Source organism: Triturus cristatus, chromosome 6, assembly GCF_964204655.1.
Source record: "Triturus cristatus chromosome 6, aTriCri1.1, whole genome shotgun sequence".
In the NCBI taxonomy this organism is placed as follows: Eukaryota; Metazoa; Chordata; class Amphibia; order Caudata; family Salamandridae; genus Triturus; species Triturus cristatus.
In genome coordinates this window covers 1,576,894,767-1,576,966,855 of record NC_140589.1, presented here as the reverse complement: position 1 = coordinate 1,576,966,855, position 72,089 = coordinate 1,576,894,767, and positions in this window count along the sequence as shown.

Here is a 72,089-nt window from a genome sequence, read left to right as displayed (position 1 = left end):
CCCTCACTCTGTCATTCAAGCTTCAAATCTTGTGCTACACAAGTAGACTATCCCCAGTGCCGATTCTGCTGCTCTAAGGTTGAGGATCACACACTCCACTGACGCTTCCTGCTCTTGATCAAACAAGGAGTTGGGTAAAGATGTACTCTCCTCTTCCGCATCATCATCAGTAGCCAAGAGCATGATCAACTCAGACCTATCGAAGTGGGGTTTGAGGCAGTTCAGGTGCAGGACCCTGATGGGGTTCTTAGGAGTCTGCAAGTCCATCAGGTAGGTGACTTTACTCTTGTTTTCCTTCACCTCAAATGGGCCAGACCACTTTTCTTGTAGAGCCTGTGGCTCTACTGGCTCCATCACCCACACATTTTGACCAGCCTGAAACTCAACCAGAGTGGTATTCTGATCATACCAATGTTTTATGTCCTCCTAGCTAGATTCTAGGTTCTCCTGAACGAGTTTCCTGAAACATGTTCTCTTGTTCCTGAAGGCCAGCACATAACTGAATACATCCTAGAGGGGGCTTCCTAGGAGCATGCTCTCGGCCATCCTTTACCAACTGATAGGTCCTTTCACAGGGTGCCCACACAGAAGCTCAAAAGGGATTATATTATATTATATTATATTATATTATATTATATTATATTATATTATATTATATTATATTATATTATATTATATTATATTGTATTATATTATATTATATTATATTACACAATACCCATTCGGCTATAAGGCAACTGTATTTCATTGGCATAGTCAAAATCTGTGTGAAGAACTCAGAGTTGTTGCGGCTGTGGCTGCACTGTTTCAGTAATAAATGAGAAAGTGATCTCTGATGGATAATATTTTGGAAACACCTGGACCTTTACATAGTTTAGTTCTGCTTTTTCCCACATCTTCTTTGTTGATTTGAGGGAAGTGTGGAGTCAGTTGGATTGTATCTCATGGTTATTATCCTTGTAGTTTTCCCGTCTATCAAGCCAGAAATAATCAAATAAGCAAATGCCTAGGCCTGATTGGCTTAGATGTATTTAGGGTGTTAGTGTTCCCCTTGAAGAAGTGATGTGATTTACAATCATGAAAAAAACAGTTATCAGGTCTAAATGTTCAATTTACTGCTGTAGGTAAAAGTCAAATTGCTTCACAGTTTTTATTGTCTCCATCCTCCACTCACTTGCGAGGTATTCCAATTAAAATAAAAAAATGCCCTCTTTTATCTTCAAATAGAACCACTCATGTTGCCACCGAAATGGCCAGCAACCTTATGTGAGGTTATTGAGAGGGTTAAAAAACATCTTTATTACCCTGAGCCATAATCCTCCTCATCCCAGTCCTCATTGTTTGAGGTGAGGCCTCACCTTCGACACAGATTTAAGCACACCCATAACGAAGAAGAATTACATATAAAGTAGTCTTTCTTTCAAGTGTGTCATAATGATGTATTAATACTCTCCCCCTGCCCAAACACGGCCTACTAGTAAAAAGCTGATAAGTATATTGGAGGTGCCTAAAAAACGGAGGGCATAGGACTGAAATGAGGGCGACTATGGCTCAAGGTAATGAAGGTAATGAATATTACCAGTAAGTAAGAAGTTCATTACCCCTCTTCCGGTTGTCCTCAATTCTGTACTCCCTGCTTGAGGACATAGCAAAGCTTTTAAAGAACAGGCACCAACTGCCATATTATACTAATTTTGTGCCTGATTCACAAAGGTAAACTTACATTTCTCTGTAACTTTACAATTGTTTTGGAATTCACAAAACTGTATTTTAATAGTAGGCCTGGGCGGTAAATTACGTTCCGCTCGTGGAATTTGCGGAATTTGGGTAATTTTGCGTTCCGCGGAGAACGCGAAATTTCCCAAAATTCTGCGTTCCACAAGTTTGCGAAATTTTTTGCTTGTTCGCGTTCTCAAAATGCGTGTTCGCGAGATATTTCTCCCCGAGCACGCAAACAGCAATTGTGAACAGGAAAAAAGCATCGCGAACAAGCAATTCCGCGCGTTCGCGGAATTTCTGCGTGTTCGCGGATATTTATTACCGTTTCGCGGAGATTTGCGTAACGCGATTGCGCAAATTCCACCCACCCCTATTTAATAGTATGTTTATGACTGCAGAGACTCCACAGTCGAGCGGAGATCGCGTATAACAATATGTGACATGCCTCTCTTTGTCGGTGTGGAGTTCTGTGCCCAGACTCCACACTCAATAATGTATCTTTAATATGTAGTTTTGTGAATTCCAAAAGCAGCGTAATTTTACACAAAGTTTTAAGTTTCACTTTGTGAATCAGTACCATAATAACTTTTGACAGTAATTTCTTCATTGATCCCTGAACCAAAATTCTCACAGGCAGAGTCGCTCAAATTCACTGTATAGTGAACAGAGTAGATCACTTAGTCACTCTACAAATCTCTTGCAATGAAACACCATAGTTCTCTACCCCTAACATAGAGACACTCCTTGTAGAATGCCCTTGGATACTGTCTAGGTTAGTCTCTCCCACAATCCTGCAGGCTTTAGCTATGGCCTGTCTAACCCATCTACTCAGAGTAGAAGTAGACTGTTTTCCCTTTGTTGACAAAACCATAGACAATGAATAAAGTGTATGAAATACAGAACTCCTTAGTTCTTTCCAAAGTAGCATCAATATTCTTTTGATATCCATAGCTGAATCAGAAGCATCACCAAAAGAGCCCTGAAACCAACAGTAAGATGATCATTTCAGATAAATGAAACTTTGTATTCACTTCAAGAGTGAAGAGGGAGAACTACTCTGTTAAGAAAGTCTCTTAGACAAGGGACAGATGTCACTAGTGCTCCCATCTCTCCTAATCTCTTACCCAATGTTATGATGATAAGAAAGCTACCTTAGCCAATAGCCAAGAAATTCTGGCCGATTGTAAAGATTCAAAAGGCTACTCTTAAGAACTACTGCCAAATGCCACAGTGGAACTAAGGGCCGATGGAATCAATGCTAGTTTGCCTCCAGGCAGACCGCAAACCTGTGTGACCCCCACTTCATGTATTACATGACATGAAGAGGTGAGTGTTTTTTAGGGGTGGGTGGAATTTGAGTAGTCGCGCTACACAAAGCTCTGCGAAACGGTAAGAAATCTCCGCGAGCACGCAGAAATTCTGCAAACATGCAGAATTTCTTGTTCGCTATGCTTTTTTCCTGTTCGCGTAAGCTGTTTGCGTGCTTGAGGGGAAATACCTCGCAAACAAGCATTTTCAGAAAGCGACCAATCCAAAAATTCCGTGAAGTCACGGAACGCAGAATTTTGGGCAATTCCGCGTTCTCCGCAGAACACAAAATTACTTAAATTCCGCGAGCGGAATGGAATTTACTGCCCAGGCCTAGTGTTTTTCAGGTCTTGGAAAAATGGCTGTTGTGCCCTTGCATGAAAGGTTTCCAGTTACTAGTTTGAATGACTCGCAACCAGTTGAAGGCAGTCGTCTTTTTGTAGTGGTATCACTAACATCATCAACTGGGACATGCGACAGTCTGGACCACTTGGCAATGAGATTTGTATACTCTTGGTTCTACTGCTGATTGTGGGGCTTATTTACAAACCCCACGTGCTGCTGTTACATCACTGTCTCCCGCAGGGCCGGACTGGCCGTAGCGGGCACCGGGCAATCCTCCGGTGTGCCGCATGGTGGGGGCCGGTTTTGAGCCCCTGGGGGCCTTTTTTGTAGCTGCAAAATCGGCCCTTTATCAAAAACCGGCCGAAAACCGGCCCTGGCAAAGAGCTCATCCCCCCCCTCCACTCCCCTCCCCCCCAGTACTTTGCCAGGGCCGGTTTTGGTTCCCAGTCCGGCCCTGTTCTCCCGTATTAAAAGTGAGGCACTGGCGGCACAGAGGAGCTTTTAAATTAGTCCCTGTGTCTTATTTGGTGAGACTGGAGGAGAATGTCTGGACAGATATTCCACTGAATAGATGGAGCCTGGCTTATGCACTACAGAGAACAAGCATTTTTGTAGCGGGAGGATCCAGTTTTTGATTCTCTGCCAAGGTATGGAATGAGGGGTTTGTGAGCAGTCAACATTCAATATAGATATCCGTAGAGGTATATGTAAAAATGGTGAAACTCCCGGTTCATGGCAGTAACTTCCTTTTCGAAATGTGAACAGAGCTTGTCTGTCCGGGTGATGGCCAAGCTGGCCTGTGTATTCTCCATAGGACTGCAATTATAGGAAACCAATACCTACACCCGTTGGGCTAGCATCAAAAGAAAATCAGGGTCTCTCTGGTTGTAAAAGTACAGAAATATAGTTTTAGAAGAGAGGGCATCCTTGGTGACCTAAAACACCACCTGGTGTTCCTCTTTCCAGTCTATGGGGAGTTTGACTTAAGGAGATCATTCAGGGGAACAGTGAAAAATGTGAGACTGTTGATGAACTTTGCACAGTGTGTTACCATGCTGATAAAATAAACCAGAGAGAGGTGTTTGCGAAGGTTCAGATTTGACATCAGTGACCAACAGGGGATCAGAAGCAACAACACCCATCAAAGAGATTTTATCTAAACAAGCTGATGCTTTATTGTTGATATTCATAATTGTATTGGTTATGAGTTAAACCACAGAGTTTTAGGCACTGCAAAATTACCTGAGATTGTAAATTATGATCCACAGCTGTTGTGGCACGTGTGAGGTTGTCATCATTGACATTAATCACACTGTTTTGTCCTAAAAGGTTCCTTCAAATGCAATTTTGGAGCCCCTCTGCTGCCAAAGTAAAGTCTTCTATTTTCCTAACCCCACCCAGGTGAGCTGAGAAGGTGATATACTGTGTTTTCGAGGAGGAGGTGGTGAACGGCAGGTCTTCCTCTGAAAACCAACATGCTCCATTCACCTCTGCAATGAGATTGTCCTTGCTGGATGTGAGGTGCCGCTCTCTCTAGAAGGAAAGCTCATGTCAACACATCCCCACTTTATTAGGACATTACGGTTTCATACCACCTTTATCAGTAATGTCTGCAGTTTCAAGCTTTCTGCGTGTGGCTTCGACTGTCGCCAAGACATTTAGTTTCACTCACCGATGTCTCAGTGTTACAGGAGGGGCAGTGTATTTTTTGTGTGGAGATGAATGGTTTAGTGTTTAGACACTTCAATGGCAAGGTCTTGTAGGAGATTGCTAGGCTGCATGCATGGATACTGAGGGCAAACCAGTTGCAGTTGAACTGCTGATAAGCATCCCAGGTCGTGTTTTGGTGACATAGAATTTTGCAGAAACTTGTCATTATGTTGTTGGATGCTAACAATCCATATAAGGGGAGTATAGCTGAACTACTTGTGGCGAAGATGCCAACTTTCGATTGTCCCAGCGTTGCTGTGGAGGTCAAACTGAGGTATAGGCATGACCTTGATGGACAGACCTCTGTCGTTTCATCGTTTCTTTGGATTTGGCATTTCAGTTGATTGCAGCGTTTGATATCATACATGTCCTTGGATTATGCCATGTACACACTCCCTTCATCATCGTCATGATCACTCAAGTCATCTGTTCAACGCATAGGTGATGTAGGGCCAACCCCATGTACTACTTTAGGTCTTGTCGACAGCTGAGGTTGTGATTAGCACGGAGCAGCGGGTGGGCAGACTCTGACAATGTGGTTTAACTTCCCACACGATGAATACTATTTGCCCCTTGGGCAGCACCACTCCCGGAGAATGTGCGGTGCTGCCAAAGTGGCCATATTGAAACCTTTGTGTGGCCAGAGTTGCTGCTTGCTTCTGCCGGATCCTCTGGAGACCGGGTGTAGGTCAGGCTGGGGTGGTGATGTGTGTCTTGCAGTGTTTTGCCATGTTCATCCAAAATAAGCATTCTTAGGTTGAAATATAGGTCCCACTGCATTAGTTTTCCTTGGATCTCTTCTTTCTAGCTACTTAAATACAGACACTGATTAGCTCCTTCAATATCATTTACAGATTCTTCCTACGATTCTCCCAGTAGAGGAGTCATCTTTCATAATCTGGATTCCCCATTGGAGTGAGGTGGGCATTCAGGCCTGGCTTTAGCGCTGTTAGCGCCCGGTGCAACAATTACTTTTGGCGCCCTCACGTCCAATGACACCTCCATCGATTCTCTCACTACCACCTACAAAAGTGTCCCTCATCTCTCCTACTATAAGATACTGCTTGGCATAGCGCCACCCTGAGGTCACAGCGCCCCCTCCACAGGTCAGCGCCCAGTGCGGCTGCAACAGTCGCACTGCCCTAAAGCCGGCCCTGTGGGCATTCAGCACCACAATAACAGTGGTGTATGCTTTTGAGTAGCCTTATCGAGGATTTGAAATAAGGTAAAAATCCCATCTACTGCTAGATTGAGGAGCATGGCCTCTTTTTCTTCCTCTGTCCCGGCAGAGGCAACGTGCATTTCAAGATGTGCTAGCCATGATCTCCATTTGAATTCTTGAGCTGGTGTATAAATGAAATTGGGATAAACCTCGGCTCCCTCATCCCATTAGAGAAATATATAGAGGAAGCCAAACATAGACACACCAAGCCTAGGTAATAAGAGAAGGTGAAGGGCAGAAAGTATTTGGAGAAGGGACAGCAGGATTGTGATAAATGTCAACATAGACTCTGGGGAAGACAGAGAAGGTGTATCAGTTTGTCAAAATATGGGCGCCACAAATACAGGAAGTTCATGCAGCAGTTCATCATTGTCAAATAGTTAGTGCCCGGAAACGGGACTAAAAAGAAAAAACAGAACTTTTCTTGCAGGTTCGTAGTCTTAGTTGCTGTAATCCACTGCGCACTCAGGCAAACAGGCATTGGATATTTTGGATTGCAAGGATCACCAGCTGTTCCTTTATAGGTATGAGTAATGAGATGGAGCCTTGTGAAAAGCTTAACAGTGGCAGCTGTCATGGTGATTGAGCCTGGCTTTTCAAGTAGTCCCACTAGGGGAGGTATGACGAAACAACGCATTCCTTGTAATGCATGGCATTACAACGCAGCTGTTACAACGCGAATGCCATTATTATGCATATTTTTACAATAATTATGTCTACCATGCATGCCTTTACAATGAACTTCATTGTGAAAGCATGAATGTTAAAGGCATATGCTTGGTAAGCGCTTTCCCGGGCCCCAGTCCTGAGCCCTAAAAATCAACTCTAGCGCAAGGGGCCTCCAGCTCTTTTAAGAAACCAGGCCTCAGGCCTGAGTCCTAAACCTGGACCCCTAGCACAACTGCCCCACCCCCGACTCCCTGTCCTTAAAAAAAACCACCCCCAGTCCAAAAACCTAAAGCTGAACTTGGCCCTAACAACCCCCTCACCCCATGCCCTCCAGTGCAAATGCCCTTACCTCATGACGAGGCAGCTCAAACTTTAAAGTAGACAAGAGCACAGGTCATTTTTTCCCTAAAGAGGAAGCAGAAGGGTCTCTTCCCTCCTCTAACTACACTGATTGCCACACATAAGCCTTTACCACCATTACTACGCAAATGCATTTGCCACCAGTCCCACGCATATGCCCTTACCATTTATTCCTTTACAACACAAGTCACTATAAAGACATGCATGGTGAAGGCATATGCATTGTAAAATCATGCATGGTAACGGCTATGCATGGTAACGGTACATGCCTTGTGACAACCACATCTTAAAGGCTACGGGCCATATTATCAAGGAACGGCGATAACATTATCGTCGCCTTAGCGGCAGGAAATTGCCACTAAAGCAGCGATAATGGGCTTAATAATATGCCCTTGTGAATTCCCATAGAAGCCCAGGTTCACACCAGAACCTGGGCTTCTATGGGAACCCCCAAGGGCATATTATCATGCCCATTATCGCCGCTTTAGCTAAAGCGGCGATAATGTTATCGCCGTTCCTTGATAATATGGCCCTACGTTTGGTAAAAGCTGCATTGTAATGACTACTTTCCCCACTAGGCCATAGCTTTGACTAGACTCACACCTGCTCGGTGTCAGGATACCCTTTCTGGTGTATAGTGTGCTCTACAAATCTGCATAGCAGAATATGGAGCAGTGAGCAGGTTCAGGTGAGGAGAGCAGAGGAGCAGAACTTGAGCTGGCATGTTTATGGACCACCATGGAAAACAATACCTGAATTGCAGAAGGATCAGCAGGGAATATGGCGAGGAGTAGGAAGCAGCTGTAGAGTTCTGTATAAGCTGCAGTTTTTCCCTAGCCAATATAATATTTCATGCCCTCTTTTCCTCATAACACAGTCAACTGGATTCTCGCAACATATATATAAGTGTCCTGGTAGTGTTAAAATTCAATTCAGTATCTAGTACAGTAGTCACCGTCAAATACAACAAAAGCACAAAAAATATTGAGCTAAGATGGAAATCGTTGGATGTTTCTTGCCAATCATCTTCTGACATTGTCCCCTCCTCGCCCAAGAAGGAAGACCAATGGAAAAAAACTACATTTGACTCAATAAGTTCCTATTATCTACCATTTTAGCAATAAATGTGGATGGCAGGGTGAAATAGGAACTGTTTGAAAGTGATTTATTAGTATTGATAAGTAATGACCTACCACTAGAAATAAGACCGCAAACACAATAAAAGGGTTGGTCAAGGTCTCAATAAATGATTCCCTTGCTCAACCCTGGGTGTGTAAAGCATTTAAAAATGCCAATACATTATGTAAGTAAGACACAGCACTGAATAAAAATCGAACTACAATTGATAAAAATAGATCATATGTTTATGAACAAATAGACACCAAAATGACAATAAAACAGTATAGGGGACCCGAGGTATGAATTTTTAATGAATAACTCTTTAGACACTTTTAGTGCTTAAAAACCTGTAGCGCCAATATGGGACATCTGGTTGTGCTTGACCGGGAGAAAGTCAAAATTTGAGGCCAACCGCGATGGGGCCCTGTTCAGATGCACTAAGTGGGAGTCCCCAGGCAAACGTTTACCTTTGCAGTTATTCGTTATTCTGGAGCTGTTTCTCTCGCGGTCTAGCAAGGCTGCTCTTCAGACTGGATTCAGGTTGACTTCATTGGCTTGATTTTCTGTGACGCCTCGCTTAAATTCTGGAAGTCTGGGGCTCCAGAACTTTCAGTGGGACAAGCCTGAAATCTAGTCCGGGTCATGGTTGAAGGTAGCCGGCTTGACTCTCAACGTAGAGTCAGTCACCTTATGGAGTTTTTACCAAAAAGTACACCAAACGTCTACAAAATTTCCTTGAGGGTTCACAGTATGCAAAACACCATTCCAGGGGTCTAGAATCTCTGAGATGGTCCTTAGGATGTTAGGACTACAAGTCCTACAATGCACCTGGTACACCCTTAAAAGTCCACTGGATGGCTACTTCTTGGTGGAGATGATACAGGTGTGCTCTGTTAACCTGTAGCATGCAGGGAGTCCACTCCTCAATCCTTCTTGAATCAAGGTAAAGTCCTTAGAGCTGTAGTTCCCAGTGTGCAGCAAGTGCAGTCCTTCAGAGTGCAATCCCTTTGCGTACAGACCAGGGTTCCAGAAGGGCGGTCCTTCTCCTTATAGTTTCAGGCAGTAGACCTGAGTTACAACGCAGCTCTTCTATATTTTTTCATGGTTTCTGAGGGTCAATCTGGGGGAAAACACTGACCAATGGGATGCAGGGTGCCACTGAGGTGTATGGCCACTTCCTCCAAAGTGCAGCATATTCTTGTCCCAGAAAGCATCAGTCTTTCAAAATCCAACATGGAGAATTTCTCTCCTTGAAGGTGAGATCAGGCTAAGTCAACCCACTGGCGTGGCTAACACTCCGCTTCCACTCCCTTCACTAATCAGATTCCAGGAGGTCCTGTGTAGCTGGGGCTGCAGGATGTGGGTGTGAGCCTGTGCTGTCCTAAAGTGTCATTCTCACTTTGAATTTCAGTTTAGCTACCTCTCCCCTCATCCTGCCATCCGCTTCTGCAGCCACAATTCTCCACACACAGGAAACCCATTTTCTCAAAGCAAGCCAATTCACACCTTATTATGACAGCTCTGCTCAGTGTGCCAGAAGCTAGCCAAATCAGGAGAGAGAAGCTGGAGGGATGGAATTTGGCTAACAGAAAATAAAATGTATTAACTTCTATTCTGTGATAGTTATAATAAATAACAGTGGCAAGTTGTTGGATTTATCACAAGTAACATATTGATGCCTTGAATGATATTTTTTAATCTCACTCCTGTCAATATTTATACTTAAATAACATATTCTAATGTTACCCTATGGAGTCTATTATCTAAAATGGGGAAAAATGAAATTGGCAGTTTCCCCCTCACCAGGGTTTATAAAACATAGTTTATAATGTCCTTGCTCATAGTCACATGGCACTGAACCCCCGAGGCACCTAGGGAAGACCTTCGGGGTGACCGATATGTAAAAATAAGGTAGTTTACTACTTTGGAAGAACCGGTAATTCCAAAGTTGGATTTGCATATAATTGCAATTTAAAACCCTGTGAGACATGGCAGGCTTTTAAAATGACAGCAGGCACCACAATAGTGCACACTACAGTGCAGAAAATCTACTGTGCCTCTAAACCTCCCTGCCCTATTATATTCTAGGGATTCATAGGTAGTTTGAATCCCCTTTGCCTTTTTATATAGTAGGCACTTACAGGGTCTGTCATTGCCAACTGTAATTGGACCTAACCATGCACTGTTAATGAGAGGACAGGCCTGGGTCTGAGTAGCAGAGCGCAGGGCACAATCAAAGTCAGAAAAACCATCACCTAGTAGTCAAAATCAGGGCACGAAGTGGGGGGTGCTCTGCAAACAGGTCCTGATTTATAACAGGAACTATGACCTAAACTGTGTATTTAATATAGATTGCTTGAAAGCTTGTGCTGGGCAGTTCAAATTTGTGCTGCTTTTGCAGGATTTTTTAATACTACATTTTGTGTTGTGTTGCGCTTCTGAAAAGGGTAATAAATATACCCCTGACTACTTATATTCGAGGACTAGTAAGAGTCGTCAAACATGCTATGTATTCTTGGAAGCACCACATACCTCCTTGAAAATGTGTGTAAAGAGAGGTCCATTCAGGACTAGAAATATATAAAGGGACAGTACAAACTGTTGGCACAGTGTTCCTGAGTAAGTGTTAGATTATTAATCTGCAGACACATAAAAGAGCAGATCACGGTTTAATTTCCCACATTGTCAGTTAAGTGGCACATTTCAGCACACAGTAATTAGTAGCCAACCTCAAAAGCCCAGCATGGCAAGCGACCAACTATCATTGCACCCTTAGGAGAGAAAAAAAAACTGTGTAAAGCTAATCAGACGGCTATACAAGCGGTAATTCCAATGGAAAACATTGTTACTGAGTCCTCAATCTACATTTATTTGCATTGCATTGCAAGCTTCCTCAAAATGTTTGATTGTTCTGTACGTTTGACTGGATAATTTCACATAGATATTTGTTAGGTCAGTGACAGAATCCCTTTCCCAATCAATTCATGTGCAATTCTGCTGGGTAACTCCCATAACAAAATGTGACATAGTAAGTATTTTTAAAGGAATGCGAAACAAAGCAATGGGTTTGATAAGAACAAGTTTTCAGCTCTAGGCACAAAACAAGTTGTATGCTGAGCTGTTGATTTAAAGATTTGACTGCTTCGGAATATGTTCATAAGCTATTGACATCAATGGAAAACTCTTCTCATCAACATTAACCAATTAATTTAAATTGGTTATGAATACAATTACTTTTGAACGATTGTAATCAGATCACAGCAGGATGATCACTCATTTGTGAGAAAAAAGCATATCCTTTTGCTTAACTTCTTGGTTAGTTAATACTAAGTATTGGGGCTATTTGTGAATTTCATTTATCAGATATTATAAAATTACCTCATTGAGAGCAGCAGTATTTGGTTGTAGTGAGGCACCTAAGAAACAACGGAGGGTTTTGAATTTTGCAAGCCATAATGAAGGACAACAAAAGTAATACAGCAGGAGGAAGCGCTACGCAATGAAGGCATGAAAGCTCCCTAGAGATGTTCCAAAAACACTTTACCCTTTACTGTCTCTATCCCTGTATAATCTTAGCTAAATGTGCATAATTAGTGTGTTATGTTTAGAAGTGGTGGTGAGCATAGTTTGGGGACCAAGACAATGCTTTACTAAAAGGAGGAGAAATTCAATTAGTGAGGCCCACACAGAATGCTGAGCAGACCGGCCCCATCAACCATGTTACCACCTGATGTACCTGCACCCTGGGCTCACCATTGCACTAGTGGAGTTCCAATACACACCCTGGAGGTGCTGGTGTTGCCATTGCTTTCTGTGTTAGCAAGCCACCTTTGTGGCCACTGAAAACCTCGGAGCACAGAACTGAGAGGGGCTAGATGCAAAAGGTACCTAGCCCAGTGAGTCTTCTCAAGTCAACGGCTGGATCCAGGTACAACCACTATGTCTGTGCATCCCACAACTTCCTGCCTTTGGCAGGGACATCTGGACAAGAGGACTACTACATTGAATTGAGACAACACACAAACCGGCAGGTCATACTCCACATAACCACAACAATCATAAAACACATCTTTTAACGTCATTGGTTTATCTGCAACCATATGAGGGTTATGCTGTCACCTGCTAGACATACTAAATCATTGACATAGACACAGATTTGGGGAAGTTCCTGTAGTATCTTCCCTTATGCGGCTTGATTTTGCCTTCCACAGCCACAATGGAGGCTGTATGGTAACTGCAACTTTGTTTTAGTGACGATTACTGCAAATTGGTACTATTGTCAACCAATTCCAACCCCTGAGGGAGCATATTGTTCCCACTTTAGTTTGACTTGCTCCTTATCATTTGTTTGCTCACCTGTCTAACCTGGGGCTCATAGCACTACAGATCTACATTCTGACTACCCAGAGGCCAGTCACAACCTACACACAGCTAATTAATGAAATGTTTTTTCTCTACTGTTGCCTCCCTTACCCTTTTCCACAACAAATGCCAAGGAATAAGACATCCAGCCAACTGTTGTTCTCTGAAGTGGATGCCTTTAAAAAACACAAATCAACAATATTAGTGGCATGTCTGCAACTGTAGTGATGTTAGACTCTATTAAAGCACACCCAACACTATCCAATCCTCTTTTTCGACTGTAGAACGATCAATGTCTTATGCAAACAAAGAACTGAAATCATTTAGAGAGGACATTGTCACTATGCAGTCACCTCTATTAGTTATGAACTGCGTCTCAGAACTATGGAACACCCAGAAGAAACGCATAGCCCTGGAAGAGAGCTCCTGCAGGGGCAATATTAGACGCTTGGAGTGCCAGAAAGAGGAAAAACAAGATAGGCTTTTCTTTCTAACCTCATTCCTCCCTGAATTATTTTCAATAGAATTCGTACTACCTTTAGAGCTCCAGAACACTCACAGAACGTCATTGTAACAGGCCCCTGATTTGCCCTGACCAATAACTGCAAACTTGCCCCACTATCAACATAATAGGCTGATCCTGTAATCAATGAAAAAACATGAGAGCATATTTAATAGAAACTGGTGGAGCACAGTGGTAACACTGTGCTCGGTCAGTTTCAAGAAGCAAGGATGCACCGTATGTACAAGAATGCAGTGCACACCAGCGTTTTCAGAAGCGCTGGAGCAAAAGAAGCTGCCAAGCACCAGCACGTTGCAAGGGTGCCTGCTCTGCCAAGGTGACTGGACACCTTCTTGCACATAAATGATTTGCTGTTTCTAAGTGTGCTGCACAATGCAGCACACATGGAAAAAGCAAAATACGAAGAGAAATTTAACATTTCTCTTCGTATTGCCTGCTTAAGACCAGCTATTCCCTGTCGATAATCCTGGTGTTGCCCTATAGCTCCTTATACATCTGGGGTGACATACAGAAACAGTGGGTGTTGTGGTGGAACAGCCCCTGCAACACTCATTGCACTCCCCTTTCATGCTAAGTGCTGCATCAAATAGGGGCATTATTTACAAGGTGGCGTTAAGCCATGTTAGGTGTCTTAGCACTGACTTGTAAATAAGGCAAAGGAGTAAACACCACCAGAACATCAGAAAAAGTGATCTTATGATGGTGCTAACACCTTCTAAATATGCCCCATGCCTTTTAAATTCAAAGGATACTGAATCTGAATATCAGCTTATTTCTGGCTCTTAAAACCCTCCTCAAAAAAACTGAACATCTGGTTTCATCTTCTGGAACCAGCTGTTATGGGAAACAATGGAAACAAACCAACATAAGCCAGAAATAGCCCGATCTGGACCACAGGACCAATTGCATAGATGTAAAACTGCTGACTGGCCTAAAGAGAAACAAGACCCAGCAAAGCACAGACAGACACAAATCACACTTTTAACTGAAAGCCTAAGCACAATAGTATACTAACTCACCACTAAATTCTCAACATTGCATTCATATCAAAAATGCTTTCTAGACAATATTTTTCCTGCAATTGACAAGGATTAATAAAAATGACTTCTCCATAGGTTGAATGCAAGATTACCAGTGGTTATTATATACCCGGTCTAAAGTCTCCTTTCTGTACTTGCCAATGATATACCTTTCCTCCTACACTGGGATTCAGCATCACCTACTGTCTCCCTTAATATCCTGCAGAATCTCAGTTTTGAGGGAGAATAACGTGATCAGGAATTTACACACTTGCTAATTAAAATGTTTTCTTAGCCATTTAAATCTGACATCCATTGTCCACTACTGCACTATGGCACAACATCAAAATAAGGAACTAGCAATTCGGTCCCTTAATGTTTCCTCGTTAGATTATTCTATTAAGTGTAACAAAAAATTATCCTATTGGGGCTCAAAAAGTCAGATATAACCCTCTTGCAAAGGTAAAACGTGATGGGGTGGGGAAAGTGATATCCTCTTCTAGCTCCGCAATTCCCACAGATCTCCCATCATCATCATCCTCTGATACCAGAACAAAATGGAGTGGCCATGGTATTACATAAAAGACATGCAGTTCAGGTGTTAAGGATATGGCCAGATGTAGATGGCTGTTATGTCTTTGCTTACTTGAAACTTATATAAGCATGCTCCAGTTGTTGCCTCTATTTATGCTCAACAGGCACGAAGCAAGCTTGACTTTCCAAACTGATATTTCCAAAACAATAATACCAAATCGATTGCAAAACATTAAATACATTAATAAATTAATGAAATATACAAAACTGTAGCATCCAAAAAAAAGACATCTACAAATATAAAATTAAAAAAATAAACACATAATAAACAGCTATATTTAAACAATATTTTTTAAAAGTATTGAGGTCTGGGAACAATAAATATACTATTCTCACTCCAGTCTATGCAACAGTAATGAAAGCATAGGCTCTCAGAGGAGTTACATTTAGTATTCCCACTCCAAACTGGTCAACATTAGGGAAAGTATTGGATGCAGGAGGAGTAAGATTTACTATTCCACCTCCAATCTGTGCAAAAGTTGTGAAAGTGTTAGACTTCAGAGGGGTTACATTTACTAGTCCCAATCCAGTCTGTGGAACAGTAGGGAAAGCATTGGACTTCTGAGGGGTAATATATACTATTCACACTCTATTCAGTGCAACAGTAGGGAACGCGTTTAACTTCAGAGAGAGTCAATTTACTAGTCCCACTGACTGTAGTATATATGTTAAACATTCAACACACTCACTGGATGATATCATCAGTGTTGTAATTTGAGAAGTCATCAGTAATGTCACTAACCACGTCATGAGTTATAGTTAGCTCAGGTACCTATAACCGCTGAATTTCTATGCTTTTGTGTGAGTTAAAGCTAAGCCTAACTATAGCTTCCCTGTAGCCTTTGTTTTTTTCTGTGAATTTCCAAGCTTTTTTAAATGTTAATTCCTAACTCTAACGTCCCTGTAACCTTTGTTTTTTTCCAGTGAGTTTCCAAGGTTTTTTAAATGCAAAATCCTAACTATAACATCCCTGTAATCTTTGTTTTTTTCAGTGAATTTCCATGGTTGTTTAATTAGTAGTCGTGTTTGCAGAGTTGTGGAGAAAGAGGCTGGACCTCTGACAATTTTAAAGTTAATTTCTAAAGTTTTAAATATTCTATTTCCAAACTATAATTTCTATCTAACCTTTGGTTTTTTTTAAGTGAATTTCTAAGGTTTTTAAATTTGATTTCCTAATTATACCCTCCCTGTAACCTTTGATTTTTCAGTACATTTCAAGGCTTTGTTATATTCCTAAGTATAACATCCATGTAACTTCTACCTTTTTCAGTGTATGTCTAAGGTTTTTTTTTTCCCCAAGAATTTGATATTATACATTAGAGGTGTATAACAGACCACACATGTGTGCATTTCACTGTATGAGTCATTCTGATTTGTTTTAGTGCATTAATACCTGGAAGTTTATTTTTATTTCTTTTTGGTCACAACGCGTTTGCTATTTCCACGGAGATGCTGCAAAACTGCGTTTTTCCAAACAGTATAAAACACATATATACAGGTATTGTACAGAATGGGGGTTTAGTAGTATAATGTTTAAACTGATCTTTTTCTACTTATTTTATAAGAAAACCACATTTGCATTGTATTTCCCATTTTTGCACCAACACCGTGATAACATCGATCATCGTGATGACCAAGTCTTTTTCAAAATGTTTAAAACACATATATATATATTCTACAGAATGTTTGTGAACAGGGGTTTACAAGCAAAATGGTAAAATGTGTCTTTTTGTATTTATTTTATAAGAAAACCACGTAAAAAATGTGTTTCCTGTTTTCTGTTTCCACAGTGATGCCGGAAGTCGAGATGACATCACCAATCGCGAAGACCATGTGTTTCGGAACAAATATAAAACACATATATACAGATATTTTATAGTATGTTTGACAGTAGATACTTATTAACATAATGTTTAAACGTATCTTTCGGTATTTACTTTAGTGAAAAACATTCTTTTATTGCATTTCAGGTGTTGATATCTGTGTTTGTGAAGAACATGTGCCCTGGAAAGAAAGGGATATGATTGGACAAGGCATTTTCAAGTATCTTAACAGGAAATCTCCACCCATATCTCCTTTCCTGAATGTTCCATTTGTTCTAGGATCATTCTGACCAGGGGGGTGTGCTTTGCAGTACTCTGGAGTTTTAATTTGGGTTTTTATGAGATAAATGGCAACAGAAGGTGGACAGTAGCATCAGGTGGCACAGGTGCCAGAGCAGGACGTGCAGGAGGTGGAAGATGAAGACTGTGGGGATGAAGAGCCTCAACAACAAAAGGCAAGTATTGTCTTGGACTTCTTTACCACACCGTCTGTAAAGTCAAAGACGGTGGGAAAATTGCTCAACTGCTTTCTCTGTGAGAAAATCTGTTAGTCATAAGGGTCCAATAAAAATATTCTTGTGGTACAACATTGATGTTGTACCATTGAAAACCTAACATACAAATGAACTGAAGAGAGCAAGAAAAAAGAGAGAATCTGTGGGACCATCATTATCTTTGGCTGACCATCTGTGCCAGGACAGAAAGTCCCCTCAGAAATAGAGAGTCTTCGTGTAGGGGTTGCCCATGAGTTGAGTCGCCTGGCAATGCAACACAATAGTAACTGCTGGAGAGCAGTGCACTGGAGCTATCCGTCAGGCTGCAAAGCAGCACAAATGCATTTTTTTTTATTCTTAGTTTTTGCAGCTTTTTTGTGCTGCTTATTCTAATTTTTCCTCCCCATGTTGCCATTTTGTTTCTACAAAAACACCAAAAATATACAAAATGTTAAAAAAAACACAAAAAAGAGTTAGACTAAAAAGTTCTCGTTAGAACTGCCTTTATGGTAAAAGAAAAATAAAGTACGTTGTATGGGTGAGTGAGCAGCTATGTGAATGACTGTGTATGTGACTCAGTGGTCACGTGAGTAGTTGTGTGAATGAGTAAATGGGTGTGTTGTGCTTAGCAGTATAGGCCAATGGTGCATGTGTGGTGCATGGATGATTGAATGAGTGTATGAGTAGTGCATGGATGTTAGAATGAGTGCATGAGTGGTGTATGGATGATTAAATGAGGTCGAGTGTTGCATGGATTATTGAACGAGTGCATGAGTGGTGTATGGATGATTGAATGAGTGCATGAGTGGTGCATGGATGATTGAATGAGTGCATGAGTGGTGTATTAAGGATTGAATGAGTGGTGCATGGAGGATTGAATGAGATGATGAGTGGTGCATGGATGATTGAATGAGTGCATGCATGATGCATGGATATCAGAATGAGTGCACGAATAGTGCATAGATGATAGAATTAGTGAATTAGTGGTCCATGGATCATTGAATGAGTGCACAAGTGGTGAATGGGTGATTGAATGAGTGCCTCAGTGATACATGGGTTACTGAATGACTGCATTAATCTATGTATGGATGATTTGGTGAGTGTACAAGTGGATGTATGGTTGAGTTAGTGCTAGTGTGAGTGGCTCTATGAGTGAGTCAGTAGCTGTGTAAGTAGTATGTATCAGTGAGTGGGTATGTGAGTGCCTGTATGACTGAGTGACTGTATAAGTGGCTGTAAGAGTGACTGAGTGGGTTTGTGAGTCATCACACAAAAAGAGTGACTGCTTGTGTGGGTGGTAGTATGGGTGACTCAGTGGTTGAGTGAGTGCCTGTTTGAGAGAGTCAGTGTATGTATGTGTCTGGGTGTATGGACGAGTAAGTCCTAGTGTGAATGGCTTTATGGGTGAGTGAGATCTACTGTGAGTGGCTCCATGAGTGAGTTAGCGGTTGTGTAAATAGTTGTATGAGTGAGTGAGTGGATGTGTTAGTGGTTTATCAGTGACTCCATGGATGTATCACTGGTTGTTTTAGTAAATAAGTGCAGTTGTGATCTAGTCTATAAGTGAAATAGTGAGTATAGAGTGCCTCTATCTCTGAGTCTCTGCTTCTATGACACACAATATAATTATGTGATTGAATGTCTTAATTCCTGTATAAATAAGTGCCTGAGTAATTAAGTAAATTGTTGCATGACTAGCTAGAAATGTGCTGTATTACACTGAAACTTTCAATTAGAAAAAGGAGAAAAAAACGAATGGGAAAGGATGGTAAGTGCACTTTATGTTGAAAAACACTCTATATGGATATCAGCGAGTAATATGTGTGTGGTAGAAGAACTTTTTTGAGACATCTAACAACGTTCAACTGCAGCTACTATTGAAAAAAAAGATAAAGATATGCTAGTTTTTAATCTTCAGAATTACATAAAGATAACAATACACATTGTTTATACGGCAAGACTATTAAAAATACAGTGTTCACTACTTTACTGTAATCAGCTTTCATACTTGTTCACCCTAAGCAATGGTTTGTATAAGGAATTATCCTCAATCAGTGAGGAAAAAGCAATGAAGGGATTGAAAAAACAACTCTACAAATAAGTGTTTTTGCCAAAAATAGGACATAGACGTTTGGTTGGAGAAACAAAAGGGGACAATATTAAAATTTTGAAGGCAGTGTTTGGTTTCATCCTAAAACTGCAGTAATTTGAGTATGTCCATCCACTTTTAGACTTTAATGAAAATATTGTGTTTAGTTTTTACATTAACTCCTTTCTCCAATAGAAAAGGATTCTTGATTTTTGACGATCTTTTTAACAAAATATTACCCTCAGTAGGCCCAATAATCCTACACAGTAGTGTGTAGTAGTTGTTGGAGAAACAAATAGGAATATTTAATTTTTATTTTAGAACACTTTTTAATTTCAACTTACTGCTGTAATTTGAATACATCCATTCCATTTTAAACTGTAATTACAGAATATAGGGGTTGATAAGGATGGCGGCCGGACTTAAGTCAGCCCACAACCCTAGTGGTAACGGAACGCCGACCAGCCATGCGGCGGTCCCGCCACCCCAATCATAATGCAATCAGGCATTTTAACATTGTGGTGGGTGCTGCTGGCTGCAGCACCCGCCGCAATGGTGACATGCCAAATTGTGCATTGCCATGCGCAACGTGGCAGGCACCGCGCGGTGCCTGCCACCTTGTGCATGGCAATGTAGGGGGTAACATAGGTACACCTCAAGTGCAGCCCCCCACTTCCCCAGGGGGCCCGTAACGGGCCCCCATAGTAAATCCCGCCAGCCTTTCCATGGCAGCCTCGCCACCATGGAAAGGCCTTGAATGCCACGCATCCTAATATGGTGCCTGCTAGGCACCACCACCATATTGTGGCCCAAGTCCACCCGGCCGGCAATCGGAACAATTGCCGACTGGCGGAAAAGCGGCAGACACACTTTGCGTCTGCCGCGATACTCCCCACCATCATAATATGGCGGGGATAAATCTGGTTGTGATGGCAGGTGGATCGCCACCACCGTGCCGGCGGTGGCGATCGGCCTGCCATCCTAATCAACCCCATAGTGTTTCTTTATTGAAGGTAAAAGGTATCTTGAATTTGAAACAACATTTTGAATACATAACCCCCAATAGGCTGAATAATGTTTAATAAACAGATAAACCACATAACAAAAACATCTTATACCACTTTATTATCCACAAATTGTCCTCAGGACTTAGGTTGAAGAAAGAAGAGATATGAGTTTGGTAATCTCCTAGGTAGTCTTGGTTTGATTTCAAATTAATGTAATTGCATTCTGTCCATCCAGATTGGCATCTTAAATATGCAGGGGCAGATTTACAAGCCCCCTGCGCCACCAGTATGTCACTTTTCGTGATGTACTGGTGGCACAGGGGGCTCCTCCATATTTAGAAGGACAGAAAAAACCACCCTGCATGACTTTTCCTGTCCTTGTAAATACGCCCCCTCACACGCAGCACTTTGTGTTGAATGGGTATTCCATGGGTGCTGCTGTGCGTGTTCCCACGCAACACCCACTGAACAAGACACATCTCCAGATTTACGAGAAATCATAAATCTGGAGATGCGTCTGAATGCTACGCCACCCTAGAAGTGGCGCAGCGAGGTGAAACGGGGAGAATTTTTTTCATTTCTCCTCGTTCTAGACCACGCATTGAAAGAGGAAAAGGCCTGTAGTGATTGTTTTTGTGCAGAAAGGGGCACCTTCCTGCACAAAAACAATCTCTCCACAATGTAGGCATCCTTGTACCATGGTGCAAGGGTGCCTGCGCCAGTGCAGTGGCTGCAGTTTGTGCGCCAGCACAGGGGGAAGCACAGAGAAGCAAAATATTCTTGTAAATATGTTGCATCCCTCTGCTTCAGAAGTGCCGCAGTGTGGTGCAGCCTAAGGGCTTGCGGTGCAAAACTGCGGCACTTGCTTGCAGATCTGCCCCACAGTGTAGTATGCAAAGGTTGTTTAACTCATTCATAAAGGTGATAGCCAAAGTAGTAAAAGTCCTTTCAAAATTGATATTTGTCCAGCTACCAAGTTTGTAATTTCAAGTTTCAATTCTGAACCATCAACTCTGCCTCTTTGTAGCATCACTATAAGGTATTTCCCACTAGTTTCTAGAAACAACATAGACATGAGATCTAATCTGCAGTGTGGGCAGGTCATAATTGGGTAGCCTTATTCTTCATTTTCCTCGCACTCATCACATTTCCCCTGTACTTAAGTCCCTCCACTGGCTCCCTGTTCATCAGCGATCCCTTTTTAAGCTGGGCTGCTTGGTTTTCCTGGCTCTTGCTCGTTCCGCTCCGGTCTTTATCTGCTCTCTCATTTCTACTTATAGTCCTGCCCGCCCTCTTCGTTCTTCCTCCTTGGCCCTCCTCAATGTTCCCCGGTTTCGCAAGTCCAGAACGGGAGGCACCCGATTCTCTGTTCTGGCCCCCCGCTTTTGGAACAGTCTTCCTATGTCTTTGCGTGCTATCCCTATCTACTTTCATTTCCGCAAAGCCCTGAAAACCCTCTTGTTTTCTCAGGCTTACTCCTGTTAATCTCTCTGGGTTATTTCTGTGATTGCTGGCCGGAGTTCTCAGCGCCAGGAAGCCGCGTGGCCACAGTGCGCTTTATTAAATACGTTTTTCATTCATTCATTCATTCATTCATTCAAAATGCATGGTTTTAGTATCTGGTATTGTCAACTAGAGGAATCAACTAGAATTGATTACAGTGCTGGAGGTGAATCCACAATCCTCACCCTCATATTCTATCTGTAACTCAATCCAAATAACTCAGTAATATTTACTTCTTACTCTAATATTCCTAGCACTACCATGAAAAATTATTGTGCGTCTTTTTGAATATTTAAAGAAAACACTACTGATCCAGTTGGTTTATTTTTGAGATCATGGATTCCTGAACCAGATTGTATTACACTTCTTTCATTCAGTAAATTTTGGAGCAAACTATATAGTGCAAAAGAGACTCTCTTATCTCTGTTTTGTTCAATTTGGTTTACAACATGTGACAAATGGAACAGTACATTTTCAAACTGTGAACCTACCACTTCTCCATCATTTACAATTTTTCTCTTTCTTGATTCTTGGGGATTCCCCTTCTGTTTTTCCTTTTCTTGAGCATCCATACTGTTTTGTAATCTTCAACTTTGGACAGATTAACCATTTCTCATAAACAGAGTACTCGCCTAAATAAGGAGCATGTAGACTTCTTAACCAATTATATGACCTTATACAGCCGGCATCAGCGATAAATTTCTTCTCATCAAAGTAAAAAAAAAGAAATCGGCCAATGTTCTAATTTGCAAACATTTTACATATGACATTCCTTCTTTGTATACAGTAGTTCCAATATTAACAAATGCTGCATCTGCACTTAAACCCTGAGATTTGTGGATGAGTTCAGCAAATGTTAGAGACAGTGGGAACTGCTTTCGCTGGACGTACAAGTCTTTCACTATCAGAAAACGTACAACACATCAACCAATCTGCTTGACACCATCAACCTCATCAAATGTTATGACTAAGTATTCCACCCCATCTCCGTTTGGATAATTAATGAAATGTATAACTTCACCTGGTGCACCATTTATTTAAAATGCAAAATTATTATAACAGTTTTTGCAGAGACATAACTGCTTCTCTAACCCTGCAGTTTTCGATACAGACTTCTCAAAATAATCCAATTTTGCTTGCAGTTTATCTCTGACTATTATTGTGACTCCCTGATGTTCCATTTTATCAGTAGTTATAATTTCCAAAATATCTTCTTTCTCCAGTTGTAGCAACTCTTCATTGAATTCAGAGCACTTGTGAAGGGTTGGAATTAAAAGCACTATAGACGTCTGTTCTTTAATAAAATTACACATTATTTCTGCCGCTGCAATATTAGTTGGAAATTGTTTCTTGATAAGGTGAATTCCCAAAGCATGTTTCCCTTTTTTTGTAAGAACTCCTACTCTAATGTCCTTCAGCAAATGTACATATTCTGCATCTGATGGTTGGTGCATAATTCTCACTGGTTATTTGTATTCAAAGTTTTGTCAAATATTCACATTTCCATAATTTGCTCGATAATTTTCTGTTTCATCATGTAGAAATGTTTTGAAAACAGGTTATCCTTTTACAGGTGGTAATTGTAGTAGGACACCAAATAGAATTACATGTTACCAAACATTACATCATAGTTTGCTCTCAATATCTGCTTTATTCTTATATGAATAAAAGCAAACATTAGATTGAAAACCATACTCACTTCAACAATAATGACAAGCTTCAATTTTTTCAATACTCTTGCTACCTCATGACAAGCATCACCAGATAATTTCTGGTGTTCTAGTTTGTTGTCATGTGCCAAAGGTAGCATTAACTGTTGATGAAGAGTAATTCTTCTAATGTAATATGCTTGCTACCTCATGACAAGTGTCACCAGATAATTTTGAATGTTCTAGTTTGTTTTCATGTGCCAAAGGTAGCATTAATAATCGATGAAGAGTAATTATTTTAATTGTATGTGCAGCACATCCTGTTGGTGCAGTAACTACACATGATACATTTGAATATGTAGTCTTCTGTAGATAACTGGTGAATACTTTAATTAAGAAGCTTTTTTCAGTGCTAGCTTGACCACTTATGTATAGTTGAACTGTTTTAAAAAAAGAACAGTTATACTATCTCTTCTCATGCGTGAATCCATGCTCTATTTTATCTTTAACTTCATAAAAAATGTCTTACTGTTCATTATCTAGTACTAACTGTTAGCAATCTACAGATTCCTGTCTTTCTTGCTACATTGAATTCTCCACCTCATTCATAGAAATTGCTGATTCATTTTGAATTATTGACTCTTCAAGAGGATCTTGTCTTGCTGGTGCAGAACTTTGGTTGCTGTGAAAACTCTCCCTGGATATCTCAGCACCAATTGTTTCTTCCTGTCCAATCTCATCTCGAAACATTTGCAGGTAGGTTAGGAACAGTGAGCACTCAAAGGTGTCTTTCCCAGCATTGTTTTTTCTTTTTTCAATTGCAGTGAAAAATACATAACAAAGGAGACATTTGTATAAAGTATAGCAACCCCCCCTCTAAGGCTGAGAGTGTGCGGCGAGTGCCAAGTCTTTAAAAAACCTGTAGTAGTATATTATGTAAGAACTCAGGTATCGTTGTCCAAAGTATCAAGGTACAATGCAACATACTACAGCAAGCAGCTAGAGAGAAAGAGAGAAATTGATCAATTTTATAAAAAACAGGAGATAAAGTGACCAGTGCAGCAGTACATCTTTAAGAGGAATAAAAACACCCCAACAGACTAGATATTATAGAATATTACTAGAAAACATAGCATAAAGTGACTAGTGCATAAGAAGGAGGCCACGGCAAAGTGACTTGTGCACATTTAAAGAAAAGGATATTTCCTAATTTATCTGAGAAAAAAAAAAAAACCTTAAACACTATCCTCGCTTGTTCCAGAGATTGACAGGTTAAGCCAACGAGAGAGAGGTTCAACGATGATTAATCCTTTTTTTTTTACTCGGTGTCCCTTTTTAGCCTTTTCAAGCAAATAAATTGAGAAGAACCCAGCTAAGCAGTGCGTAAACAATGGGGGATTATCGTCCAACCAGGCAGACGCGATGCACAGCCTGAGAAGAGCCATGGCAATGAATATTAGGGCCCCTCCGCTCTTTCTGTCTATCTAGTCTTGTGTGCCCAATCATATAGTGGAAGGTGTTAAAAGTACATTGTGAGATAACACCTGACCAAGGAGGCATTGAATTTTATTTAATAATGGTCCTAATTTGGTGCATGTAGCAAACATATGGATTGAGTCAGCCCTGAATTCAGCACAGCAAGGACAGTGTGTACCTTTCCCAGTCCCCCATTTCACAATCCTAGAGGGAGTGAAATATAGAAAGAAACAGGTTTTGTAGAACTGTGCCTGAAGACTGGCAGACAGCAAATCACTTTGGGTGAGCTTAACCGCCAAACAGAAAACGTTGTCAGTGATGTTCAGTTTCTGTTGCCACTTAGTTGAAACTGTGGACAGGTCGTCGGGCATTAAGCTATTAAAAAAATTATAAATAATACCAATGTGTGGAGGTGTAGTTCCGCAAAGGTTTTCAATCAATTCACAATTAGCAAAGTCAGAGGGCCCCCCATCTTCCGTAAAAAGAAGGATTTGATGGCAAGATATTTAATAGTCCCTATTATCTATATTATAGAGGGATTAAAGATCTCCAAAGGGCAAGACCTCTTCAGATGAACAATTTCTTTACTCCTTTATCTATCCAGGTTTGGAAGTATGATGGACCAAAGATATCCAGTAGGTTAGAATTATTTTTAATAGGAGTATAAAAGTTCAATCTGCTGACATCTAAATTCTTACGTACAGCTAAGAAAACTTTATAGACACCTAGAAGGGTCTTGAATTTGACTCTTCTGTAGTATCCAAATTCCAGCTGTCGCCAAAGACAACCCCAAGCGTCGGGCCGAGCAGGAGTTCAAAAGGTGAGGGCAGACCAACAACAGGAGTTGGGGGGAGTCTTGCAACAGTATGGGACATGATTGTAAAACAGTAGCCCAGTAATATAGTTTTAGGTTGGGTAAAGCCCACCCCCCTCTTTTCCGGGGTAAAGACAAGAATTTAAATGCCCTTCTGGGTTGAGAGAATACCCACACAAATTGAGAGAATAGCCTTTCGAACGTGTTGGCTTATTGAACTCTAAAGGTAAAGCCCTAAACAAATATAAAGTTCTTGGAAAAAAAAGAATTTTCAACAAATTGCAATGCACACCGATAGAGAGGTGTAGATTGTTAAGACGGCTCAAGGCTTTCCTTGTCTCTAGGACAAGAAGATCCGTGTTCTGGCTAACTATCAGGTCAGTATCAGCCAAGATGTCAATACCTAAGTATTTAGCTTTGGCCACTACTCTGGGGGAGAGGTGTGACGCCGCGGCCAGGGCGACTGACGCTGGACGCTGGGGATCACGGTTCGATCCCTGGCTCCGGCGACAGGGGTCTGCCCAGCACCATGCAACTCTGGGCAATAGCTCGCTTTATCTTCCCAATAGCCCCCAGCGCCGAGATACCCCTTCGGGGGTGATTCGTTCGCTATACAAGTACTGGATTTACATTTACATTTACTCTTCCATCGTTCCAGGCAACATTTAAGTTAATTATAATTTGGGTTTTCCCTTTATTTAGTTTATATCCAGATAAGGAACCGAATAAATGAGCCTCAGCCTCAATTTCTGGGATGGCTTTCTCTGGATCCGGCGTGACCAGACCCAAATCATTGGCATAGGCCATGATTTTGGTTTCTAGGCTGAATCTGCTCACTGCCGGTATAGCCTGGTTTCCTTCGAGTTTTTTGATGAGCGGGTCAATATATATAGCAAAAAGTAGTGGGGAACAGGGACAACCTTGTCGGGTCCCCTGCGTGATTTTGATTTGTTCGGTCAATCCCCCGTTGATAGACACCCTGGCCATGGGAGTAAGATATAGGGCCATATGTATCAAAATCCTCATTTGCGATTCTCAAATAGCGATTTTTTGCGAATCGCTATTTGAGAATCGAAAAATGCTATGTATGCAGGATTTGCAATAAATTTTGCGAATCCTACATATTCCTTAATTGCAAATCTCAAATTGCGATTAGCAATTAAGGAATACCTCCCCATGCATTCCTATGGGCCTAGAGGCCCATAGGAATGAATGGGAAGACATTCTCAATTTGCGATTAGCAATTAAAGAATCGCAAATTGAGAATGCAATTTCAAGGGTTCAAGGGTGTCAAAAGGACACCCTGTTGCATCCCTGAAATAAGCATGGGTGCACATGTGGCGCACATACATGCCCTAAGGGCATGTATGTGCTTCACATTGCACTTTGAAAAATGCAAAAAGTGCATTTTTCAAAGAAATCGCAAATTACCACCAACTTGAAGTTGGTGGTAATTTGAGATTCCTTAAGGCCAAATTGCACTTTTTTGGTGCTTCTTACATTGCATTTAAGGAATCACAAAATTTGTGATTCCTTAAATGCAATCGCAAAATAAGGCATCGCAAATTTTGCGATTCCTTATTTTTCACGAAGATTTGCCTCATACATTACCACTAAGCAAAATTGCGATCGCAAACGCCGAAATTCTGCGAATTTCGGCATTTGCTATCGCAACTTTGCTTGATATATATGGCCCTAGGGGCCATATGTATAAAAACCTCCTTTAGAAAATCTCAATTTGCGATTTTTAGTGAATTGCAAGTTAAAAATCGCAAAACGGGATGTATATAAAAAATCACAATTAAATGGCGATTCCGTAAAAATCGCTATTTAATTGTGAGATGTGAAATAGCGATTCCTTATCATAAGAAATCACAAAATTGCGAATTTTGCAAATTAGAGGATCGGAAACTCAGGTGCAGCATGATGACATCACAACCAGGAAGAGTGACTACCCATGCTGCACCTGAGTTTCTGAAGCACAGTGTGAGAGAAGCAGTGGAGGTGAGGGAACTCTGCTGTGCAAGAACCAATGGCAGACACTGGAGACATGGCCAGCCAGGACAAACAACAGCAGGGGGAAACAGGCAGAAAGAGGAAACATAAGTTCTCAGAACCTGAATTCGAGGTCCTGATACAGGAGATTGTGACAAGCCACAAACTGCTCTTTGGGAAGAAGACCCTGCGGGTACCGGAGACACGCAAGCGCCGGATCTGGTCGGACATCCAGCGCAAAATCAATGCAGTAGGTGTCACCCACAGGAGCGTGGAAGAACTAAGAAAGTGCTGGTATGACATGTGCCAGCGCTCCAAGGAGAAGGTGGCTGCCAGGTTGGAGAAAGCTAAAAAGACTGGTGCTGGGCCCTCCACCACCACTGACTCCACACCACTCGAGGAACTGGTTGAGGGGACCCTGCTACCAGAGAGTGTGATGGGCGTGTCCGAGCTGGAGAGCTCAAACCCCCCCGGCACCAAGACAAGGTAAGAAGCATGCCATCTTCCCCCCTGATACCCCTCAACTACCCCCACAGACCCAGTAGCGACCCATGGGCAGAATAAAACAAAAACTCCAGTGCAGGTATCCAAGCACACACAGCAATGCATTATGGGAGATGTAGTCACATGCACATTACAGTGGTGCATTTACACCCAGCCAGTCCCTAACAGCATATGCACATCAGGAAAGCCAAAATACAGACAGACAGACAGTACCCATGTAAATCCAAACAGTGAAATGTAATGCATGATAAATGCTAGTCTGGACAGAAAATTAATGTATGCATTTACGTCCACAGCACCATCAGCAACACAGGAACTAGCCAGGGGAGGAGAGGACAAATCACAACACCCAGAGGCACCAGGGCAAGAGGAGGAAATGGAGGAGGAGGACAGCCCAGTAATCCCTCCACAACGCCGCAGGCGTACTGTAGTGCCACCACTGCCCCCATTGGAGGATGAAGGCCAGGACACAGATGGCAATGGAGAACCAGTCCCAGCACAGCCAGAGCCATGACACCGTGCTGATTCGATCCCGCCAGTTCCAACAAGGCGCAGGGCACGTCCATCCACCAGTGGAGCAGCCCCAAGAGAGGACACAGTCTTCGGCGGGCTGGAGGGCCAAATGTTGGCGGTACAGCGCCTGCATGTAAAAAATATACGCTCGTTACAGAGGGAGGTCAGGGCTGGCTTCATGGGCATGACGGGTGCCCTGGAGGCACTCTGTGCGGAACTGACGGAAGATCGTGCTGCTAGGCACAGGGAGATGCAGCACCTAGACACGTACACATGGGCAGTTAACCAGCTGGCCTCAGCAACAAATGTGCTGTCAAGGCGCAGCATATGCATGCAGCGTGAGGTGGCACACAACAGCCAGGACGTGGCAAGGGCCCTGGTTCAGATAACATCTGCTGTGGATGAGCTGCGGGCAGCTCGCACTACAGGACCACTCCAACCGATGACCATGAGTTGGGTGCCTCAACACAGTTCACATGGACACTTGCTATGGATTGTGCAATCGCACTGTGATGATAACATGTGCCGTGCATTTCACTATACATTCATTGTGGGGAACACAGGCTGTGTGCCGTAATTTTTCCTGACGTTAAGGAAATAAAACACTGCCTCCCAAATTATATTTAGCATTGTGTCATATATTCTTACCTAGAAATGGTGTGTAATCTCATCTCGCCTCTGGCGCCCAGCAGCTGCATCACCAACACCGGCTGGCATGCGTCCTGGCGCTGGCCCCTCATCATCGGATGAATCCGAGTCACTGAACTCGACTGGGGTGCCTTTCCTGGTGGCGATGTTGTGCAGCATGGCACATGCTACCACTATCTTGCAACAGGTCTGGGGACTGTATTGCAGTGCTCCTCCACTCTTATGTAGGCATCTGAATCTGCTCTTGAGTATCCCGAAGGTCTGCTCAATGGTACTTCTGGTAGCTATGTGGGCACTGTTGTACCTCCGCTCCCCAGCGTTGGCACGAATATGGTTAAACACTGTCCTGACAATGCTATCCTTTACTTGTGTGTCCTTTGTACAAATGCATTTACCTAGTAGGTATCCCTCACCAAACTCCCCACTTGCGAGTCGACGGTGTATCCAACTGTGGCGGAAGATGAATGCGTTGTGCGTGCTGCCTGGGTATTTTGCGACTATGTCGGTGATGATGTGCTTGGTATTACACACCACCTGTATGTTCAGGGAATGATAGGATTTACGATTCCTGAACACATACTCATTCTGTGGAGGGGGGGAAATTGCGACATGTGTCCCATCTATGCATCCAATGACGTGGGGAAATTGGGCTATTTGATAGAACTCCTGCTTGTTCTGGTCTAGTGCCTGTAGTGTGCTGGGGAAGTGGGTGTGGTGATGCAGTCTCTGGAGCATAGCATCAAGGAACGTGTGGAAAAAGCATGACAATGCACTCTGTGAGACCCCTCCTGCTCATGCTATCACCCCCTGGAAGCTACCTGATGCCAAGAGATGCATTGAGCACAGGACCTGGATGTGGGTGGGGATGGTGTGTGTCCTGTGTGTGCGGTGTTCAAGTATAGGTTTGAGCTCCTCAATTAAATCAAGGATGCTCTCTTCATCCAGCCTGTAGTTTGTATGGGTCTCCTCCGCAGTGTGCTGGAACAGGGTTATGCGCACATGAAAGATCCTCTCCTGGCAGCCTCCTGGCTATCACATACAGCCCAGCCATTGTGGATAAATCTGTTGCATTGTGGGCCTCCTTAAATAGTTTGCACCTGGTTACCACCTGCTCAGACTTGGTGGTAATTGCGATTCTCTAATTTGCGAATATGATGAAATCGTAATTTAAAAGTTTTTCATACATTTCCTTGCAATTACCAAAATTGCGATTTTTCCAATTGCGAATTTCGCTAGGAGCTAATCGCAATTTTGGTAATCGCAAGGAAATTTGCAGACTTTCTCTGTGATTAATCGCTATTTTAGCGATTCCTTAGATTTGTGATGCAAGAATGTCTCATACATCGCGTTTAGCAAAATTTTTGTTGCAAACGCTTTTTTTTGTGATGCGCAGTGTTTGTGAGTAATATTTTGCTTCATACATATGGCCCATAATGCCTTGATGGCCTGAATGGCTTTGGGCCCAAAGTTCATTCTCTGCATGACTCCCCAGAGAAAGTTCCAGGGGACCCAATCAAATGCTTTTTCGGAATCTAAGAATATTGCAGCCATCGGGTCTCCTGAAACCTGTGCGGTTTGAAGCAGAGTGATGATCCTCCGAATGTGCTCTGTGGTGCCCTTAGCGGGAATAAATCCATGCTGCCACCTAGATACGAGACCTTCAATTCTGGCCGAACGTCGTGTGTCAAAAATTTGGGAATAAACTTTTGAATCACCGTTAATAAGGGTGATTGGACAGTACAAGCCCATTTCAATTGGCTGTTTATCTTTTTTGAGGAAAACAATAATTTTGGCAATAGACCAAGATTGAGGAGGAGTAGCACCCTGGAAGATTTGTGTCACTACAGCATTTAAAATGTCATTAATTTGGGAGAGGAAAACCTTGTAAAATTTGACTGGGATACAGTCGGGTCCGGCAGCTTTCCCGTCTGGTAGGCCGATCAAAGCCCTAGCAATTTCTTCCCATGAGGGAGCGATTGCAAATTGCTCCCGCTCTTTTCTGCTGAGGGATGACAGTGCAATTGAGTCCAAATAATTATTGAGGTCAGGTTGCCCATCAAATTGGGATGCCAATGCTTCCTCCGAATATAAACCCTGGAATAATTTGCAGAAGGGTGTGCGTATTTCTTCTGGGTTGCTGGTTATAGCACCTGCAGGTGTGTTAATTTTTTTAATTTCGTTAGCGGTGGTCTGTTGTCTGGTTCTCATTGCGAACTGATGGCCAATCTTTTCGCTACACTCATATGTTTTTTCTCATGCAGCAACCAACTTGGAGGTGGCTTTTTCAGCCAATGCTGAGCATATCTCAGCCCTGGCAGCAGCCACAGCCTATTGTGCTGGATCAACCTCACCCTTGGACGGAACTACCGAAATAAGATTTTCCTCGGTTTTAGCTAATTTAGCTTGTAATTCCATCAGCTGTGCCTTCTCCTGCTTGTTTTTCTTTAGTGAGAATTGTAAGGTTTCACCCCGAACACAGGCTTTTTGCGTGTCCCAAACTACCATCGCGGGGGCTGAGCCTAGATTGTTATCAAGGAAGGTCTTTATCCATTGTTTCATGTGGGTTTGGTAACCCTCATCGAGCAATAGTGCCCTTTCAAAACTCCAGGATGAGGTTTCCTTATGTGTAATCAACCCCCGAATGTTAAGGCTTAAGGGGTTATGGTCAGATAGAATATGGGGAAGCAGGTCAATTTCGCTATAGTGAATTAAAGAAGAAGAAACCAAACAAAAGTTCAGGCATGCGAAGGATTTGTGGGGTGCAAAAAAAAATGTGTATCCAGGCAGAGTTGGATGTAGATGAGACCAGGCATCCACAAACCCATTAATATGTAAAATATTTTTAAGTGCTTGAAGCACTTTGGGTTTGCGGGTAGTCTGGTGGCATTGAGATTTTGACCCCCAGTTACAGGGTAAGTTAATATTAAGGTCCCCGCATATAATGACAAGAAGGGGCCAATGCGCCAATTCTGCTGAGACCCGGTCTATCACACTAGGGTCATCCAAGACACTCCCATATATAGAACACAGGGTGAAGGAGAACGCAGAGGTTATACGACATTCTATAAACATCCATCTTCCTTCGGGGTCAGATTTAACTTGAGTAGACTGAGGTGGATAATTATAGCATGTTAGAATGGCAACACTCCTCGTACGAGTCCCTTGTGATGTACCCCCAATAACTTTATATCTTAAGGAATTTAGGAGATGCAGCTGAGAGCCTTCTATATGTGTTTCTTGGAGGCAAACTATGTTGGCCCCCAGCAGCTGTAAGCTCTGAGCTACCTTCTGCCTTTTTTTAATATCATTCAACCCGCAAATATTCAAAGATAGGATTTTAAGATTTGTTTTAAAAGAAGATTCCCCCCATTAAAGAACGCTGTGAATAAATGTGCATGAAATATATACAATATGTGTGGAAAATCCCTGTTAAGCCCAACAAGCCCATAAACCAAATAACCTGTATGAATGAAACACATCAGAAAACACAAAAGCCCACCCAAAATGAGCGATTGAGATACATGTATCAAGCTGTAAGACACTCAGGTGCCAATTACGATCCAGTAAAAAATGTCCCCGTGCGATTCGTATCCGGTCTTTTTACCGTACGAATCGTACAAGTGCCGTACGAACTGGCAATCACGATTCGCATGGTAAAAAGTCCATACGAACCGCATTGGGAATCATTCCCCACACGTCCTCGGGTCGGAAAATGTGTCCGACACGTCCTCGGACGATTTACCGTACAAACGTGAAAAGTGAAGTCCGACCGAGGAATCACGATCCCACCCGTGCGTCCGATCTCACAACCGTATGGTAAAAACACCGTCCGCACCGAACTCCCATTGCAACCATGGAGACATGTGCCCGCATACGCGCCCAACACTCCCCCCAGCACCCATACGTTCGAGTCGTGCTCCCCGTGAATGTACACCCCCCCCGTATGTACACCCGTGTACGTGTCGAACCCCCACCCGTGTATGTACACCCCAGTACGTTCGAGTCCTACCCCCACCCCTGTACGTGTCGTACCACCGTCTATGTACACCCCAGTACGTTCGAGTCGTACCCCCACCCCTGTACGTGTCGTACCACCGTCTATGTACACTCCAGTACGTTCGAGTCGTACCCCTACCCCTGTACGTGTCATACCACGTGTACCTACACCCCAGTACGTTCGAGTCGTACCCCCACCCCTGTACGTGTCGTACCACCGTCTATGTACACCCCAGTACGTTCGAGTCGTACCCCCACCCCTGTACGTGTCATACCCCCGTGTACCTACACCCCAGTACGTTCGAGTCGTACCCCCACCCCTGTACGTGTCGTACCACCATCTATGTACACCCCAGTACGTTCGAGTCTTACCCCCACCCCTGTACGTGTCGTACCACCGTCTATGTACACCCCAGTACGTTCGAGTCGTACCCCCACCCCTGTACATGTCATACCACCGTGTACCTACACCCCAGTATGTTCGAGTCGTACCCCCACCCCTGTACGTGTCGTACCACCGTCTATGTACACCCCAGTACGTTCGAGTCGTACCCCCACCCCTGTACGTGTCATACCCCTATGTACCTACACCCCAGTACGTTCGAGTCGTACCCCTACCCCTGTACGTGTCGTACCACCGTCTATGTACACCCCAGTACGTTTGAGTCGTACCCCCACCCCTGTACGTGTCGTACCACCGTCTATGTACACCCCAGTACGTTCGAGTCGTACCCCTACCCCTGTACGTGTCGTACCACGTTTACCTACACCCCAGTACGTTCGAGTCGTACCCCCACCCCTGTACGTGTCGTACCACCGTCTATGTACACCCCAGTACGTTCGAGTCGTACCCCCACCCCTGTACGTGTCATACCCCCGTGTACCTACACCCCAGTACGTTCGAGTCGTATCCCCACCCCTGTACGTGTCGTACCACCGTCTATGTACACCCCAGTACGTTCGAGTCGTACCCCCACCCCTGTACGTGTCGTACCACCGTCTATGTACACCCCAGTACGTTTGAGTCGTACCCCCACCCCTGTACGTGTCGTACCACCGTGTACCTACACCCCAGTACGTTCGAGTCGTACCCCCACCCCTGTACGTGTCGTACCACCGTCTATGTACACCCCAGTACGTTCCAGTCGCACACCCAACACAACCTACTAAGTACGGAGTGCACCCCAGGCCCCAACATCACTACCGCATGTACGAGTCGTACCAAGCCACACACAAGGACAGCACCGTACAACCAAATGGCCCATGTACACACCGTACACACGCTCAAAACGCACGTACACAACCAGGACAAAACAAAACAACACAAGAATACACTATTCGAATGGCACAAAGCCACTAAACATGGCCAACAAACACTAAAAAAACACATACACTGACCTGCAACTGCCAAAAACAAACAGAGGCCCTAAACACCACCACTCCTTATAACACACCCACCCAAACTTCAAACACAGCCACACCCACCAATGGACCAATAAAAAGGGCCCACACACACAAACCATGAGCCTTTGCAACAGACTCACTGCTGCCAGACACCACAGACAACTTACAGCATCTTACTACAAGCTTCACCACACCTTACACTTGCACACCTTCACACAACCACCTTCACAAACACCCCCTCATCACATTCACACACACACACACCTGCACAATCACACCCACACACCCACAACCATCCACACACCCCCCCACCATCCACACACACCCCCCACCATCCACACCCACACCCCTCACCATGCCCACTACCAAGAATCCAAAGTTCAGTAACCGAGAGTTGGAGGTTCTTGTCGATGAAATCCTCAGAGTCGAGCCACAGCTCTTTGGAACATTGGTCAGAAACACCAGCATGGCAGCAAAAACAGCCATGTGGCAGACCATCATCGATGCTGTGAATGCTGTTGGGGACACCAGAAGGACCAGGCAGGAATGCCAATCCAGGTGGTACGATCTGCGGAGGAGGGTCCGAGCCAAGATGCAGGAGGAACACAACCAGGCCAACGCCACTGGAGGAGGGCCCTCCTGCAGACCCGTACACTACCAGCCCTGGGAGGAGAGGGTGATGGCCATACTGCCGGTGGAGGCAGTCGAAGGATTAGAAGGACTCCGAGACCCGGGTGAGTACACGAACTACGAACCTCACATGGGGGAACGTCATCCACAACCAAAATCACTAACAGGCACGCAACCACCCCAACCTATCGCATGACTCAACCACACTCCATGAACACGCACATGCCACTGCCGCCACCATGCCCCATGCACCCAGCTGGACAAAGTCAAGTCACAGGCCACAGAAGACACCAACACATGACACGTTAACCCGGATGGCGGGAGGGTGGGCCCCAAAATTCACATAGTGCAACTCAGAAGCAGACAACAATGCCCTCTGCCCATATGGCCTAGGTCACAGCCAGACAAACAGTGTGTCCCCACACAGGAAAGACTCACCAGCAAATGGCGGACGCCTTGCATCAACACATGGGGGTGAAGGCACTGTTTCGCACATGACAGCAGCTAATGACCAGCCAACATTGTGAAAGAGTGGCAGCACACACCACCACAGCAGCAGCGCACACACAGACACTACACCCAATGGGTGCCTGGAGATTAGAAACAAACTCACTTCAACAAGCCAAGGGCCATTCAAAGATCTGCTAACAGTGTGTGCCCAGGAAGCTGGCCTGAGGTGACAGAGGGTGACACACGGAGGGAGGGAGAGGGGGACAGAGAGGGAGGGAGAGGGGGACAGAGGGAGGAGGCTGACACACGGAGGGAGGGAGAGGGGGACAGAGAGGGAGGGAGAGGGGGACAGAGAGGGTGGGAGACACAGGGACACGGACAGAGGGAGGAGGCTGACACACGGAGGGAGGGAGAGGGGGACAGAGAGGGAGCGAGACACAGGGAGAGCAAATCAGCCGTGTGGCGTGTGGGAATGTCTGCTCGTCAGCAGGTAGACTGCGTGCATGTAGCCAAGGGTGGCCAGTGCCAGAACCCACCCTCTTCTCCATGGCAAAACACAGGGCCATGTCACAACCTGTTCACGAGCACAACAACAGCTACCTGCATCATATAAGTGTGTGGATCCACTCCATGTGCACATGTACAGTGCTACACGGAAGGCGCCAATGCATGGCCGCCACACCTGCCCACTCCACTGCTGACTGCAGTCACACTTGACGCAGCAAGTGACACTGTGCTACACATAGCTAAAGGGGCCAAAGTGGTGCCCAAGGGACACAACCATGCACAAGTGCACTGTGAGTGGAATGCAAGACAGATACTAATTCCAAGAGGAAAAGTGCCAACTTTGAAACTGATGAAACATGGATGTTGCATGGACCAAAATTAACATTGTCTCTCTCACACACAGGTCAACGTCGTGGTTCACCCCCCAACACTGGGGGGGAAGACTCACAGGACCCGGATCTGCAGGAGCCCGATCCCACCGGCAGCGACCACTCTCACCACTCTGTGGACGAGCCCAACCAACCTGGCCCCTCTGGTGTCCAACCACCTGCAGCACCTGCGTCAGGTACAACTGTGCCAACCACCACCTCCACTCCTGCCACATCCCAGGAGACACCCAGGATCCCTGCCCCACCACCACAATGCAGCCAGGCTGGCCAGGAGGGACACGGTGTCCCGGGCACCCAGGAGGAGGCAGCCGACAACGCCAATGCCACCCCTCAGGGGTCCCGGAGACCCGATGTACCTACAAGGGCAGGCCAGGTGCAAGTGGGCAGGGGTGGTGGGAGTGGAGGACGGCGGAGGCGCGAGCCTGACCAGTTGGCTGGGGAACCGGTATTTGCCCAGGCCCAGGCATGGCCCAGGTTGTGTCCACCCTCAATGAGATCAAGGGGACCCTTGATGAGATAAAGACCCAGCAGGCCCAGCAACATGCCTGTCTACAGCGACACCAAGGACGGATGGAGGACAGACAGGCTGAGCAATTGACGGTGTTCCAGGGGATTCACGATACACTCCGTCGGATGGCCGACAACATGGCCGACCCTCCCTGTGCCAGAAGGCGGAGAACATCACCACCCACAGGGAGGGATCAGGAGGAGGAGGAGGAAACATCCGATGGAGCATCCCAGACGTCGTCACGGCCTGCTTCTGAGGGTCCCCGCAGGAGGGCGGGTCGTCCACGGAAAAGACCGTGAGGGTCGGCGCAACATCACCATTTCCCAGGACACCTGGCCTGGCACCTGGCCCACTGGAGCAATAGCATCACAGCATCACGAGACATTCTCTGCCACATGGCCCTGCTGGTCACTGTCTGACCAATGTTGACAAAGACTGTGGCATGGACTATGAGGATTCCCAATGGCAAGGACACCAACTCCCCTACTGAACTTTGGATTCCAAACTCCCGGAAAACCCCTCACGTTATACCCCCCTACCCCACCCCCCCACAAAAATAAAAAAATAACACCATGAAGAGAAGACGCCTGCTGGTTGCATTATTACCTTACATGTGTCTTGTAAAGTCTAAACATGCCAGAGTTATCTTTTGACTTCAACCATCCACACCCTGGGGCCTGAGTCTGGCACAGGACACACGGGTCACAGTGTATTAGGCAAGACAGACATGGAGCACCATACACATCCGTGATGGGCCCAACCAGCTGAGGGGGTGGCCGCACAACCGTGCCGACAGACACATTGAGTACAGCAACAGTCATGCGCAGAGGTCAGGGATCATGTGGAGTGTCCAGGGGGGCACCCAGGTATGTGTAGACAGGTGGCAGAACCATGTCCTGCAAGCTTGAGTCCGGTGGATGCAGAGAATGGGGGCCTGGCCAACGTTGGATGCATGGGGATGGCACATGTCACAATACCCACACACTCATGGACATCATGCCCACTACACAGTCTCAGCCCACACACACAGCTTGCATCTTGCTACTCGACACATTGACACATAGCCACAATCAGGGAATACCATGCCAGACATGCTGGATGCACCGTGGCAACACACCAGCATTGACTGAGAAGAGGCACCTTGGAGGCATAGGGACACCTTTATTAGTCATGTTTTCGGGATTGCAGAGGCAACTTGAAGTACACATGAACACATCTTGTGGAGTAACATGTGGGTCCTACACTGGCACCCCCCTTCTGCAGCACAAATGCGTGATAGCCATGGAACTGGCACACAAGCGTCGGCTAACAGCTAAACACCCACAGCTGCACACGGAGAGCCTGCCATACACCATAGATCCGCTGATGTGGAAGTCCCACAGCATGTCAAGCCAATGCTAACCGTATGTGTCCGAGGGCAGTGTCACACACATTGATGCCATCATCACAATCCACTATCCCATCACTGATGACTGTCAACCAGTCAGACCATCTATTCAGGTGTGAACAGCTGCATGTCGTGTCCCATGGTGATGCTACATGGCTGCAGAGGAACCAAACATCGACAGGGGCAGTGTGCATACATCGTGACCAACTCCCACACCCAATACACCCCTGATGCATCCCTTACCCTATGGAGACTTCCAAATGTGTCCGTGGCTGTAACGCTGAGTCAGCCCACGATGACGTGTCCATGAGGAATAGCAGTGCCACAACAATGCAAGCAGCAGACGTCATGCGCAAGTACCTGGGGAAGAGAGACACACAAGAAGTCAGCCACAAAAAGCACAGCCACTTGCATGTGCATTTACTCGACACATGTATGGATGACAACATGCTAGGTCACAATTATGACTGGGGAAATACAACCATCACTGCCACCATCACTCCAGTGACACACCCACACACACCTCTGACTCACGTGCCATACATGCAGGTGGACACACACATCACAACACATGCCACACGGGGACAAATGCGTGCACACTCAGACACTGGTACTCACCACTAAGCAAAGAAGTCGCGTATGAGCCGAGTCCGGATGTCCTCCTGTGGCTCCACATCCTCCACATCACTAGCCCCATTGCCAAGCCCTTCGTCCTCCACGGGTGGATGGTCCTCGTCATGTTGATCCAGGATGAGTGGCACAGCTTTCTCAACTGCCATGTTGTGCAGCATACAGCAGACCATGAAGATTTTGCAGACCTTCGCAGGGGCATATGGGAGGGCGCCGCCGGTCTTGTGGAGGCACCGAAAGCGGCTCTTCAGCAGGCCAAACGTGCTCTCTACCACTCGCCTTGTCCAGCCATGGGCGGTGTTGTAGCGGAGCTGGGCCGGCGTGATGGGGTTGCGGAGAGGTGTGAGCAGCCTGATGAATAGAAACCAAATTATCCGTTAACTGTGCCAGATAATCATTCATCATTACACAAGGTACATCACACACAGACTTAGGTTTCGGTGGACCCCAAATGTTCATTGGGCGTCCAAAAACGATCTCATAAGGTGTGAGACCGGTTCGAGAATGCGGTATCGATCTAATTGACAATAATGCCAGCGGTAAAGCATCTGGCCAAGTCAAAGAAGTCGAAGCTTGGATCTTAGCGATCTTAAGCTTCAGAGTACCATTATACTTCTCAACCAATCCTGCAGACTGAGGGTGAAATACTGCATGAAACTTCTGGGTAATGCCTAGACCCTTCAGGACATGCTTTATAACGTCCGCTATAAAGTGAGGTCCGTTATCACTCCACAACAATCTGCAAACCCCGTATCGAGGGAAGAACTCCTTCAATAGCATCTTGGCTGTAGTCATTGCAGTATTGTCTTTCGTAGGGTATGCCTCAACCCATTTACTGAAGGCACAAACCACCACTAGGACATACTTCAGATTGTTACAGCGCTCAAGTGGGTGTCGCAAATCCTCCTGCCGGGGTTCGGGTACCCTTTCCTGGGTTATACCTCAGGCAGATCATGCAGGTCTGCACTACCCTCTTTGCCGTGCTAGCAATCTCTGGATGCTCCCAAACTTGAGTAAGCAGTTTTACAATTGCGGAAGCTCCAACATGTGCTAGCCCATGTGCCATCTGAACCATAGGTTGTACAAAAGCTGTGGGTAACTTCCATCTATCCATCTGCTTATTTCTCCAACAACCTTCATCATCCAATTCTCCATCATTAGACCATTGTTCCCGTTCCTTATCGGAAGAGGTCCTCTGTATTTCCAGCACTTCTCTCCTTGCATCGTGCCATCTTTCTACCTGCGACTTCACAACATACATTGCAGTAGCACCAGGCTGCATCGCAGTCTCTCGTGCCACCCGGTCTGCCAAAGGATTCCCTTCTCCAACCTTATCAACCACTTTCTTATGGGCACTGCATTTAATTATAGCAATCTTCTTTGGATATGTTAACACAGTCAAAAGGTTGTGAACTAACTCGCCATGCATTATCTGTGCTCCATGTGACGTTAGAAACCCTCTCTCCTTCCAGAGTAGGCCGAAGTCATGCGCTACTCCGAAGGCATAGCGACTATCTGTATAGACATTCACACACAATCCTGCACTAAGCTCACATGCTCGTGTTAATGCTATCAGTTCCGCTGCTTGAGCTGATTTCTGCGGTATGCGTGCTGCCTCCACTATTGTTTGTAATGTGGTAATTGCATACGCTGCTGAAGTCGTACCATCTGGTAGCTTCAGGCATGATCCGTCCACCCACAGTTCTCCATCTATATCTGAAAAGGGCGTATCCTGGAGATCAATACGACCCTTTGTCTGTTCCTCAGTCACAAGAATACAGTCGTGTGCTTTTTGTGCTTCAGGCTGAGTTTCCGGAAACGGCAACAACGTTGCCGGATTTAACGTTACACACCTTTTTAACGTAATATGAGGAGCCAAAAGCGTCAACTCATATCCAGTTAAACGGGCACTAGTCAGATGCCGCATCTTTGTCTGATTAAGCAGGGCATCAACAGCGTGGGGGACTAATACCAATAGCTTATGAGATAACACAATTCCCTCGCTTTGACGTATTGACACAGCTGTCGCCGCAACCGAGCGAAAACAACCAGGCAATGCTCGGGCAACAGGATCAAGTACAGCCGAAAAATATGCACAAGGGCGCTGCTTGTTGCCGTGCATCTGCACTAAAACTGATAATGCACATCCATCTTTCTCATGCACATACAGGGAAAAGGGCTTCGTGTAATCAGGGGTCCCTAACACTGGTGCTGAACAAAGAGCCTGTCGCAATTTCTGAAAGGCGACTTCACACTCATTTAACCAGGGAAGAGGAATCGGTGTGTCCTTTGTCAAAAGGGCTAACAATGGTTTAGCTATATGTGAAAATCCCAATATCCATTGCCTACAGAAAGAAACAAGACCCAAAAATGCATGCACGTCCTTCTGTGTGGAAGGCACTGGCGTGTCCAAAATTGCTTGAATACGATCTGATGTGAGTGCACACCCCTCCTTAGACAAAAGGTGACCCAAATAAGTCCCCTTTGGTCTACAGAATTGCAATTTCTTCCTCGACACTTTGTGATTGTGAGATGCCAAAAAGGAAAGCAAGGATAACGTACTCTTCTCACACAGCTCAGGAGTGTCAACCGCCAACAAGATGTCATCGACATATTGTATAAGGGCGACACCCTCGGGCAGAACAAAGGAATCCAATTGCCTTTTCAACGCTTGACTGTAAATGCTAGGGCTTTCTGTGTAGCCCTGAGGAACTCTACAAAATCGTTAAGACCTATTATTCAAAGTAAAACCAAAAAGGTATCGGCTGTCAGGATGAATAGGGATTGAAAAGAAAGCATTTTTCAAATCAATAACTGAAAACGTGGTCGCCGTTGGCGGGACCAGAGTAAGTAACGTCGTGATATCAGAAACCACCGGATACTGAGGTATCACGATCTTGTTTACTTCCCGTAAATCAATGATAAACCGATAAACTTTGGCATCCGCATCTTTCTTCAAGATGGGTAAAATGGGACTGTTGCAAACATTATAGGGGACTTCTTCCACTACTCCCACCTTAATCAAATCCTGCACAATCTGTATAAGTGCCTCCTCCCCTTCCTGGGAAATATGATACTGAGGGAGGCGCGGTAATACCGCACCCTCCTGGACACTAATGTGGACAGGCGGAATCACCATCTGTCCCACGTCAGTATCCGAAGTAGCCCACAAAGTACGAGGGAGGGAAGCCAAGACAGTATCCTCTGCAACCACACACATACGGTCAGTCATAGGGTGATTATCATTCAAGATCACACGCACGCCAGCGGGGGAGCAGCGGATCGTAGCTCTGAAGTGCTTGAGCATATCAAGACCCAAAATGTTGTCAGGTGTGTTCGGGGCAAGCAGAAACGGACAGGGAGCAGAAAAGGGATCAACATGAAATGCAAGGGGACGGGAAAGAGGGCTTTGAGAGAGTGTACCATCAAACCCTACCGATGTAACCATTAAGCCAGATGGGGGAGCCCTCGGAACCAATTGTTTAGACAGCGCACTGCGGGTGGCTCCTGTATCAACTAGGAACCGATCAGTAGAACCCAAAACTTTTGCTGAAACATAAGGACCCTTCTGATCAACCAGCACTTCAACAGGTTCCAACCCCCACCCAACGCAATCCTACGCATGCTGCGAATCATGGTACCCAGAGCGATCAGCCCCAGACATCTGATACTGGTGTTGCCGATCAAATACATTAGGTCTATCTCGTTGCTGCGCATTAGGGTCAAAACCAGCACGATCATTAGAATTTCCTCTGAAATTCGAAAAGCCCCCTCTACTTCTCGGTGGTCCCTGACCACGTCCCTGGCGAGTTGCATACAACGCCGGACAATCTCTGGCCCAATGACCCGACTGTTTACAATACGCACATTGATTTCGATTAACATCTGACCGACCCGAAGGGGGACCATAAAATCCTCCCCTACCTCTATCGACACCCTGACGAGGCGGACCATACATTTGCGCTAACATCACCTTTGTCTTTAAATCTTTCGATTTCTTCTCTTCCTGCCCCTTCGCTTCTTGTTCCTGACGCTCATAATACTGAGCTATAGTCAGGAGGGATGTCGGAGACGAGGTGGACCAGGAACTTTCACTCGCTTTTAAACGAGCTGCTATTTCCGGTAATAAATTCGCCACATATTTATCAACAAAAAGGTGTCGACCTGTATCATTCGTAAGTGACTGACCACTAAAATCATGAAATGTCTCCTCAAAGCGCGTAAAGAAATCTGCAACTGATTCATCAACCTTCTGTTTACACGAGGCTAACATATTCCAGTCAATCTTTTTAGGGGGAATAATTGTTTTCAACTTGGTCAAAATAGCAGCTGGGAGATCTAAGATAATCTGAGGCGGTTTTTGCGCGGGTTTCCTCTCCCTATCCTCATCCTCGATCTCAGACCACTTAGCCTTAAAAACGGCTTGATCATCCACCTTCCGCACAGATCGCCACATATCCGGCGGTAAGATAAGCCCAAAGAACAGATCTATATCTGCTAAGGACATAGTACAAGAATTCAAGGCCCCTTCGACTTCTTCGTAAAAGGCCGCTGGATTCTTGCGGGGGTCCGGCAGTGCATTCTTTAATGCCATAACATCAGCTCTATGCCAGGGAGTATAAACCCAATTATACACAAAATATCCCTTAGCATCGGCGGAAGTAATATCCAAACTAGTTCCCGCCCCTTTAGGAGGAACATACAAAGGTGCCGCCTCTCGCATTGGTTTAGCATGCACTAGTTCGTTCTTATCTGAGTGGGAGGTAGATGACTGGTCATCGCCGACACGTGGATTCGACTGCTCCTGCTCCCCTGCCTGTTGGCGCGCTCTCTCTTTAAGGTCGCTCGCCGCGTCCCGTAATGCAAACAGCCGTCGAGCCGCATCAGGCGCCTTAGAGGGAGAAAAAACACCGTTACGTAATGCTTTAGCATCTAATACCACATCGTCAGGCTCAAAAACATCTGAATATTTCCGAAAAACAGTAATCACTTCCTCAGAAAAGTGTCCCAAAAAATACACCCTCTCTCTATCCTGCCACTTTTCCCAAGAATCCAGCAATTCGGTGAGGGATAACTTGCCCTTGAGTGCACGAAAAGAAAGTTTCCGAAGCTCACCCATTCGGTCAAGCGATAACATGGACCGCGTGTCTACCTTATCCGAAGCCGATCCAGAATCCTGTGACCTCGGGGCAGACGCGCCAACATAAGGGGGCGGAGAGCGATCTAATAAAGAAAAATCATCTTCGAGATTAGTAAGGACAGGATAAAGTGGCTGGCGGACAGCATATTGACCCGATACTTGCAACCTACGCTCTTTCTCTTGTCTCTCCGCCAGTCCTCTTTCCTCTCGACGCTTCGCTTCCTGTGCTCGCCCATGATCATTCTTCCGTTGCTCTTTATCAAACAGCGCTTTCTCACGTTTTTCTCGCTCACGCACTTCCTTCACCCATAACCGCACACACTCAAACATATCTTGACGAGCACGCTGTTTACACATACACTGTTCCACATACTCAATCTTACGCATATCAAACGATCCATACAAAGGCCAGCGCAACTCAGGATCCTTTTTGGTGTATTTCCTCCATACTGTGCTGTACATTATAGAAGAAAGACCATGTTTCACATACATATCCCTATTAGGAGTCCCCTCTGGGGGAGCCGGAGCAGATTCCTCGAGGTTTAACCGGTTTCCAAAGCAGCAGCACCACTTACGGAGTGCGCTAAAAGCAGGCATGCTCAAAAATAATGCAAAATATGCAGTATTATCAAAAAAATGGCACTTAAACCTTGCGCCGTTCAAATTTACACAACTCCGGAGAAATATCTCCACATTACCTGCCTATATGTGTTGCAACACATATATTCTCACAGTAATCAATACAAGATATGACCGGTCATCACAACTCAAACTCAAATGGTCAACCCAGGTTTCAAAACTCGGAGCAAGTACCGTACAACGGTTCTTACCAATCAAGAGTGTCCAGATTCCAACTGCCAAGCTCCAAAATTCGCCCAAACGGCTGTCACGGCCAAACCGACAGAAGAGGTCTCAGTCGAGGACCGGCGCCACCCAGATGGTCAGGTCGGAAGGGAAGGAAGAAAACCTCTGGATGCCAGGACTAAAATGCCACTGGCAGTGATCACATCCCCGGCCAAATTCCTCACCTTCGTCACGACCAGTCCTTCGAGTGGCCGAGTCGCTGATGAGCCCCACGTGACGGGCGCCAATTGATGAATACAGGCCCCAGCTAGGCCCGCAGGATACAAGGGTTCACTCTCCTGTAATGGAAACTACAAGGAAGTTGGCACGGAAACTGCAAAGTACAAAGACAAAGTTTATTAACCCTTAAGGGTGGTCCTACAACCTATACAACACTCTTCAGTATTGCATAGAGTAGCACAAAGAACTTGCGTACACGGTCCCCTTTTTATACACAGCAGAGGGGCTCATAAGTGGGTGGATACAACATGAAGCAAGGAATATTGCCTTTTATGGATATTTTCGATACAGAATCAATATGAGGGCGGAGTTGACACACTCCTTGAGCCCACGAAAACATGGTCAAGCAGGGACTAACTGATAACAGATGTGGTCAAGTCTGGGCATGCGCCGGACGGACAAAGGAACTATTTATAGCCTGTTACTAGGCAGATAACGAGAGCAACTGAGACGGAGATAGGACTCTTCTCGTGCTGAGCACGTGGAGACATGACAATACAAAATGGAGTCCGGACATTAGGCAACATAAGAAGAGAGACTCGTTCTAAGTAAGGGGAATTCATGTCTTCAGTGAATGCTTAATCACATCGCTGTTTCAATTTTCAACAAGCCAAGGCATGTTGGGATAGCCAGCGTCCCCTACATGGAAAGCACATGGACATCGTTAGAACTGGTGAAGCGGTCGTGCTGGTAGGCTATGCAAAATACAGGACAGACAGACTGTACCCACCAACAACACATGCTCTTTCGTTGCACAGCTGCATCATCATTTCAGGCATCCTGCTACACCTCATGATGTAGGCATCGTGTGCTGATCCTGGAAAACGAGCACAGACATGTGAAATCACCATGTTGGACTGACACACCACATGGGCTTTGATGGAGTGGTAGTGCTTCCGATTGCGGTACGCTACCTCCCATGCGTGTGGTGGTACCAAAGCTACATGTGTCCCATCTATGGACCCAATGACATGGGGCATCCCTCCCAGGGCATAGAATCCACGCTTGACTGCAGTCAACTGTACAGGGGTTGGGAACTTGATGAAGTCATCCAGGTGAAGCAACATGGCCTCTAAGAAATCATGCAGCACACGGCAGAACATGCTCTGGGACATGCCACCAACATGAGCTATGGTATATTGAAAGGTACCCGTGGCAAGAAAATGTAGGGCTGCCATTACCTTCAGCTGGGGTGTCAGTGCCGTAGGATACCTGTGCTGCGGTTGCAGGTGTGGTGCCAGTCTCGCCGTCAACTCCAGAATCAACGGTTGGGGGAAGCGGTAGCAACGGATGCTGTCATTCTCCCGCATGTCAGCCAAGTCCGGCATTGCTCGGGGAAGAGGCGGCGCTCTGCAGTAATTTGGAAGTGACAAGGATGAGTGAGTGCACCACAACAACAAATCATTTGTACTGAGCACATGTTAATCTGTCAATACACATATGCTACATAGGGAGTCAGGTATGTGCTACATGCCCAGGACAGGTATGGCTGCCAGGTGAGACTCCTACCAAGACCCAGCTACACACGGAGATTGAGAACCGCCCCATGCCATGCCATGGGAATAGCTGTGTCCCATTGCAAGTGAACAGCCAGACGCAACACAGGAGTGACATACGCCCACACATCAGCAGAAGTAGGATGCCGATTGCAGAGACTGGTAGCGGAACACTAGAGCCACAGGTCACATGACATTACACTAGGACAGCCCACACACCTTGCCATGAAGGTGCACATGTCATGACTCACCACACAATCATTGTGAGGATGCAGACATGTCCTTGTCACGCTACTCCGTGCCCCATGCATACATGTGCACCTCACATCCGATACCACATGTGGCATGGTGTGCGGAACAGTGTGCAATGTCCATCTACACACAGACACATGTTGGTTGCCGCAACAGCTGCAGCTTTTGAGGGTGCTCCAACATCAACCTGATGGGAAGCCCCCACACATACATGACATAGTCACATTGTGCACCGTGGGTAGTGTCAAGGCAGGTGTGGTAACCCCTGTACCGGGCATCAGGGGACACTTCCGTGTGTTGGTGTCCGTGCCATGCCAGTGACGCTCACCCCAAGTGTGCAGTACGACATGCACACATGTCAAAGGAGTCAAGGTCATGCCTGGCACACATTGCACCGTCACACAGTACACATGTACACATCTCATCATACATCTGGTGCCTTCTCCACTCCGGAGTAATGTTCCACATCACAGCCTGTCACACCTGTGCCCCACACATGTAGTAATGCACAGATGATGGCTTGATGTCCATTCCTGGACAAGTATGTCCATCCATGGACAAGTATGTCCATCCATGGACAAGTATGTCCGCCCTATTCCTACCTGTGTTCCGCCTATCACCACTGTGATGTGTAAAAACCGCCGTACTGCTGCTAGGAGGGCCTGTGTACGTTCCCAAATCACTATGGGAGTGCTGCCATATGTGTACCCATTGTGATGGCGAGCGTACAGGCATTTGTACGGTCCGTACCACTACGAGTACGCATACGCGAGCAGACCCATACTGATAGTGAGCGTAGATGCGTGTGTACGGCCCGTACCACTACGAGTACGCATACGCGAGGACACCCATAGTGATAGGGCCGTACACACGCATGTACGCTCACTATCACTATGGGTCTCCTCGCGTATGCGTACTCGTAGTGGTACGGGCCGTACACACGCATGTACGCTCACTATCACTATGGGTCTCCTCGCGTATGCGTACTCGTAGTGGTATGGGCCGTACACACGCATGTACGCTCACTATCACTACGAGTACGCATACGCGAGGAGACCCATAGTGATAGGGAGCGTACAGGCGCGTGTACGGCCCGTACCACTACGAGTACGCATATGCGAGGAGACCCATAGTGATAGTGAACGTAGGCACGCGTGTACGGGCCGTTGCAATGCATTTGGGGTGCCCTAGGGCCCCGAAACGCACCGTACCTGTGTGTGACGCTCCAAATTACATAGGGGACAAGTATTAAGGCCTACATGCATGCTGGTTGTCATGGAGACCAAGTTCAAATTTCGAAATTGTTCTGGAAGGTGCACAGCAGAAGTCAGTTGGAATTCTTCTACTTTGTTGCAATGTGTTTGTGGGGCTGACATCATGCAGGAGAATGAAACCGATAGAGAACCCACAGACTGCTAGGTTTGAAGGGATTGGAGGAAACATAGGATGCAAATGTGAGTGACCAATCACTCTGTACTCCTGTGCATGAGATGGGCCAGCAAGGCAGATATAAGGCAGCCAGGTCCCATGAGGGAGCACTTGCCTGCACATCTCTGTATTCCACGACCCAGCTGCTGCTACTGATTCCCTGGAACCATGTCAAGGGCTGTGGAGAGGTCACAGCCATTCACCCTGGAGGAAAACATGGCTTTGGTGGATGTGATCCTCCCACGGTACCCCATGCTGTATGGGCGACCAGGTTATCAGGTGAGTGCAGTGTCCACTGCCACAGACTGTGTCCCTTTTTTGTGACTCTGACTTCTGCCATTGTGTCCAGGTGTGACACACATGCTATGTACTGTAGGGGGGGTTCCAAGGGGGGGGGAATGCCTGATGTCTCCCAGCAGTGCCCTGCGACAGGAGGGGTGGGGGCCTATCACTCCCAGCAGTGCCCTGAGACAGGAGGGGTGGGGGCCTATCACTCCCAGCAGTGCCCTGAGACAGGAGGGGTGGGGGCCTATCACTCCCAGCAGTGCCCTGAGACAGGAGGGGTGGGGGCCTATCACTCCCAGCAGTGCCCTGAGACAGGAGGGGTGGGTGTGATGCACAGTGTGAGGCTGGATCTTTGATTGTGTCGTTGCCCTCATTCCACCTGTGTCCTTTCAATGGCACGTACTGCTTTTGCCCTTCCCCAGAGGATCATGTCCCTATGACAAAGGTGCAATGCGTTGGATGCATACTAGGCCTTGTTGTAAACAGCGAATGTGTTCTAATCTGTGTCCCTGTGACATGTGCCAGGTGTATTGATGTAGTGTCACTTGTCCATCCTCACAGGTAGACACCTCTGCCAAGGAGCAGATATGGCTGGACGCCGTCAGCGCCATGAGGAGCGCGGAAGGTCGGAGGCGGCGCATGTCCCAGGTGAGGAAACGCTGGCAGGATATCCGGTGCTGGACGCGGAGGATCGCACGGGTCCTGCTGGGGGACTCACCTGAGAGCCACAAGAACCGCGGACGCCGCCGTCTCTCCCACATCCAGAAACGTGTGCTGGCGGTGGTCTTTCCTGACTTGGACAGGCGTCTACAGGACATGCAGCAGCCGGAAGGGGTTAGGTACATGTGTGTGTTTGTTGTGTTTCACCAGCATTTGAAAGTGCAATGTTCCATGGATACACTTCCAGGGTTTATGGTGCTGTGCTGATCCTATTCCCCACAGAATTGCAGTGCTCTCCTGCCTCCCTTCCCCTCCTTGCAATGTGTTCCCTGGTCTGTGTGTAGTCGCTCCATCACAAGGTCATGTAGCCTGACACCTTCTACAAGTGTACAATGCCTGCAGCATCATGTGTGGGGGTGGTGTGTAACAGGATTTGGGACCTTGCCTGTGCCCTGTCCAGTTCTGGACTTGTGGGTTCCATGTCAGTTGGCACTAATGCTGAGTCCAGACATGGGAGTTAGTCTCTCAAGTGTGAGGCCTTACAGCACGCATGTCCTATGTGGTGGCCTGTGACATGATGTGCATGAGTGTGTCTACAGCATAGGTTGTGCTCTGTGCCATTGTCCCCTGGCACCATGTTTATTGACGTGAGATGTATTACAAGTGTCCACTGTACAGCCTGACCTGATTTTCCTATTACATACTCACGGTGGCCATTACCTTTGTGTCTTGTTGCAATCATCTGATGATGCCGCACAGCCGCACCTTGGGTATTTTGTGTGCAATATAGTAGTTTTGCATCCCATATGTATTTCACCCAGACTAAGAGATGTACATGCTTCCTGAGTCTCCATAGATTTGTCTCATGTAGGGGGTGGGTGGTGCGGGCATGGCCGACATGTCAAGACCTGATATCTCCTTGCTAGGACTGGCCAGTGTGTGATGTTTGCCTGGACATACACTCAAGGTGCAGTGTGCCAGTCAGGGTGGGCATGTTCTCAGTATTACCTATGCTGCATGTGCCTCTAGTTCCTGCCTATGGTCCCTGCTCATCCCTATTTGCTGCCACGCTGTGTGGTGCAGATGCAGTGCTGGATTGTCCCCAGGGCCTTGCTCCTCAGTCAAAATTCCATATCATCTCATTTGCTAGTGTGTCATGCTCTCCATAGTTATTCCATGGCATGGTGGGTCGAAAAACTGTGTCTTGCATGCCCTACATATGTACCTTGTTTTGTAGATGTAACTCTTCCTTTGTATCAGGGTATGCACTGTAACCTACGTAGATTTGACTCATGTGACATATGTATACAGGTGTATGATTTCTTTCTGTCTCTTCACCCTGCCCACAGCATCGTCGGGGGACACGGAGGGAGACATGGACACAGACGGCGCGGAGGGACGGAGCACCAGTGCCAGCGGTGACATCGGGGCTGGCACTTCGAGTGGGACTGAGGCGGTGGAGAGTGAACCCGGGGACCTGTCGACTGGCACAACAGAGTATGAAGCCGACGGGTCCGAGGAGGATCACTCCGAGTGGGCGGTGGCTGCACCACCATCTGACAGCAGCCCTACATCTGGCACCGCCCCCTCCATTGGCATCAGCTGCCTCCCACGTGCTCGTGTCCCTTCCCAGCGTGCCCGGTCCCCACATGTCTCCTTCCTGCCAGGCACCGCACCCCCTGCCCCTGTCTCCACTGCTGCCGCCAATGCTGAGTCTGTGGAAATCCAGCGGCAGTTGCAGATTGGTCAGACTGCAATCCTTAATGTCCTCCATGGCCACAGCCAGGTCCTCAACAACATGGAGGCATACTTGGAGGGCATTCATTCATCGCAGGCTGACCAACGCAACTTGCTGAGGTCCATAGACTCCACACTGACTGCAGCAGTGGGTCTCCTGCAGCGCTAAGTCCCACCCCTTACCCCTGCTCCTTCCACAATTCCCACTCCCATGCCTGTCCCACATACACCCAGACGTAAGCATGCACCCACCACAACAGACACAGGCACCACACCAGCAGGGAAAGTCCGCCGCACACCTCCTGACATGCACACACAGGGTGCAGTAGGCACACCCACTGGGTCGGGGGGAAAAAACGTGTGACACGCAGCCAGAGTGGGAGTCCGCATTCCACCCAATCCACTCCCTCCAAATCCCCTCCCCTCAGCTCTCCTGGCCACATCTCCCCCAAAGACTCGTTCATGGCCGCTCTGTCCCTGAGCCCCACATTGACACCACCCCGCAAGCGGTCAAGGAGGTCCCCGGTCAGGGTGCTTGAGTCCCCCCCTGTCCACATCCTCCCCCAGTGGCGCTGCGACCCATCCCTCTGACCCCCCCCCTCCTTGGGGCCTGTGGTTCCTTCGGGTGCAGGGGAGTCCCTGGAGGACCTTGCCAAGGTGTGCAGTGAGATCCTAGAATCCACCTTTGGCCCTGCCCCACCCCCTGTGGTGGAGTCCTCCATCCCTGCACCCAATTCGCCTACCCTTTGCCCTCCTGTCCCTGCGGTGCCTGTTCCTTCCCCCCCACATGATGCCCTCACCCCTGTGGAAGACGACGACTTGTAACTGTGCAGGCAAGCTAGGGGACACGCATCCCACTGTGTCCCCCATCCAGCTGGGACTCCTGGACTGCCCTATGGCCTTTGTTATTATTGGACTTACGTCATACTAGTTTTTTGCTCATGCTGAATAAAGCTATTTATTTTTTGCCCTTGGAACACTCCAGCATTGCTGGCATTGCTGTTGGTGGGGCTGCTACATGGTTGTGGGTGTTGGTCATGTGTTGGGTGTGTGGGAAATGTAGTGGTGTGCTGCTCATAGGGGGGACCCTGGGATCAGTGTGCCTCACACGGTGTTAGCTACCTTTCTCCATTCATGTAAGCAGTTGCTGCATGTTGCAATTGTCCCAAGGTGTTTTCCTTCCTCTGTGTACCCTGACTTCTTCCCTGCAGGGTGTTCCCAATATTTAGTGCAGAGCTGTGAGTACATTAGCTGGGTGTGTGACGGACTCCTTCAACTTTGCACATGCATGCTGAGCCATTCTCCACCTGCATCATTTGCGGCATCCTTGGTAGTCATTGTACTTGTGTATGTGGACTATTGACATGACTTCATGTGTAAATGTTTTGTTTTTGGCCCTATGCATGTGTATACTTCCAGCCTCGCACACATGTGGTACATGTACTGCAGGGTCTATTTGCACCTGACTGACATTTGTGGGCATGCTATATGTGACTACTCCACCCTTTGCGTTCCATGGGCACTGCTGGGAGTGTTAGGCACCCACCCCTCCTGTGTCTGGGCACTGCTGGGAGGACTCTGCACACACCCCTCCTGTCTCAGGGCACTGCTGGGAGGACTCTGCACCCACCCCTCCTGCGTCTGGGCACTGCTGGGAGTGATAAGCACCCACCCCTCCTGTGTCTGGGCACTGCTGGGAGTGATAGGCACCCACCCCTCCTGTGTCTGGGCACTGCTGGGAGGACTCTGCACACACCCCTCCTGTCTCAGGGCACTGCTGGGAGAACTCTGCACCCACCACTCCTGTCTCTGGCCACTGCTGGGAGGACTCTGCACCCACCCCTCCTGTCTCAGGGCACTGCTGGGAGGACTCTGCACCCACCCCTCCTGCGTCTGGGCACTGCTGGGAGTGATAGGCACCCACCCCTCCTGACTCTGGGCACTGCTGGGAGGACTCTGCACCCACCCCTCCTGCGTCTGGGCACTGCTGGGAGTGTTAGGCACCCACCCCTCCTGTGTCTGGGCACTGCTGGGAGGACTCTGCACACACCCCTCCTGTCTCAGGGCACTGCTGGGAGGACTCTGCACCCACCCCTCCTGTCTCTGGCCACTGCTGGGAGGACTCTGCACCCACCCCTCCTGTCTCTGGCCACTGCTGGGAGGACTCTGCACACACCCCTCCTGTGTCTGGGCACTGCTGGGAGGACTCTGCACACACCCCTCCTGTCTCAGGGCACTGCTGGGAGGACTCTGCACCCACCCCTCCTGCGTCTGGGCACTGCTGGGAGTGATAGGCACCCACCCCTCCTGTGTCTGGGCACTGCTGGGAGGACTCTGCACACACCCCTCTTGTCTCAGGGCACTGCTGGGAGGACTCTGCACCCACCCCTCCTGCGTCTGGGCACTGCTGGGAGTGTTAGGCACCCACCCCTCCTGTGTCTGGGCACTGCTGGGAGGACTCTGCACACACCCCTCCTGTCTCAGGGCACTGCTGGGAGGACTCTGCACCCACCCCTCCTGTCTCTGGCCACTGCTGGGAGGACTCTGCACCCACCCCTCCTGTCTCAGGGCACTGCTGGGAGGACTCTGCACCCACCCCTCCTGCATCTGGGCACTGCTGGGAGTGATAGGCACCCACCCCTTCTGTCTCTGGGCACTGCTGGGAGGACTCTGCACCCACCCCTCCTGCGTCTGGGCACTGCTGGGAGTGTTAGGCACCCACCCCTCCTGTGTCTTGGCACTGCTGGGAGGACTCTGCACACACCCCTCCTGTCTCAGGGCACTGCTGGGAGGACTCTGCACCCACCCCTCCTGTCTCTGGCCACTGCTGGGAGGACTCTGCACCCACCCCTCCTGTGTCTGGGCACTGCTGGGAGGACTCTGCACACACCCCTCCTGTGTCTGGGCACTGCTGGGAGGACTCTGCACACACCCCTCCTGTGTCTGGGCACTGCTGGGAGGACTCTGCACCCACCCCTCCTGTCTCAGGGCACTGCTGGGAGGACTCTGCACCCACCCCTCCTGTCTCAGGGCACTGCTGGGAGGACTCTGCACCCACCTCTCCAATTTCACAATATGTACGCTCATGACATGCACGGATGTGGGTACGCTCCATGCATTCGAGGTGGGGGTACGTGTCGTACTTACAGTGTTGGGGTGGGGGTACGCTCCATGCATTCGAGGTGAGGGTACGGGTCGTACTTACACTGTTGGGGTGGGGGTACGCCCCATACGTACGCGGGTGTGGGTACGGGTCGTTCTTACACTGTTGGGGTGGGGGTACGCTCCATACGTACGCGGGTGTGGGTACGGGTCGTACTTACACTGTTGGGGTGGGGGTACGCTCCATACGTACGCGGGTGTGGGTACGGGTCGTACTTACACTGTTGGGGTGGGGGTACGCTCCATACGTACACGGGTGTGGGTACGGGTCGTACTTACACTGTTGGGGTGGGGGTACGCCCCATACATACGCGGGTGTGGGTACGGGTCGTACTTACACTGTTGGGGTGGGGGTACGCTCCATACGTACGCGGCTGAGGGTAGGGGTCGTACATACACTGTTGGGGTGGGGGTACGCTCCATGCATTTGAGGTGAGGATACGGCTCGTACTTACACTGTTGGGGTGGGGGTACGCCCCATACGTACGCGGGTGTGGGTACGGGTCGTACTTACACTGTTGGGGTGGGGGTACGCTCCATACGTACGCGGGTGTGGGTACGGGTCGTACTTACACTGTTGGGGTGCGGGTACGCTCCATACGTACGCGGGTGTGGGTACGGGTCGTACTTACACTGTTGGGGTGGGGGTACGCTCCATACGTACGCGGGTGTGGGTACGGGTCGTACTTACACTGTTGGGGTGGGGGTACGCCCCATACGTACGTGGGTGTGGGTACGGGTCGTACTTACACTGTTGGGGTGGGGGTGCGCTCCATACGTACGCGGCTGAGGGTAGGGGTCGTACATACACTGTTGGGGTGGGGGTACGCTCCATGCATTCGCGGTGAGGGTACGGCTCGTACTTACACTGTTGGGGTGGGGGTACACCCCATACGTACGCGGGTGTGGGTACGGGTCGTACTTACACTGTTGGGGTGGGGGTAAGCTCCATACGTACGCGGGTGTGGGTACGGGTCGTACTTACACTGTTGGGGTGGGAGTACGCTCCATACGTTCGCGGGTGTGGGTACGGGTCGTACTTACACTGTTGGGGTGGGGGTACGCTCCATACGTATGCGGGTGTGGGTACGGGTCGTACTTACACTGTTGGGGTGGGGGTACGCTCCATGCATACGGGGTGGGGGTACGGTCCGTCCATGTCCGTCCCCACGCTATGTGATGCTTGTGCGGCCCGTACCCAGGCCTTTGCCACGTGGGTACGAGCCGTCCCGCCATTGTTGGGGTGACGTGGGTGTGGGCGTGGTACGACTCGTACCCACGCTCTACAGGTGTGGGTACGGGACGTACATGTCTGGTTGTGTTGCTGGTTCGTGTCGTGACGGACTTCCGTTGTGGCGGTCGCTGGCTTAGCTGGACACGCCCCCACCCCCTCGTAGTGACCAGGGCCTGGGAGTCAGGTATGTCCAGGGCATGTGTGCTGTGTGACTTTGGTGGGGGGTTTGTGGCCTGCCCTGGTCCTGCCACCCCCCCACCCCACTTTCCCCCCTCCCTTAGTTGTTCTGACCTTCTGCGGCGTCTGCGTCGGAACCTGTAGAGGAGGTCGACTGCTATGAGGGCCGGGATGATACGTAGGTTCGGGTCCATGTCTGTCCGTCGCGTACGGGTCCTCCTTGTTCGCGTCGTCCTGTGTGTCCGTCGCGTACTGGTACTCCTTGTTCGCGTCGTCCTGTCTGTCCGTCGCGTACTGGTGGTCCTTGTTCGCGTCGTCCTGATTTCCCGGCAGTTTTTGGCAGCCGGAAAATATTCACCGTGCCGGATGACGTCGGTGCGAATCGTAATTCCTGGTTCGTGAATGGCAGGCTGCAAGCGTCCCGACGTCAGGTCGGCGCTTTCCCGGATCGCATTTGTAGGTTTATTTTGTTCGGTCGGGGTTTTTTACGATTCGTACGGGAATGGTGTTCACGTGCGAATCGTGTAATTCCATGTTTGTATTTTTTTACGACCGGGTACGCGTCGGACGGAGAATATGCTCCATCCGACGGTTCGTACCCGGTTTTTACAGGATCGTAATTGGCACCTCTGTATGTACTTTTGGTATAAGATTGCACATAAAAGTTAAGCATTAGGCACATTGAAAAGCAAGAACAACTGTTTTAAACTCAGCCTTCCCCCCCTGAGCACTCCCCTCCCAGCCTTGCCCTAACCCTCGAACACCCCCACCCACCCTCACCCCCCAAAAATGAGCAATCAGGAATACCATGAATGATGGAGCCTGTTGTAACACTCTGCCACCCTTCCCTTGCCAGGTAAAATACTTCCAGGTTTTGGTATGCGGCATGTATTATATCATCAGAAGGATAGGAGAAAAAAACCTAAATAACAAACAGGGAAGAAAAGAGAAAAAAGGGAGTGAAAGAGTGAGAGAAAGTAAAAAAGAGCCTTTTTGTTCAATTGACTCTTTGCTAAGAGTAAACTAGATACATTTCTTAAGGCTATCTTATTATTAGGATAAGAGAAAAGTAACTATAATCATCCTAATGCACAATTAATGTTAATATGGCACTTTTTTAGCCTTAAGTTCAGTGAGAAACTCTTGCGCCTTGACTTCTGAAGTAAAAATTTGTGAAGCGCCATTCAGGATAACGTTCAATTTGGCAGGATTCATAAGACCTGTGCTCCCAGCTGCTGAAATGGGGCAATTAATTGGCGAAGGTGCCATCTTCGCTCCACGGTGATGTGACAAAAGTCTGGTTTGGCGAAGAAGGATACCCCCCTCAAAGGATTTCTGAGAGTTCTGTCTGGCTTGGTCAAAAATTAGCTGCCTTAATAAGAAGTTCCCAAAAAAAAACAGGAAGGCTCGTGGCTTTGTGGATTTGTTAGTGCTGCCAGACTGTTTCTTTAGTATAAAGGGGAAGTGATGGGCTGGTTGGATTTCGTGTTCCCAACACCACTCGATCTGTTCCGGAAAGGCCCCACTTAGGAGTATTATGATATAGCGCCGAGGGTCTTCCCCTTTGACTCCTTCTGGAATCCCAAGAAGGCGGAGTTTGTTTCAGCGTTTCCTGTTTTCCTGTTCTTCCAGCTTCCATAGGACGTCTGACATGTGATCACCCTGGGAAGTACATTGGTTTTTGAGCAGCACAACATCCGATTCAAGCCTTTCAGTACGTCCTTCTACCATTGTTACTCTTTCGCAGATGTCAGAACAAGTTTTGTTGAGTTTTCGAATACTCCCTTGAAGTTTTTTGAAGCACATTTAGCCTGTTGGCTGTCTTCCCGGGCTTCCTCCTGAAATTGCTTAATTGAAGCCAAAGAGCGGCCAAAGAGGGCTCATCAGACTGGGCTTGCGAGACGCAGGTCGTTTTAGTGAGTTTGTCATTATGGGAAAAAGAAAGTTGAGACCCAGTATAGTCCCATTTAAGATGATCTTTCTTGTCTTGCTTCTTCCCTCTGCTTTTTGCCTCCTGACATTTCTGTTTTCGAATCGTGTTTTTCCCTTTGGAAACGTTGCTAAGGTTGGATTCAGAAATGTCACTGTCGCTGGAAGAGGAAGAGTTTGCTTCGGCAGGAGAGTTTGAACCATCTGAGACCGAGAAAAAATGCTCCACCATGGGTTCCGGGGAACCTGGATTTAGTAACCATTGTGTGCTGATATTTTTTAAGTCAAAGGCATCAGTGTGCGAGGGGTCCCAGGTATCGTGATCCTGGGGAGCACTTGCAGTTGGATTCAGGCTAGCGTCAGTGCCGGTCAGCAGAATGGTCTTCGCGAAGGGAGCTGAAACTTCCATATTAATATTGGAGGTAGTTTTATCAGCTATCAAAGACACTTGATTTTGAACTATCTGGCCAGATTCTAACTCGAGTATGCCAGTTAGCGGTAAAGGAGGAGTAGGCTGCGATTCTAGTTGTGTGTCAGGGAGCTTGATTGGCCGAGGGTAATTTTGTCTAGTCGTTTTCTTTATTAGAATTATTTGTGGGTCTTATCCCGCTACCAGGACCCATCCCCGCAGTGGAAAACAGTTTTGCAACTGAAGGTTGTGAGGAACTTCCATCTTTTGGAGGTCCCCCACCGGTAAGTTTGTTTGACGTTTTTTTAGGGCCCAAGGTCTCTCGCTTGTTTTTGGGGGTGGGTTCTGCTTCCAGAGTGATGGGTGCTGCATTTGGAGGACCAGAGCTGGAATTGGCTGGTAGTTTACCTTTCTCCCCCCAGACCCCACGAGAAGTCATGCCCCACTCACCGGTAAAAGAGTCAAGGTCGGCAGTTGGCATTCTTAAGTCCTGTGAGTTTCCTAGGGGACAGCACTGAGCCACCAAAGAAAGCAACCAAGCAAAAAAAAGACCAAACAGGAGGACCGGGACCACTCCAGCCATTCCAGCCGCTCTGGTGCTCCAGGAGAATAGGCAGCACAATCCGGGCTCCGGGTTTTAGGGAAAGTGCCCAACTTTTAGAATATTTACTTCGCAGTCTGCGTCCCAGAGTTGTCGGGTTTCTCAGAAATATCCAAGGTCGCAGCGCTCGCGGGGATTCTAGTTGTTGTGAGGGGAATTCGCCGAAGCACCAGGAACAGCAATCTGACACTGACTGTTCCTTGCACAGCAGGATCTCGAGGTCAGGCCGCATAGCCGACTGCCGAGTGATCCCGTGGCGCAGGTGGCGGTGAGGCAGGGAATCACACTGGCACCATCTTGCTCAACTCAGAGGTGGTGGCCCTCCCAGCATTGAAAGAGCCCTCCTGGCAGTCATTGCATCCAAGTTATTGTGATTCTGCACACAATGGCTTGAGTAACTGCAAAAGTGTCAAGTAGAAAAACTCTCTCCTCGCTAGAGTTTGGCTACTAAGTTTTAAGTGGTTAAATCGATTTCCTTTGTTGTGTCTCACTAAACAACCATCACATCCAAGGACTGCATTTCTTCCTTGTTATGTATTTTCAGTAACATTACTTCTACTTGTATAGATATGAAGTACTTTATATAGACACATGTTTTCATTCTTGGGTAGTCTGTATCCAGCATGTTAGTATTCAGAATGTCTGTACCCTTGGGTGCAAATTCTGCAAGGTATTGTATTTCTGGAAAATACTTTAATACTCTATTACAACTACTTGCAAGGCCTAAGATTGCCCACACTAGTCCTCTTGACTTGGAGAACAAACTAGATAAGCATAAACTGTCCAAGCATTCACACTAACCAATCTGTTTGTGGGAAATCATTTTCAAGCTGAAATTGAACACTTTATTTGTAAGACTGCAGAACTCTCCTCCCAAATCTCTTTCATCTCTGTCTTCTCTGACTTTGTTATACATGTAGTCACATAGAGAGCAACAGTAATGGAGTTGTCTGCACCAAATTGAAGACCGATATTTGCATTCCACATCTTCAGACTAATGGAATTGTAGTCATTGACATATTTTGAAGCCTCAGTTTTGCTTAGGTGATATTTTGTTTTTTTTAGATTTCCGTGTGAGTGTGTATCTGCCTGCAGACAAAAAGCTGTTCACTCTTCCTTCTGAGATCACAGGTTGTGGGAATCCAAAACGACATCTCATGTAAAACATTACTTTGAATTTGTATTTTTATTGCCAGCAATATCTTTTGGGATGGCCCATGTCACATACTGTTGTATTAAAGTCAGGTTAGACTCATGGTGTCTGATCCAAGCTTCGGGCATCTTTTACCCATAAGAGCACGCAAGTATGGGGAGCAGATTTAGCTTGATACTCTGCGCCAAAAGAAATCAGTTACTTCACCTAGAGGAGTATTAATTTTATTGCAGATGAAACCCATCATCACTTGAAAACTGTGGTTAAAATATCTGCAAACTATTTGCAGGGTCCAGAGAACAAAGTTCTCCTGGTGTATTTAGATTGATGTCTTTTACATTTGCATTTGCTCCTCACAGAATTTCAAGCATGTTATCCTATGCATACTCAGAACAACTGAGTGTTAGAAGCCAAGTCGGTGCTCCTAGGTTTCTCAACATGCATTTCAGCTCACCATGACAATGATACCAATTTTCATTGGTGCAATGCTGGCAGGCCTTCAAATTAATCAAGTTGTATACCAGGTTTCCATCTTTTCTTGAACTTTTTCAACAAATTCCCTCACTGTCTTATTTTGCTGATTCACTCCAGTCTTAAGGATGTGGTTTGCTGCATAAGATAGGCTTGACAAGGAAAGTATGATGTTACAACGCATACATTTACAATGCATGCCTTTACAACGCAGTTTTTACATCGCAACATCCTTTACAATGCATTCTTTTACATCGCATGCCTTTACATTGCATTTTCAGAAACTACCTTTACAACGCATTCCACTACATCGCATTATACCTTTACAATGCATACCATTACAATGCATACCATTATATTGCATTTAAGGTAAGAATTGAATAGTATAGGGTTAATAATTACTATTCTATCTCCAGTGAGTGCAACACTAGGGTAAGTGTTGGATACTGTAGGGGTAAAAATTACTATTCTAACTCCAGTGAGTGCAACAGTAGGGTAAGTGTTGGATAGCGTAAGGGTACTATGCGTTGTAATGGTATGCATTGTAATGACTTGCGATGTAATGCCTGCGTTGTAGTGACATGCGTTGTAATGCCATGCGTTGTGGTGACATGCAATGTAAAGGCTGCGTTGTAATGACATGCAATGTAAAGGATGTTGTGATGTAATGACTGCTATGTAAAGGTAGTGCGATGTAATGGCTGTGTTGTAAGTTTCCCCTCGACAAGTCACTCTCAAATAAAAGATAACATTTATATTGAATACACTGGTGAATTTAGGATCCTCCAAGTATATTCTAGTTGATCTGTACTCAGCCACTGATAGCTGTACAGGTTGGTCCTCATACCTAGCACCCACTCTTGTGATAAAGAGATGCAGAAAACACTGATCTTCTAAACTTTTCTCCCATACACTCAAGGGAGCTCCTATTGCTTCATTCATTTGAAAGAGATCAATAGCACCACCAATAATCACTTTAGGATGGAGAAGGTGTATACTATAGTGTTCAAACATTTCTTCTGATTGGGTTCGATCCACTTTTTCAATCTGATCTTTCGATGATGATGTGTCACCCTCCATATGTGTTATGTCTTGAAGAGCATCTACATTTTTATAATAATTCTTGTTTTGTACCAGATATAATGTTGCTTTCCTTACTTTACTAGCATCCACTAACTTCGCCATATTTATTTACTCTTGGTAGGGACACCATTAACTAAAAATAATAAGTGGTTCTTCCAATAGTCTCTGCACCCCTATAGTTTCAATATTCTACTTGAAATCAAATGGCAAGGACACAACTCCACCTATAAGACCTTTCTGTGACTCTGTTGGAGATAACTGCCCTGTCTGTGGCTCCATACTGACTATAGCTTGGAATGGATTTTTAGATTGTATTAGAATTGATTTATTAACATTTAAATCCTCTAATTCTTGATGGATTGGAACTAATTCTAACTCGTGGGCTGCTCTAGCTGGCATTTTATACTCCCACCTCCAACCTAATATAACAGTACTTACATATCATTTGATGTGGGGAACAATCAAAGCGTTCTTATACAAATAAATACGTTGCAAATTCTTGTGCTCAGATTTTGAAGATACAACAACATAACGAGTTTGAGTTTTGTAGTGAGTGCACCGACAACATATCTGTAAAAACAGATTTGTTTCTCTGAACACACTGAGTTAAACATTATAATCTCTTCTTGAAAGTTATCAATAGTGACAGCTATGTCCTGTTATCCTACACCTGCAGTTACCAAGTCTTAATTTTCTCACACTCCTCTTCAGGACCAAATAAACAAAACTGAACATCATCACAAATGTTCTGTGCCTCTGCTACTGTACCATGCAAATGACCTTTATTAATTTCTCTTAAACATAGGGCAGGACTTTCAACATAGTAAAGCCTCCTAACTGGTTTTCCCATTTCAGAGTGGTGAACAGCTAACATTCTAAAATGATGAAAGGTGCTCCTGCACACTTTCTGTGATAGACATGCTATCAAATGCTCCTGTAAATAAGTATACTTTGTATGGCTCTAATCCTTGCAAAATACCAATTTTCTATTTCTGACTTTTGAGGACAAACTAACATCAGAAAGCTCTCACTATATCAATTGATCTCTGCTGAACACTACAGACACTGCTACAGTTCCATTTATATACTGGTGCCTGTTTACGCCTTCCCTGTACCTCTTCAGCTATGACTTACTCTGCATTTCTGGGTAACATCACCTCTTTCAGAAGAGGACAACCGTCTTTCATCTCATAACATTGTCCACATTTGTCAAATGTATGCACTAGGCCTGTGTGGCTATCTCTGCTCCATTCGCAGAGATAGCTGAGTTTTCTGCACTCCGTGGAGTTCGCAGAGTGCAGAAACCTCTGCTCTGCTTGGTGCAGCAGAGTTTTCCCCCCGCTTGTGCTCGCAAATGGTAAGATTGCAAGCGCGAGCTGCTGCTCGGGTAGATTTTCTACCCTAGCCGGAGGAAGACCAGTGCAAACGGAATTTCGCACTGCACTCTGCCAATTGCAGAACTCTGTGGAGGCTTTTTGTCCGTTAGCGGAGTTCCGAGTAGGAAAACTCTGCAAACTACCCTAAGGCCTGCTAATGTGTTCTCTTGCAAGTTGATTTCTTCATTAAAGAAAGGCTCAGTACTGGAAGTGTGTAACCATTTACCTCTGAAAACTTATTCTAAAAATATATAGCTTCCTCTTGAGTGCAAAGGCCTTATCGACTACACCGTCAACATGTTCCTTTTGTCTGACTGCTTCTTTTCTTTTTCTTCATACTTTCTAATAAATGCTGAGTTACTCTACTACGGAACATTCTAACTCTGATTTCCTTAAACTACCTCTGCCTTCTCGTTAAACTTTTACCTTTTGCACAAATCTTCTACTCCTTTTTATTCTTTCTTACTTGGTCTTAACCTTTGTTTTCTATTTATTTGATTTTGCACTCATTCAAGCTGAGGACATACAATTATAAGAAATGACTTTATTCTCTTACCAGCAGCTCTTTCCTCTTTCACCACCTTTGCTGCCTCTTTGTTTTGCAGTTGTAAGGATATAGGGCTTGATTACAAGAGTTGCGGTGGTGCAGCGGAGATGGACTGGCCAGCCCCCGTATTACGAGGTAGCCATTCAGACTAGGGGTGGGCGGAATTTGCGAAAGCAAATTATTGCGAAAATGTTACAAATCTCCGCAAACACGCGGAAATATCGCGAAGATGTAGAAGTTTTTTTCCCGCCCGTTCGCTGTATTTTCTGCGTGTTCGCGGCTCGCCAACTTACCCATGCGGTTGCTTGTGGGCGCGGCCATCTTGTTTTCACTCTTCTCGCGGTGCATGATCACGTGAAGAAAGACGTGATCGCGTGACGCATGACGTTACTGCGGGTGCGAACTGTCGCGAGAAAGCGCAAATGGCTACCAACAATCCAACACCTCGTGGAGAACGCGACCGGATCGGGAAAACTTGTCGGCGAACGCGGGGATTCAGGTAAGGCGATCGCGCGCGCGCGAGAATGTATTATTTTACAGCGCAAGCAATAACCAAATTATCGCTAAGCTGCGGAATGCAGAAATTTTGACATTTTCGCGCTCTCCGCGGAACGCGAAAATGTCAAATTATCGCAATTTCCGCGAGCGGAACGGAAATTTAGCCCAGGCCTAATTAGGACCCCCACCACTGACCCGCTGTGCCAGGGAACAGTTGTTCATGGTGGCGCAGCAGACAGGGGTATGCACTATGCAAGGCGGGACCGCCGTGGTCCACCAAACATATTGCAAGTTTTCCCACCACCACCTTTTCTTAGCGGTGAGTCCGCAATGAAATGGCTGTCAGTGGGGAAACAAATGCCCCTGCTGCCAGCAGGTGCCCCCTTATATGTATGCACCCCAAGTTCCACCACGGCCTGGTCTTCACCGTTCATGCTGTGCTGGAACTGCTTTTGCATTCCTATTGCGGTGCCTGTTTTCAGGGCACCACCATGGGAACGGCAAAAGAAAAGCACACGTGACACGAGTTGAACTTGAAATCTAGCCATGCACTGCTTTGGTGATGCTGAGCCAGCTCAAAGTCAGTGCAGCACCTGCAAAGTCGTAATCCGGCTCATAGCATCCTTGTCTCTGTTTCTTCTCTTACTTTTTGTTAGCATTGTAACTGTCTGTAGTTAACAAGAAATTGATATCTGAAAAGAAAGAAAAGTACATTTAGCTTTTCATTAGGCAGTATTATATGGTGAACTACCAATATAAAGAGTTCTATTATATAAATCAAGAAAACCATGATATAAATCAAGAAAACCATGAAAAGGCTGACTGGTCCTGGCTTCCGGGGACCTTAGCAAGGAACCAGAAAGATTGAAACACCCCCATTTCTGATCTATCGATATGCTCCTGGAATATTAACGGTCTCGGTCATAAAATCCACTCAGCAACAACCCTTGGATTTCTAAAAGAATATGACATTAATTTACTACAAGAAACCTGGGTAGTTGACAGCATCCCCATTGAAGGCTACCTCGAATACGTATCTCCCGCAACGAGGCAGTCCAAGTTTGGCATGGCAATATACGTGTCAAATAAATTATCTCAGCCCTCCAAACAGCTTAACTTCGAGGAAGAATGGCTCTCTGGAATTCTGCTGGGTAGTCAGCGGACTGCTGACCAGTTGCTTCTCCTGAATGTCTATATATCTCCAAGCACTACCACAAAAAAATCCAAACTGGACCTTTTTAATCAATATTGCTTGCAATTTGCTCAGGGAGCACGGCAACATCCCTTGCATAATAACAGGAGATTTTAATACTTAACTTCTTCTGCAACTCCCTTGATGAGCAGGAGGCCGACCGTCTACCGGTCCCATTACATCTAGCCACACAATCAATCCCAGTAGGAAACAGACTGTCAAAACTAGGCGAGTATGCCACCACTCAGCTGGACAGTGTAGGTTACACCGTATTGAATGGTCGTTTTCTTACGGATAAGCCCCCAGCCTGGACATGATCAGATGGCCGAACTCTCTCCTTCTTGGATTTTTCATTGGGGAGTACAGAAATTCTCCCACTGATCGAGAGTTTTCATATTGCACCGTAAGGCGAAAGTGACCATCGACCACAAATTATATCAATTTCCATCAATGCCCTGCGCCACCAGGAGCTTGCCTATACTCACGCAGGCTCCTATACAGAGAACTTAAAATGAATGAAATGGTCCCATGAAGCGGCTCCACTCCTGATAGAAAAATGTAGAGTATTGCTATCCCTTCCATCAAACATCGATCTCTTTCCTGTCAGCCGCTGGACCAACCTTATCAACCAATTACTAGAAGAAGTCCCACTCAAGAGAAGCACTGAGCAGCACGTATTTCATCCGTACATTTCACCGGCAACCAAAAAATTAAAGTTACTGAGAAATCGTGCCCTTCGGAGATCTAGGAAGAACCCAGGCAATAAAAACAATTTTAATGAATACAAGCAAGCCCAAGCAGCCTTTAAGGCCTCAGTGCGTAGGGAAAAACAAGTGGCTACTGATCAATTTTGGCTAAAGCTCTATCACGAAAGTAAGAAATCTAATTCAAAGCAATTCTGGGCTCTGGTAAACAGGTCCCAGCATAGGGAAAGTGGCTCCGGCAGCGCAAACATCAGTGCCGACGAATGGTCCAACTTTTTATCATCTCATTTTCAGAGCAATAATAACAAAGAAGACAGCCCTAAATTTCCCAATAAAGTTACCGCTAAGGTACCAACTTTGGAGGTTACAAAGTCTCCCCCCCCCCCGGTCACAGCATTTCACTCACCCCCGCACTTGAAGAACCAACCTCCTTGGACTGCGGGATTCCTAATGCGCCACCCTCTGAGCTCATAGAGACAACGGAAGAACTAAAATACAAGATCCTGCACTTAATAAAGAGAGCCAGAGCGGATGGTGCACCCGGGCTAAATGGTCTCCCGCAGGCTCTATTTAAATCAGACGCCGAATTCTGGTCAGGCAATCTGACCTCATTGTTCTCCTACTGCAGGCTAAATAACACCATCATGGAATCCTGGAGAGGTGCTATCATCCACCCCATATACAAGACCAGGAAGAGAAGCGACCCCAGCAACTATCGAATGATAGCACTCCTAGACATCGAGTCTAAATACTATGCCAGCGTTTTGTTGGAAGAGCTGCAGGCCTGGGCCAACGAAACAAAGCACCTTCCTTTCAATCAGACTGGTTTTTTGGCTAACTCAGGTACAACAACGAATCTATTAACTTTGTCCATCCTGATTGAGAAAGCGAAAGTCCAACAAACCCAACTCCACTGCTGCTTTGTAGATTTCAAAGCGGCTTTTGATCAAGTTTCCCGGGGTTTACCATGGCAAAAATTAAAATCATGGGGCGTACCCCGGTCCCTCCTCCTTGCCATAGTCGAACTTCATTCTGGAACATGGATCAGAATCAAGCTGGGTGCAGGCTCCCACGTTTCAAGAAAGATTAAGACAAGAAGTGTAGTAAAACAAGGCTGCGTGTTAGCTCCACTTCTATTCAACCTGTTTATATCGGACGTCTCGCTAACTCTTGACAGTGTCAACTGCCACCCACCCTAACTAGACGGTGTGCACATCAGTAATCTTTTATACGCCGACGACCTGGTGCTGCTTGGCCACACAAAAGTGGGTCTGCAGAGGCTACTTGATGAGCTGCTTGACTACACCACAAGCAACTTCCTAGAGCTGAACTTATCCAAAACAAAAACAATTTCCTTTGGGAAACTAAAGAAGACGCGTGGAGGGTGGCATTTCAACAAATTACAAATTGACTCAACATCTCAATACAAATATCTGGGGATAACTCTCGACTCCAGATGCTCTTTCGTTAAACAGAAAGAAGCACTAAGGACCAAAGCTCTGGCCATAGAGTTCGCTGCCGCGAAATTGTCCAAGAAGCTACTAGGCTCTAGTTTTTCGCCAATGCTGAAAGAAATGAAGGCAAAGATAACAAACGCACTGACATACGGCCATGAGATCATGATGGGCACCACAAATACTTTTTTAAACAAACTATCAATCAAAATTTTTAAACGGGCATTTTACCTACTAAAGTCAGCATCACCAGCACAAGTCCGCCTTGAACTAGGTCTACTCGACCACCACGGCGTTGAAACAGGCGCATTTATTAAGTTCTGCAAATATCGGCAACACCTGAACCACAGTTTACAACTGTTAGGTATCAAGGAATTCTGGGCATCAAATCCCTCGCATTCGGCATTAAAAACAGTCATTAAGAAGAGCGTCAGGCTGTGGTCCTTTCACTCGGACAGGGCAACATTGTCAAAAAGGATGCACGCCTGGGCAGTGATTGCAAACTTCAAGCCAGGAATCACATCGCCCTACTTGTTAAGCACATCTGCACTTTATTGGAAAAGAAAGTTCCTGGTTTTAAGGTTGGGTGAATGGCCTTTTTTGAAGAATTTACCACAATGGTGCCGCCCCAACTGCCAAACTCAATGTAGGCTGTGTGGTTACCATACCGAAGACATGGAACACATAGTCTGCATATGTACCGAACTGCTCACCGCAAGACAAATTCTACTGCGTGAAGAATGGATCAGGCTCGGAATCCGATCCTGCCGCCAAGCCATAATAGCTGCCTTAAATCCGGCCAACACGAAGTTGAACATCGGCCTAGTTAAATTAGTCACAAAGGCACATAAACTGTTGCTAACCACTGGTGCCCCCAACTAACTTTCACTATGGCAGTGTGAAATCCCACCATCGGGTTTAGCAACTGCTATTGACTAACAATAATTTGCAGACTTTTAAACCCTTCTCCGAACTAAACACGATTTGCCATGACGCCCGCAGAGTTTAAAGTAAAATGTTAATTTTGTTTTCATCTGTTATTTTATATAGTGTTTTCTCTTAATTTTATCTCATGCAGCAAGACTTTTTAAATTGTAAGGGTTTTAACTATCCAACAATAAAGTTTATATATATAGGTCAGACCCTCAAGATGTGCGACAGAACACATATGAGCCCTCAGCATGAGCCCTGGACATGTCCGGACCCTCAGCTTGTCAGACCCTCAAGTTGTCTGACAGCACACATGTGAACCCTCAACACTAGCACTTGACACGTCTAGACTCTCAACGTGTCAGACCCTCAAGATGTCTGACAGAACACATATGGGCTCTCGACACCAGCACTGGACATCTCCGGGCCCTCGCTGTGTCAGACCCTCAAGATGTCTGGATGCCGGGGCTCGTGGTGCCCCCCTAGGGTGCACATCACACCCGGAGCCTCACGGGGTCAGAACCTCAAGATGTCTGACAGAACACATATGAGTTCTATTATTGCAATATTGCTAATATTACTTTATTGAGTGTGATGTGTTTGTGTTAGGATGATGTATAAGTGAGCATATGGGTCTGTGTGTGTGCATATAGCTCACTGAAACTTCTAACTACACGTACATAGAAACATACACTATGGCATAGCTTCAGCCTACCTTAGAGGTGAGTCATACGTGATAGAACAGCAGGCTAATGCTTACTAGAGGTTTTAAATGGCATGTAGGCAAAGCACTAAAAGAGCATGTACAGGGTTAAGAATACCAGGCCCAAGACATGTTTAAAGCACTACTTTTCTGGATGGGTGACTTGCTAGTGTCAATTTTCCATAGACATCTGAATATGTGTCTTTGTCCCTATGTGGAGCTGTGGTTGCATGTGTATGTGAGTTTGTTGACAAATAACTGCCTATCTTTGTGACATCTATGATTCTCTAAATGTGCCTCTAAGGCAGTGCATTGATTGCCTTCTGGCTGTGTTAGTGAGTATTGTGTTTTTAAGTGTGTGGGCAACCGCCTCCATTAGCACTAGATACATCACAGTTGTGCTTTTCTGCATGAGTAAAGGTTTAGATGCATCTGTCACTGTCACAATGAGTGTTTTATCGTCTGTATGCCTTTTTCCTTGGATATGTGAGATTGAAGTCTGGGTGGCAGCCAGGATGTATAATTGGGTACATGGGTCTCTATTAGTGCATATAGCTCACTGAATTGTGAGAGTACATGTGCTACCTTTTAAGCGACAGGCTACCTTGGTGGTAACTTACATGTGTAGAAGAGCAGTATTCACCTTCCCTAGAAGTTTTCAATGAGAAGATACCACTTGCAATAGACCTGCATGCACAGGTTCAAGTGTAGCAGGCCTGAGACATAAAGCAAGGGTATTCCTCTGGATGGTAGAATTGAAAATGTCAGTTCTTCAGCACATATCAAAGAAACTGTCTTAGTCCCTAAGTGTGATTTAAATGTCAAAGTAAGGAGGAACACTGATTTTTTTCCTGTGTGTTTTAGCGAGTACTTGGCAATTTGTGTGTGTCTGAAAGCACCTCCATTAATACTAGGTACAGAACAGTTCTGACACTGTCTGAGAGGTGTATTAGTGGCTCTATACTTTTGTATGTAGTTATGTGAACTTTGAATGAGGGTGGCAGACTGAATGTATAGGTGAAAATATGGGTCTGGAAGTACACATATAGCTCACTCAAATTCAAATACACATGTATTAGTCTTTAAGCACATAGGAGCCTGTCCTATCACCTAGCTACAGCCTACCTTAGGTGTTAGTTATATGTGGTAGAAGAGCAGGTTAAGGCTTGCTAATGAGGTTTAAAGGCTAAGTCAGGCTAGCAGTAAAATGCATCCAGCAGCTCTTTGGGTGGGTTTCTTGATACTGTCAATTCTTTAGTAGATATCTCAATGAGTGTGTCAGTCCCTATGTGGAGCCGTGATTGCATGTGTATGTAAGTTTGTTGGTAAATGACTGCCTCTGTTTGTAAGGTCTTTGGTTCTGTAAAGGTGTATGTAAGGAGCTACATAGATTGGCACCTGGGTGTGTTAGTAAGTATTGGGTTTTTAAAGTCTATGTGCAACTGCCTCCATTGGCGTGCGATATATACCAGTTGTGGCTGTCTCTGTGAGTCAATGTTTAGGTGTTTGTGTCAAAATCTCACTGGGTGTTTTAGTGTCTCTCTGCTTTTCTAGCTAGATATCTGAGATTAAAGACGGGGTAGCAAAATGGATGTATAATTGGGCATATGAGTATGAAGGACCACCTTAAGCACCTTACTTGACTCAGCCCAGTTTATTAGGTGAGGACGTTAACTGTGTTGCAGATCCGGCATTTAATCACTCACATCCACCATTAAGGGATTCTCCTGGAACCAGGCAGCTTGTGATTTTAGGGCCAGGCAGAAGCAGTGGGGGCTTATTGACTCTTGGAGGCAAATGCAGCCTGTGGCATTTTAATCAGGTGCAGGTTATAACAGTAGTATTAGCACCAGAAGATTTGATTGAGTTGCTTATGTCAATGCATATATTCGCGATCAGTATATTTATACAGCTGGACCTATGAGTTATACCAAAGATTTAGAAGATGTGGGTGTCCATTTATCACACTTAAACGTCTTAAGTGAGGACAGCTTCATTTTTGTTCTGTCACCTTCTTAGTTCTATTATTTTGGCTGTGGACATTTAATAAGATATATTGTGTGTTAGGGAAATATGTATGTGTGTGGTGTGAATGATATTTGAGCAGTTATGGATGATGAGATTGAATTACTGATGGGGGGATGAAGAAAAATATTTCTTGTAATTTACCAGAGCGAAGTTATTTTATCTATTTATTGAAACTATGTACATATTGTGTCAACATTTATTGTGATTTATGTTTTATTTGTAAGATTATTGTTTTTTTTTATATTTGAGTCTTGCCGATTGTGATGAACTGTCCCCATATCATAGCGAAATTATCCGAGTTCATTTATCATAGACAGATTTTTTCTTTTTGCTGTTTTTGGTACTCACTATACTCAGGCCTACACAATCTTCATGTTCATCTGGATTCCTGTTTAGGCTCTCTGACTGTCCAAGGTGCAATTCACAGTATTGCGTATCTGTGCCAAACCATTTCTTTGTTCGTCTCTCTGAATGCATTCTGATTTGGAATTTAAAGATAGAGGCCCTAGATGATTCAGTTTTTAGAAATAATATTGGAGAGGCTATACCTGCTTACTTTAATGTAAATGCTGGAACAGCTGCATCCTCTTTGGTTGAATGGAATACATTTTAGCCTTATCAGGGCCCAATGCATCGCAGAGGTGGTTGTGGTGTGTAGTACTTTGGTTGGTGCGTTGGAAACTCAGGAAAGAGTACTTAGAAGCCTTGAGCAACACAGGCCAGGAAATCCTACTCTCAAATATCCCCTGATGGAGGTAAAGGAATTACTGGCAACCAAGTTGAAAAATGACATTGTTTTGATTTTAAGAAATATTTGACTTGTGCTCATGTCAGCATGATCAAGCAGGATCCCTTTTGAAACGGCATATTAATCAAAACATCAGGGAATTCTTGGATCTAGAGCTTGACTCTCCTTCAGGTGAAACATTATATAATCTGTTTGCTATTAATGCTCGCTTTCGTGAATATTACACTTAGCTCTATGCTACAG